General features: G+C 41.7%; 3 protein-coding genes across 19 annotated transcripts in view; all 3 read right to left on the minus strand.

The window, feature by feature from the left end:
- Positions 1–2,509: 2,509 nt before the first annotated feature.
- On the minus strand, positions 2,510–29,666 carry lipeb (lipase, hormone-sensitive b; the record flags this gene model as incomplete). Of its 7 annotated transcripts, XM_080471532.1 has the most annotated exons (16): positions 2,510–3,163; positions 3,710–3,976; positions 4,711–4,892; positions 5,896–6,087; positions 7,376–7,603; positions 9,642–9,786; positions 13,114–13,266; positions 14,524–14,709; positions 15,094–15,239; positions 16,659–16,685; positions 17,046–17,136; positions 18,566–18,850; positions 20,425–20,666; positions 25,413–25,453; positions 29,116–29,152; positions 29,539–29,635. In XM_080471532.1, the coding sequence occupies 16 exons, from the start codon at positions 29,618–29,620 to the stop codon at positions 2,759–2,761; spliced, it is 2,709 nt and encodes a 902-aa protein (XP_080327658.1). In that variant the 3' UTR covers positions 2,510–2,758. The 7 variants fall into 7 exon arrangements, with proteins under 7 accessions (XP_080327658.1, XP_080327662.1, XP_080327659.1 ...); XM_080471536.1 differs by lacking the exon at positions 29,116–29,152 and having other exon boundaries at positions 29,539–29,666; XM_080471533.1 differs by lacking the exon at positions 16,659–16,685 and having other exon boundaries at positions 29,539–29,630.
- A 1,319-nt stretch (positions 29,667–30,985) lies between these two features.
- On the minus strand, positions 30,986–34,981 carry cd79a (CD79a molecule, immunoglobulin-associated alpha). The gene is made up of 5 exons (XM_080471916.1): positions 34,807–34,981; positions 33,412–33,738; positions 32,122–32,237; positions 31,861–31,923; positions 30,986–31,684 (listed from the first exon to the last, which is right to left on the minus strand). Exons 1-5 carry the CDS (start codon positions 34,844–34,846, stop codon positions 31,565–31,567), a joined length of 666 nt encoding a protein of 221 aa, XP_080328042.1. The 5' UTR covers positions 34,847–34,981; the 3' UTR covers positions 30,986–31,564.
- A 1,864-nt stretch (positions 34,982–36,845) lies between these two features.
- The window catches only part of arhgef1 (Rho guanine nucleotide exchange factor (GEF) 1), a 49,311-nt gene continuing 14,374 nt past the window's right edge, over positions 36,846–71,782 (minus strand). The window contains exons 2-33 of one of the 11 annotated variants that reach the window (XM_080471921.1): positions 70,698–70,749; positions 63,633–63,719; positions 63,409–63,522; positions 61,093–61,191; positions 59,530–59,572; positions 59,304–59,409; positions 56,536–56,676; positions 54,423–54,452; positions 53,181–53,292; positions 52,925–53,000; positions 52,668–52,697; positions 52,001–52,198; positions 50,756–50,897; positions 49,871–49,882; positions 48,955–49,119; positions 47,841–48,031; positions 47,609–47,755; positions 46,804–46,886; positions 46,368–46,493; positions 46,073–46,187; positions 45,173–45,273; positions 44,922–44,996; positions 44,770–44,845; positions 43,870–44,037; positions 43,683–43,770; positions 43,497–43,601; positions 43,336–43,388; positions 43,067–43,210; positions 42,770–42,892; positions 42,237–42,421; positions 40,331–40,435; positions 36,846–38,834 (exon numbers count right to left, since the gene is read on the minus strand). In XM_080471921.1, the coding sequence (XP_080328047.1) occupies positions 40,361–40,435; positions 42,237–42,421; positions 42,770–42,892; positions 43,067–43,210; positions 43,336–43,388; positions 43,497–43,601; positions 43,683–43,770; positions 43,870–44,037; positions 44,770–44,845; positions 44,922–44,996; positions 45,173–45,273; positions 46,073–46,187; positions 46,368–46,493; positions 46,804–46,886; positions 47,609–47,755; positions 47,841–48,031; positions 48,955–49,119; positions 49,871–49,882; positions 50,756–50,897; positions 52,001–52,198; positions 52,668–52,697; positions 52,925–53,000; positions 53,181–53,292; positions 54,423–54,452; positions 56,536–56,676; positions 59,304–59,409; positions 59,530–59,572; positions 61,093–61,191; positions 63,409–63,522; positions 63,633–63,719; positions 70,698–70,724 (3,237 nt within the window). In that variant the 5' untranslated portion in view covers positions 70,725–70,749 and the 3' untranslated portion in view covers positions 36,846–38,834; positions 40,331–40,360. Of the gene's footprint in view, positions 38,835–40,330; positions 40,436–42,236; positions 42,422–42,769; positions 42,893–43,066; positions 43,211–43,335; positions 43,389–43,496; positions 43,602–43,682; positions 43,771–43,869; positions 44,038–44,769; positions 44,846–44,921; positions 44,997–45,172; positions 45,274–46,072; positions 46,188–46,367; positions 46,494–46,803; positions 46,887–47,608; positions 47,756–47,840; positions 48,032–48,954; positions 49,120–49,870; positions 49,883–50,755; positions 50,898–52,000; positions 52,199–52,667; positions 52,698–52,924; positions 53,001–53,180; positions 53,293–54,422; positions 54,453–54,548; positions 54,710–56,535; positions 56,677–59,303; positions 59,410–59,529; positions 59,573–61,092; positions 61,192–63,408; positions 63,523–63,632; positions 63,720–64,874; positions 65,037–70,697; positions 70,750–71,782 lie in introns of those variants that run through there. The other 10 variants (XM_080471917.1, XM_080471923.1, XM_080471925.1 and 7 more) reach the window with 10 other exon arrangements.

Genomic DNA, 71,782 nt, shown 5'->3' on the forward strand with positions numbered 1-71,782 from the left:
TTATTGAGTAAGCGTTGCACTGGTCCGGCCCTCGGAGGATCAGAGGGGGGGCTGTACGGTTCCCCTGAACTAACATGAGTCACCGCACAGTAAAATAGAAACTGAATATCTAAACGCAACACTGAACATATCAGCAAAACTATTTGAGCCAAACCTACCTGGTCCATCAGATAAACTCAGATTACTGTTAAAATGTATATGAAGGCTATGAATTTGACACAATTTTGTCTGATATGTGATTTATACAAGAAAGTGCTGATGACCAGCCACGTCTGGTCCTCCAAACGCAGAGGTGTTTTCAATACAGTTCCTCACAAACACAAACTGTTGTCTCACAGAGGCTCAACTACATCAACGAGGTTGCGGTCGACAAGACAATTAATAGAACCAAGAGCCTCCCCGACTGTAAAGTGCCATTCGGGTCATTATGTGACCACGTGACCAAAACAAAGAGGACGAGCCCACAAATGAGCTCCTTGCTCCGTCTGATACACACACGACTGTGGTCACGCACACACGCAGACTCCGCGTGAGCCGCAGACACTGGCCGCAAGCAAACAACAGAACAATGACATGTATACAAGCTTAAAATAAACTTGCACTGATAGACAAACTGCAAAAAGTGCACACCGAGCATAAACAGCGGCGAGCCGAGCGAGTACAAACTTCAGCCCGGCGTCTTAAGGAGACTGAGCGCATAACGCCGCTGCTTCTTCACGGGCCTCGTTCTCCCCATCAGTCGGACTAAAAATATTGCAGTAAGTACTTGGAGCTGACAGGACTGAGTATGGTCTAATCCTCCAGCATGACTTTGCTGCCGAAAATCCTGCTCTTCAACAGGGGGACGGGTTGGTTTCTTTTTTTTTTTGCACTCAGAGCATCAGCTAAATCCTATTCATCACACAGCATCCCTCTCTGCAGACCTGGCAACCCCAGCCCTGTTACCAGGCAAGGGCAGGACAGCGCCAGCATTGTTGGCATCTATATTTAGTTGGACCTGATAGAGGGACTGACCCTTTGAAGGACGTTTCTGTGTTCTTCAAAGTGCTTTGGTGGCAACATCCGCAGAGGACTGTCCTCAGGTAATCAGGAACAAAGTCGGGCCGGAAATGTGACCGGTGGGGAACAAAAATATCTGGACCACCAGCCACTCCCAGTTCGCCAAGTATGACTTCGGTGGCTTTCATGTGGCACTTTTGTCACCGCTTTTCTCAGCCAGGGTCCTCGAGCTTCACCTAAAAAGCCTCTGATTTGTAAAAAACAGGTTGTCAGGACAGAAATCCCCCGGAAAGGGAGAAGTGGTACTTTGACACGGTGCATACTGTGCACTGAAGGAGCGAGCAATAACGTTCGGGAAGGAACGGGGACAACCTGAGAGGAAATCAGTGCAGTGAAGTTTAAAATGTGTATTGATAGCTGGGTGCCGGGCCTTTCGCTGCTCCTCTCTGTCTCACTCTATCCCTACAGAACGACAATGTTCAGCAACTGTTTCCAATGATGAAATGATAACAACTCGCTGCCTCGCTCAGATTTTTCCTACATGTATTGAGCCCAGGTTTCTGGTACTCGTCAAACATAGGCGCACAAATCCTTCTCTTAGATTGACTGAAGCAGCCAAGAATATTGTCGTCACTGTACTCACAATATCAGCTCTACTAAAAAAACACAAGGAAACATCTAGACAGGACACCGTGTCCCTGTGTCCTATCCTGCATTTACTCTACCAAGCCAACGTGTAGTACTGAGGGGTAGCATGTGAACTTAATTTGAAAGGCCAGAGGTGTCAAGAGTGTTGTGGCTAAAACAAGCAGAGGTAAATACTGAGCACATTTAAAAACATGAAATAAACAGCATACGATTACATTAAATAATAATAATAAAGTGTACAAATCAACAGACAAGTCTGTCATGAGTAGGAGTATAACAGCAATAAAAATGGATATAAATACCAAAACTAAAAATCCTGCATAGGTTTCAAAAAAAAAAAAGAAAAAAAAGAAAAAGTGATTAAAAACTGCAACGAAAATTCAACAAAGGAGTAACTCAATTGATTCAGTTTCAGCTCTTTTAGTCGGTTGTGTTTTAGCTTTATAATTCCATTTGGGAGAGAACCAACAGAGTTACTATCCACAAAGTGAGCTGTATTGACTGCCAAACCGGCGTAATGAAGAACACAATGTGGAGTTATTAAGTGTGATTTAGAGTGGCTCCCTAAAGGACAAGTGGCCATTTTGATGGGGATGACTCCACACAGAAGCATATAGTGTGCTTACCACTATCTGATTAGGGCCTCAAATGACTGTCTTTGCCCAGATGAATCACCCATTCAGGCCTCGTCCTAAGAATCTTGCGCGCTGCTTTATGTCCGAGCCTCCGCTGCCTAACGGCAACTCCGTTAAGTGTGTGTGGGTGAGTGCTGGTCTTTGATCTAAGTAGCAGCTAAATTATGGCTTCATTCTGAAACATGGCTGTCGTTAGTGCGCGCATTCCATTTGTTAGCCAAATATGCGTTGGTGCATAGACAAGTGGAAAAACTACCGCAAACTAAGTTTTATTTCAGAGTCCCAGCTATTTTTTTTTTTTTTCTTCCTTTCATTTCTTAAGTGTTCAGTAATCTTTTAAACGACCTCCTCCTCTTCTATTCTTCACTTTGCTTTCTTGATCTGCCGTTTAGGCACGGCACTGGCTGGATTTGTCTAGTTTTTCATTTGGTCCATCTCTCTTCACTTCTTGTGCGAACTGCAGAATCTAATCTTATCTAAGCTCCAACACCTCCAGCATCAGTGTTATTCTGGGCTGCCACAGCAACCGGGCCCTCCCCATCAGCAATTTTAGCCCCCCGACCAGCAGCAGGCTCCTCTCCAGCAACGGGGTCGACAAAGAGAGGACCAGTTTCCCCGGAAGAGGCTGACACACCCCTATCGGTCCGTTCCAGCTTGCGGTGTTTGCGTGGCTCTGGGGGCGTGTCCTCCTGGGTGAAGACGGCCCTAATTCGCTCCCCGCAGACCATGGCGGCCTCCCTCGTCTCTTTGGAGAGCTGTGATAGACTGAGGAAGCCGTGGGGGAGGTCGTCCACCACGCACAGAGTGACAGGCTGGTTCACGCTCCTCAAACGCTTGGCAAACATCACAGAGTCGTCCAGCATGGGGTCTAATGCACAGGCCTGAGGAGAGAGGAGTGCGAAGGAGGGGAGGGGTAAGAATGATGAAAAGCAAATTTGGATTCCCTTCAGACATGTCAAGAATCTCTATTAAGGGATGAAGAAAAGGAAGCCAGGCTTCCTGGTCTCTTTTGTTCCCACTTACTTTACATCTGCTGACTCACTCTCGTTACTGAAAAAATACCACCCGTTTCTTCATTTTCATATTAACACCCGTCTTAAAAGAGAGTTCAAGCTTCACCCCCCCCCCACAACACAGTGTCACTGACATCTGTAAACAGTGTTCACCTCTTGGAAATGGTCTGCTTTGCAGTACATCTGCATGTAAGCTATATATTGAAGGGAATGATGTGATAAAGAAGCTCCAGTCAGAGGTTATACAGTTGTAATAAAGTCTAATCATCAAGACCACAGTGATGACTTTATTAACTACTCAACAAAATGAAAAACAAACCTCTACAAATCTGTTACAACTGGGCAACCTTCCAGCTACATGGTCTGTGTGACTAACCCTTGAAGCAATGTGTCTAACCATGTTTCCTGTCTTACCACGATATGTATAGGGGGCAGGCCTTTCAGCATGCTATCAGGGGCCAGCAGAGGTGAGCAGTAGGGATCCTTGACAACCGGAGAGCTCAGCACCTTCATCTCGGCCAGCTGCTCTGTCCGCAGTGGCTCAAACCCCAGAGGAAACTCCCTCGGGTGCTCCAGCTCTGCACCGTCCTCTCCAGCAGGGGGTGGTATGGCCACTGAAGACAGGTCAGCATGCATGGAAGGATCTCCATCCTTGGAGAGGAAGAAATTCACATCTTCTGGCTACATAGGAGAAGAAATGAATAGAAGACGTTAGATGATGGTGAGCAGTCCAGGGGAAGAGGCCACATTAACGAAATCAGAACAAAGGCTTCAAACATCTCAGCTATCTTGGTTATATACACACGCACACGTAACACTTTGTCCTTGCGAAAATCTTCTTAAACCTTGGCTGGGTGCCTGAGTCTTGACTGAACAATCCCCGTTTCAAGGAGGTAAAGCATATTTAATATCTTACGTCACCTCTGCAAGCTATTTTCCTCCCAGCCAGCCACTAATCCAGTCTGCCTGTGAGAAAATACATGCCAGGATAATCTGCAACACCTTGCCAGCATGTGCAAAACCAAAAAGTTGAACTATTCTGTCAGCATATCACAGTTATTTTTTTTGTGCAACGTATGGGTGACACAGTCCAAACAGAGTTCAATGAAGTGAATTATACACAATAATGCTGGATACACAGCCACGTATGATCCTGGCCAAAACGTCTTTGTAACTCGGAGTGTTTGACATTTAAAAAAAGCTAGTAAGCAGAGGGGATTCTCTACACTGGAGCTGTGTTCCAATCAGCCTCGCATTACACACCTTCCTATAATGACTGGTTCAAGTCTCACAACAACACCCCCCCCAGTGTTTTGTTAAGCCGCAGCTCTTCTCCGTTTAATGCCATTAACTACTCCTGGATAAGACCATCAGCTGAGAGCGAGCTAATCTCAATGTAAACAAGTGTGACATACTGCGCGCTCGGAGAGCAGCGGTGCACTGTGGGGAGGGGAATTGTTGTGGGATAACAAGTCTTGGCAAGTCTGGCTCTTCACAGATAACTTTTTTCCAGGGAACTCAGAGGCTTCTGTCGGTATGGGAGGGTCAGCATGGGGAGAGGAGATGGTCGCCTCCGAAATGCTCTTCCTCACGGTGTCTGAGGAACAAGATAAGGAGGGGGAGCAAGAGACAACAATCAACATGTCTGACATGCAAATGAGAAATTTAAGCTTGTGAAAATCATTAAATGTTTAAACGACGCGGCATATTAAAGACAAAGGCTTTAATTCTCTTGGGCTGAGTAACAGTTGAAGGGCACATGAAAAAAAACACCGACAGTAACACACAATCCTTCTCACTTAGTCTACTGTTTCCACTTATCATATGTCCTCTGGTTGACAGCCAACAGTTAAAAGCCCAAAATGCAAATTGGAAAATATCACGAAGAAAAGAGAAGGAGGAGGAGGAGGAATTTCAAAACGTGCTGTCATGGTGATATCATCTGCCCGCCCAAAGCTGTCAAAACACAGCTGTAAGAGTCGTCATGGCTGGGCTCCTCAAAAAAAGCTCTACCGATCTGCTATCTCATTAATAATGAACCTTCTCAGCTCCATGATGGCCTTTAAATAATGTACACCCACCGATGACACACTCATTAGGTGGAGTTTTGCAGCTGTGAGGGTGCCACCTCGCTAACGGGACACCAGAGAAATTACAATTTCCCACCAGATTTACGGTGGCCACAATTAACAATTACTGTCAAAGCACTGCTGTTCCGTTAAGGTGAGTGGATATGAATTGGGCAGCAAGAGAGTGATGCAACAAGGTGGGATAAAGTGATAATTGGCTGTTGGATGAATGTTACTGACCCCCTCCATATGGGCTTGAAATGAATCCTGGAGGATGTGTAATCGTAGACTCATAACACTTACATAAATTAGCTTCACCAACACTCTAGAAATGTGGAGAATGAATTAATACTGAGGCATCCAATCGGATATGAGATATACTCTCAGCAGAGATATGATCAAATATAAAAAAATCCATAGAAAAATTAAAATTCCATTGCTGTTAATCAAAATGCCTTGCATGCAATCCAAATGTTGCCTAATGATCCCACTGAATTGCACAGACAAGAGCTATCACACTGGCTGGTATACCTGTGGCTCCTGGCGGCGCCTCTGCAGCTGTGCCAGGAGAGGTAGAGGCAGAGGCTCTGTTAGGATCCAGCAGAGAGTGAATCCAGTTAGAGGCGCCCTGTCGGAAGTCTCGCAGCATCAGTGCAGTGTCTCTCCTCACCAGGCTCAGTGTGCTCACTTTCTCCGCCTGCTTCTCAGTCTGCGGTTCGGCGCCTGAAGGAGACAAATATAGAGGAAGGGTTAGGAAAAGAAAAAATAGACATGCAAACAGGATGAGTGTTATTCTTCTCGGAGCACAAATGAGAAACAAAAGAAGATGTAAAAGCAATCACAGGAAAGGTAGAATAGGGAAGAGGAAGAATCCCGCTGACTGAGTGGGTTCAATGCCACCACAGAGCTATTTATATTTCAGAGAGCAATATACAGTGATGACAGCAGGAGGTAATAGAAAATGATAAGTGTTTTAGTTTGAGATTGAAAGGAGACTTTGCTTTGCCAATATCACCGTGTCAGTATTCAGTGTTATTTGCCAAGCCCTCCACCTTCCTGCAATTCTCCTCTTGTGAAACAACTATTTATCAAAAGACAGGCAAGAGTTTCTCCAGCTCTTCACAAGTGGTAATGACACTGAGAAAATGAGGTTTATATGCAAATGAACCCAGTTCCTGTGGAGGAGATTTCCAGGACATGACACAGTTACACTTTGGAATGAGTCCTTTTTTTGGAAAACAATTTGTTCTGGTGAGGTTCATGGCTTTTATGAGAGGCTAGAGTGTATTCGTGGCTCGTTTTGTCATCTATTAAAACAACAGTATTTTGTCTGCTGCTCGCAATGTGTACTATAAATGAACTGAGGCAACAACAAGATACAAATGCAGAGAAAATCCTGCAATGATTAAAGTAACAGAGTCCTACAACTGTCAGGGGTAAAACACAGAAATGTTCTGATTAACTGAATGATCGGAAAATTATCCCAGTACAATTTTACTGAACTAGCAACTGTTTTAACAGTTGTCACGACATACTAGTCCCATATCACGAGTCAAATATTGCTGCCTTGTGCGTCGGCTGTTGTCATAATGCACAAATCTCACTACACAGTTCACATTAAATTATAACACCATGTCACTTAAAACCATTATCTCATCTTACTGTAATATCATAATCCAATAACGTCACAACTTTTCCCAACAATGTATTCCTTCCATCCCATAACATCCTCTAAACCTCGCTGTGGACTTTGCAATGCAATGTCCCCATTGTGTGAATAATAAAGGATAAATGATCTCCTACCAAGTCATTTCAGGACATTTTTAGAGCGTAAACACCTGAGTAATAAATAGTGTTATTGATAGGGGAAAAGGTCACATAAACAACATAGACAAACAGACATGCGAAGAGAGAACAGATCTGAATTCAATCCTCAGATGCTGACCCCACCCCCCCCAAAAAAAACCCTAACAGCAAAATAGAACAATATACCACACATGCGCACACACACCTGCGTAGGCACTGAGACACCTGGACAGCACACTGAGCGGCAGCAGAGGATCCATAAGTGTTAGCAGACGGGAAGGCGATGCGGAGGCCGTCAGCAGAGTGGCGGGATAGGCTGCCACAATACCATCTGGCATTCGCACACCGAAGGCAGCAGCACGCATCGATGTCGTCACACACAAGTTGCCACCCGCGCTGTCACCGGCCAGACAGACTTTCTCTCCGGTCCAGCCTGGAGAGATAAAAGGAGAAGGCGTGAAGCTAAAGGTAAGAAAAGAAAGGTAGGGACAACAAGGATTCACAGGCAAAACTTAAATGAAAAAGCTTATCTAAAACTTTGAGAAATCCACTGAGTTGCAAGAAAAAGGAGAGTGACAAAAATAATGTTTGCTCTGTCCGACAGAGTAACACAGTGTACCTGCTATGCCTGGTTGTTGTCTCTTTGTCTTCCTATGAGCCGTGATATTTGCGTCTTGAAAAAACAACACTAACATCCTGCGGCACTGTAATTTGACACAGCGTGCTTCAGTGGTCAGGTGTACCCCAAACCCACCAGATGTCATGTTTTCAGTCTGAATACTGAGCACCATGATTTGTGGGATACTGCAGAGCAGTGAGTAAAGGTGCAGGAGGCATGCAAGCACGCTCACTTTCAAAGTGATAAATGAATCCTCTCAGCAGGGCCCGGGTACTGGCGGACGCAGTTGAGGATTTACAGAAGCACTCCGACTTCACAGTGAAGTAGGTGAGCTTTATCCTGTTTTGTGCTTGCTCATTAATTCTAATAACCGTCTTCCTTTTTATCTGCTTATGGTATACCCCATTACAACTGCATACAAAATATTCTGTGTGTGTTCAGAACTTTTCACTTTCTGCTTACTTCATTTTGTTGATTTAATTCTGAACTGATAAAAACAGATCGTCAGTCAGAAAGTATTCAGCCCCTGAAGCGCCCTGGTAGCTCAACGGTTACAGTGGATGCAACATGACTGCAATGTTCGGGTTTGATTCAAGCAGGCCTGTATTGCACATCAAAACTCTCACTGCAAATATGATCTCTACCTCCACACTAACAAGTGTTTAATAAAACACAGAGAACCATTAAAGTATTCAAACTCTATACTCATAACTTTACAGAAGCCTCAAGGCAGCAATTCAAACCCTGTTGGAGGACTTTCAACAAGCTTCCACATCAGAATTTGTCCCCTTTATCCCATTCTTCCTGGTAAATCTGCTACAGCTCAATCAGAATGGATGTCGAGGATGTGACCTGCCAACTTACGGTCTCCTTGCTATAGCTCTTTGGGGTTTAAGTCTGGGATTAGGCCGGGGCACTGGAGGGCAAAGACCTGTCCCACGGCCTCACCAGCAATGACTTGGCTGTAGACATTCTCTCAAGAAGCAGCACCCAGGAGCAGGTTCAACTTTAAAAAAACAAGTCTGAAAGCTGACCTTGTATAAAAGTGCCTTTCACTGATAACCCCCATAGCACGGTCCTCCCACCAGTACTTTTTAACTGTAGGGGTAACATGTACAGTGTTTTAGTAGCTTTTAGCTCAAAGAGTCACATTCCTATTTATTCAGACTAAAACCTAGTTGTGCTCTATTTCCTAGTTGGGGCTGAAGAGCCAATTATCAAAAAAGTCTCACCTTCCAATTTCTTTCATTTAGCAAATATTGACACCACTTTGCTGCTGGGAAGAGTTAAAGAGTTAGAAATCGGTTTATACGCTCTCCCCGGTCTATACCTTGCCACTGTGTTTGGCAGAGCTCTACAGAGAGTACCTGGCTGAGACGAGGGCTGGCTTTCAGTGCTGGCTTGCAGCGTAAACCAAGGATCTAATATACCAGGTGTTTTTCTCTCTCTTTCATGTATGCAAACCTGATGACATCTGACAGGTATTTATAGTTATACGTTGGAGTGACACAGAAATAGGTTTGAAAGTTTTGATGAACTAAATATTAAAGCTTGAAATTTACAAATTTAACAAAAATGTTCAATAAAGCTTTCATTCACAGGAAGTGAGTGTAGATTTCTGGGTAATAGTCTATTTTATCCTTTAAAAGTTGAATCTATGTATTGATACAGGGTTTAACGCGAGATTGTCTAAATATGCTAATCGTAATATGGCAAGCTTTTTTCCTCTGAAATAAATCTGTATATCCGGACTGCTGTGGTACTCTGAATTCTTTTGACGATTACACAGTTCATTGTCAGGCAAAATAAAAACCACCAGCACTCCAGAGCATATCATAATGTGTGTGTATACCTAGTAGGTGGTGGTTTCTCAGAGCCCAGCAGTAGGAATAGAAACACTCCTCCAGGGCCCTTGGGAAGGGAGCTTCCGGGGCCAAAGAGTAGTCTACTGACAGGATGGGGACTCCAAGGTCCTGGGACCAACTCTTCAAATAGGGCTGCAGCAGAAAGTAGACACAGACAGAGGCGACTTTAGGAAAAGAAAAAACAACTGTGAATATATTGTATGTAGAATTTATGAGAGACTCCGGTGGCAACAGTGAAAACAATCAACGCAGGAATAAAAAAAAAAAAAAAAAGGCAAGAGAGGAGAAAGGCACGTGGGGTGGACTCTGAGCAAGGATCAAGAGTTATGAAAATGATATGTTCCTCTGATGTCATCCGTCTGCTTTTTGGCTTACTGTCTAGACAAAAGCAGAATGAGCACTGCCCTCAGAGTCACCTCCATTTCCTTTTCTTTTCATAGCGTAATAACAAAGGTGCCCCTCGTGTCCCATTTTGTAGAGCAAGAAGAAATCGGACAAAGACAAGATGGGGGTGTTGCTTTACAACAAACATACAAAAAAACAAGATCAGTGTCACCATATTGAGTGTCTCTTTTGTTATTGTTGTAAGTCGAATTGTCCACTGTACTTCTGCAGTAACCTTGAAATGTGGGAAAGACATAAAAAGTTGTTGTGACACACAATATCATCCCTATAAGGTATTACTCCTTTCTCCTGTCTTTATCTTTTCCCTGCACCTTTGTGACTCAGATGGTTATGAAAGTGACACATCACTCCATTCTCAATATCACGAAAGGCTTAGTATCTGTACATCGCCTCGTGACAACTGAAAACCTAGAAGCTCCAGCACACCGCTGTCCGTCAACTCTTAAATGTCTCTTCCAACTCTATAAAAACAGAACGCACGTGAAAAGTATCGAAGGAAAGTTGCAAAGTGAAATGACAAAAACTTTTCATTCTAAAGATATCTAAAAAAAAAAATACTTCACCAGGTCATTTTCAACCAACTTATCTAAGTGTTAAAACCTCTAACAAATATGAACATGAGACCACCGACTAGTGAGCGTGCATGCAGCCCAAGCACCAGTGCGGGCTTGTGCATATCAGTAAGAAGGTAGTCCTAATGCATGTGTGATTATGCACGACTAATGAGAACCACATCCATTGTTGGCAATCTACAATAAGTGTCAACATGTGCCTGAGTTCATGAACAGGTCTGACAGCCAGCCAGACAGTTCATCATCTGCTTGCATAAAAGCAGCTAAACACTCGGAACAAATTGCCTGCCGGGAAGACAAGAGGTTTGACAGTGTAGTTATTTCACTGTCCTTGTGGGGTCTGAGCAAACCACCCTTTTGGGGTCCAAACTTCATTGTGGGGACTAAACTGTTTAATGAATTAGCATTTTCAGGGCTGAGACATGGATTTATGGTTAATGTAACAACTAGATTAGGTTACCATAAAGCTGAGGTACTACACTGTGCTCTTTCAAAGCAGCAAGAGAATACATTCTGTCGTTGAGTTGGCCCCACAAGTAGTGCTGAAAAGATGCGTATGTGTGCGTTTCCTTGGCTGTTTAATTTTGCATGACTCAGGAAATTTATCATGCACAGTCACATCTTTTCACCGGGTCCCAAATCTGTTCTCAAAGCAGGAATTAATGGGAGCAGAAGTCCTACTCATCTACAGACAGGACTGACAGCTAATTTGTAATCTTATACCTCCGTTGGTCATAATCTGGTGTGTGTGTGTGTGTGTGTGTGTGTGTGTGTGTGTGTGTGTGTGTGTGTGTGTGTGTGTGTGTGTGTGTGTGTGTGTGTGTGTGTGTGTGTGTGTGTGTGTGTGTGTGTGTGTGTGTGTGTGTGGTCTGCGCCCAAGTTGCTAAATAATCACATGTCAAATCATCCATTCCTGTGAGTTCAGCATCGCTGTGCATTGATTTAACCACCGCGAGTCAGCAACTGAGCAGCAACTGAGCTGGGACTCTTTCTTTTCAGATGAAAGCAGAGACAAGATCAAGTGAAGGATATTGGAGTAGAGATATGGGGGACAATGCTGGTCACAACTGTCTTAGAAACTTTCCATTCTTTCATCCTCCCTTTCTTGCCTTGAGGGATTAGGAGAAAAAGACACCTCAAAAAAATTAGGAAGGAGCGAAGTATGTAACGCCCAAATATGACAAAAAGGAGACTTGAAAAGGGCACTAAGTGAACAAAAAGGATTGTGTGAGATATTAGGAAGATTGAGAGGGAGGACGTAATAAAAAAGCAAAGCCCAGAGGAAGAAAAGAGAAGGATAGTCTGACAAGTCTTCCATTACTGCCCAGGGTAATCTTTCTCCGCGGGGCTTTACAGTTCTCTGTTAATTCAACATGACAGCACTGCTCACCCCTTTTCTGATTGCTTCCTCTCATCCTCTGGTTACCATGCAGCTGCAGATCAAGAATGACCATGTCCTTTACAATTTCTCAGAACCCTGTCTTACAGCAGCTATAAGTAGCTTGATGCCATAAAAAGATCGCTCAGTGCCACAGATGACCACATCCGCACCGGATAAACAGGGAGCGGGGTAACCAATTATGTTAAAGAAAAGAATGCTTTTCATTAAGATGAACTGAACAGGTCAAATATGTGATCACCCGGTTACGATATTATAGACCGTCACTTCTCTTGACTCGTCATAAAACCCATGAAAAAGTCGCTTGATAAGACACACCAATGAAACAATTTAAGTGTGAAGGTTTGTTTTGCTGTGACAGTGACGCACAAAATTTAATCTAGAACATTTAATTTAAAACGAACAACTGGAAACAACAATTTATATGTCAAATTAAGGTCAGTCCTGCATGGACCAATTACCAATTACCAATACAAACAGCATAAAGTGAATTCAAAGCTTCAATCTATTTGAATTTTCTCGAGAATAATTACAGAAATAATTAGTGGAACCGCTCATTAAACGCCACGCTACTGACATGAAGAGGTGGTTACCAGTCCACCAACCACTGTCTTATCAACACCGTAATGAACCGAGGTTAAATTAGAATGAAGATTGAGAAAGCACTATTGACAGGACGACATGGTTAACTTGGTTTGATTACCACTTTCCTTAAAACATCTTAAGTCAGGTGTAAGTGTGAGAGACAGTTCATAGATTAGCATGTCTTTTGAGCAAGGTTACACAATAAATGACATGAGCCTGTAAATACAGTGACATACCAATAGAAATCTCAAGAGAAGATGATTTAATCCTAAAACCGGTTGTAGGCTTCATAAACCACGAATCTGGGGAGTGGCATTATCAGCAGTCCAAAAGTATATTGTGTTTGGTTGTTTGTTTTTTTAAAGAAATCTAGAATAAAAAAGGACATTGGGACACATGCAGATACACTGTCCATGACTTTATCCCCAATAAACACCTGATCAATTCAACAAGTGAGGAAGGCTCTGGGCTGGATCCAGTGGGAAAGCATTAACTCACCTCATGAGACTTGGAGGTCTGAGCCACAAAGCCTCCTCCATGAAAGTGGATGAGGAGGTTGGGAGAGGATGGGAGGCGCTTTGTCTTCAAACCCAGTGAGAGAGAAATGGCCCCGCCCTCCGAACGGGACAGAGACAAGAGAGTTTCGCTGTCCTGCAGAAAAAAGACGAACAAAGACACAAATATAGAAGGTCATGATCTCGTATTCGACATCTCATGATTGTCTTACTTGAATTAAATACCTGGGGAAAAAAAAAAAGTTATTTTCTAGGTCTCATATTCTTGAAACTGGCTCTTTACTACTTTAAGCCTCTATAATGGTAATTCTGAGTTACAGCGAAAGGATAAAAGTAGCTGACAAAGGAAGTCATCCATCCTGAAGGTGTGGAGTTGAGGAATTTCAGAATGATCTGTTGCGTCAAAAATGATTGAATGTCAAGACTTCCAATTCAAAAATAGGTTTTGATTGCAGCTGAGGTTGTTTTATATCAAGTACAGCCAGGTTATAACTGTTTTCTCATATTTAGAAAAAGAATTAGCTTTCTGACTTAAAACAATGAAAGAAGCAGAATCACATGAGTCATTGATAGTGATTAAGCTGGTACATCCATGCTGACAAGGTATTACAAAAACAGTAGTTGTTGTGTGTGTGTGTGTGTGTGTGCAAATGTAGGTGCTGCTCGTGTTAGTAGCACAGCTCCTTTGAGAGATAACTTGATTTTTTTTCTGCAACAGTTTGCTGCCAATACTTCCTGTGTCTGGAGGAACTCGCGCTCATTCACATTCATTAACAGAAGAAAAGAAGGAGAGGAGCCGCAGCTAAGTGAAAAGGGCTTTGCTGGTGCAAACTTGTACTTTGCGACACAAAAAGGGACGCTGTTGTTTTCCTGGAGAATGATCAATGCTGGAATTGTTTTCTGATAACATGCATGGTTAAGTGCCAGGCTACAAAGAGGAGAATGAGCTCAAATGGAGAGAGGGTATACTCCCAAGAGGCACAAGTTAAAAAAAAAAAGAAAAGAGGCATAGTACAAAAGTGAAGCAGAATGATATCTTTGACATAGAAACACATAAAGCAATAACGAGAGGGATTAAGTTGATGATTTGGAGCAGTCATTCACACACAACGGAAGACATTTATATATGTGCCATTAAATATTGTTAGATTGAACTGTTCAGGAACTTTTAGGGCTCAAATTTGTAAGACGCTTAAGAACAGCCAGTGAAGAAAAATGCTCATAAACTAGGTCATAACAACTCAAAGTTGAGTTACATGGAAGCCGAGAGAGACGGGTGCGCAGCAAGTACAACAGCAAGCCGGGGTTTGCATAGAATCTGAATCTAAGAGGCTTTTTATTGAATTTCCAAGTGCGCTACACGATAGTGTGAGTTGAATAATGATACAAGTACCTGTCCTTCACGTAAGTCATAGGAGATGAGTCTCATCTGAACAGGAGCCGTGCCGATGTGGGATGATGGTGAAGAGATCGTTACTGATGCTCTGTGGTTCGCCGCCAAGGGAAGGTCAAAGGGCACAGGGGGCACCGAAAGAGCTCGGTTCACCTTAACCTGAGTGGATGTCATACTGGCAAGACCCTAGAGGAAAATGGATGCATGGAGAAAGAGGAAATTTTTTTTGAAATAGACATATATAGAGGGGGAAATAGAGACGGAAGCATAGAGACGGGAAAAAAAAGTACAGAACGAGTCAGGTCACTGGAGAGAAAGTGAAACTAGATGAATAAATCATGAGCCCTATTGTAAAAATTGAATTTCACTCTATTATTGCTAACGGCCTGTAGGCCAAAATGCATAATGATGGAACGGTGCTTTTTACCAGAGGAAAGCAAAATATCTCTGATGTAGTTTTAAAATCAAAAGCGGGGCAGCCCACTTAACTGTGTGCGTTGGCGAGCGATGCAAATGCACGGCGAGCGTGTTTGTAGGTGTGTAAAACAAAGAAACGAACAGCCAACTGACCGACAGGATCTCAGTCTCAGTGATGTTCCAGTAGGTCTTCCAGAAATGGACATCCAGGTTCTGGGTAATGCGTTCAAATTCCGCCCCTCTCAACTCCGGATCAATGGCGTACTTCCCCGAGGTAAAGAAAGAGCTGGCTGCGACACCTGTGAGACGGAGGGAGGAAAGAATAATGAGGAGGGTTTATAAAAAGGTAGCGGAGGACACCAAGACGCTTGTGTTAAAGTCTTCTGTTGCACACCAAACCAGTAAAGATTATATTTAGGTGCAGAGCGTTTTCTTGACGCACATTACGCAACGGAGCCTTCATCATTTCCACAACAATACAGTGTTTTGGGATAAATGCACCCGTGGGATTATTGCGGTGGTATTTTTAAACCAGCCAAAAGCTCACAGTCACATTTGAAATGAGAGTCAAAAACACCAGCAGGAATTCTTTCTTTCCACACGCCAACAAAGAAGGAGATGAAGGTTCAGAGACCCGTTGATTCTACTATCGATCCACACCAAAGGGTGTTGGGTAGCAGGCCAAGATCTGATCCCGCAGGAGTCTGGGTGCAAATGTTTGGCGTGACAAATGAACAAAATGACAGTTTTATGTGAGCAACAAGGTTCGACAGTGAACACACCCGAGCAAGAAGTTAACAAGCGCAAATATTTGAGAGATATTTGGACCGATAAAAATGGTGAAAATGAGAAAAGGGGAATAAAAGGTCACAGTATGTGACACAATAAAGCAACACCAGAAAACTACTGAAAGAGAAAAAAATAATTAAAAAATAGGGCAGAGTTATGGTCAAGACTAGAAATTAAAGTTGTAGCACTGCAAACCTCCCGGATGACTCCAGCTGAGAATCACTACCACTCAACGCACTAAATTAAACACAACAACACGCCATGTTTGTTTTGGTTATTTCCTTTTTTATTTTACTACTTCTCCAAATAAAACTTGTCTGAAGTTGCAAAATATTTAAAATTGAAAGTGAAAATAACAACTTGCAAACTTTTATATAATGTTCTGCTATATATGTAAATTGCACTTAATGTTGCATTTCTGGAGGTAACTGAAGTAACTGAACGTTTAAGATAGTTGTTTTGCTTTTCCAACATAAAAAGTTTTATCGTTTTCCATTTTCCCTCCACGTATCAAACAAACATGTAAACCAGCATCATTTGCAATAAAGACAAAGACTATCTATTTTTAATTAAAGCCTGAGAAAAGGCATCTTTTCTTTCAATATATTTTTCACCCTAAACTATAAGAAAGAATCCTTTCAAAATGTACCCAGACCCCTAGATCTTATATGAGAAGCCCTACAATGTGTGGCAATATTATCCAGCTTCCGGTTTTCAGGTTTGGTCTCATCAATGCTGTCACAGAATGGCGATATCTCAAAATGTAATCTGAAGGCTTAAACAAGCACAAGTCTTACTTAAGGCTTCTAGGACTACAAAACTATCTAGGATAACATGAACTCCAGGATATAGGAAGGTTCTTCATCTAGCCTCTCAGGTCACTACAGAGAACAGTGATGAAGGGGTGGGGAGGGTTCTGGGTCACTCACCATATGGTGCAATACTTCCTGCTTCCACTGTGATGCAGCAGAGAGCACAAGAAACCATTTGAGTTGGATAATTCTTCTATGAACGTTAAAATATGTATGTGTCGGCGTGCACACAGCAAGTGTGTAGATGATAGCGCGTGTTCTTTCAACGTAGCCTCTATACATAACTACGTGCATGTTCAAAACATTCTGAAATATAGAAGAAGCGCATCAGCTAACCCTGGAGATTCCAAGGGATGAAAGGGCATCTAAAATCCAAACACACAACATCAAAAGGTACACAGTCGGGGGGCCAAGGAGCAGTGAGGATGGATGAGTACGATCTATGAATGTGAACGATGTGGATGGATGATGAGAGGCTGCGGCTGCCGACAGGATGATGCTGACCTATTCCTGACTGATGGCGCTTGTAGTTTTCTCCAAAGGACACCAGGCCGATAGCGATGGTCTGGAGACACGGCCGAATGGATGGCGTGAACTGGACAGAGGAAAACAGAGGAATACTTTAAATTCTAATCCACTCGCCGTGGTACATTGAAAACCGAGATACAGAGAATGATAAAACCAGCAATCATCCAGAGACGGTGAAACATATGGGAATATGAGAATATCAAATAGCTAGGAGACATTATAAATTGATAGAAAGCAGGTAGAGTGGGGAGGTTTCATCATATTTTCCCTTTAGTTTGCTTTTGACCTCTTGACTGCTGGGGGGTCAGCCACTCTCGTTAAATTCAACCGAGAACACAGGGAATAGCTGTGAGAAGACCAATCCCTTCATCCCTAGACCTCCTGCTCTCCTTTTACCTGCAGCTTTGGACAGCGGGAGTCATTTGTAGTTCAGAATGACTTTAATGGCTTTAACATTTCTTTTTAGAGCCTAATATTATATTCTGGGGCAGTGGATTTCAAACCCTTTGCAATAATACACCAGCTGACATAGAGCAGAACAATGTAGCATTAAGCACCTGACTTTCATCTCACTAAGTCAAGTCTCGTCAGATCGCAACTAACATTCCTCTTGTTTGAGGCCCTTGTACCGCTGTCATGCAAAACTCGGATTAACACCAGACGACTAAAACCAGGAGCCAAATATTAAAAAACACCCCTTTTTCAGAACTAATACCAACCAAAAAACCTGTCTTGTATTCAGACCATTACAGTACTAAATTATTTAAATACTACATTTCATAAATTTTTAAATCTCATTAATTAAATGAAATTCTTATTATTTTGCTTTCTGTTAATAGGTAAGTTAACTAGTGCGTTCATAGTAGAAGTATTAGATGTGGATTTTGTTTATCAAGTTTATACTGATTGAACATATTAGAGAACAATTATTGGATGCATAATTAGGCATTTTTAAATAACTTCTTTAAACAAGATGCCCCGGGCAGAATTCAAAGTGCTATGAGGGGTGCTAGTAATCGCTCTCCCGCCATGACCCCATGTAGACCGAGCAGGAACCAAGACGGATGGATTTATGAATGGCGAAACTGATTTATCAATGTTAATTCATGGAATGTAAGAGTCCAACTGGAATGACCACAGTGGATTACTTATTAGAACTGCTCAAGGAGAGTTTGATTTCTTTGTTGGGCTTTTATCCAAGTGTTTCTTGAGTAGTATTCTTGTTCTTTGGGGCAAGAATTTGCACATAGAGGTGCTTGTTAGGTTATTTGGTGACTGTAAATAAGCCATGTGAGTGTGTATGACGCTGGCCTGCTTGTCTTAAGTGGGAGAAGTTAATCCTAATATGCTTTTTATGATGCTTCCTCTGTAATCTTGCAAAGGTTTTACATAAGTTTAATATTTTTCGCCTCCTAACTACAACATCAAACTTCCAATCAAAAAAGAAATAGTGCTACATCGTATTCTTACATCACCACATCGTCTCTCCGTCTCACCTGAAAACCCAGGCAGCGCCCATAGAAGCACCCCTTGTGCATGGATGAGTATTCGCGGATGAAACTCTCGCTGAGGCCGCTTTCGTCCTGGAAGAACAGGTTGCCATGGCTGTTGTCGTGTAGCATGCGCTGAGCCAGGTAGAGGAGGGCGCGGAGCTGGCACAGAGCGTTGCAGTAGGCCTCCATCTCCCCCGCATTATGTGCTACTCGGAAGAAGATGCTGCGGCGGTTGGCTGTGATGTAGCGCCCCTTGTGGATGATGTGGAGAAGGCAGCAACGCAAAACCTGGAAAAACAGGACCCCGTGAAAATCAAGGACTGCTGTGGAGGGCTGAGACATTAGCCCAAGAGCACACATTTCATGCAATGAAAAAAAAAAAAAAGGAAGAAACCTGAGAACTTAAAAAAAAATTTAAATCCAAAAATAAAACATGAAAAACAGTAGTTGTATGATAGCTTTAGGGTTATCATCATATAAAATAGTTTTGTTTTATTCATAATCATCGAGGATGTCTATATGCACACTAATAATCTAAATTCTGGAGGTTCAAGTGATCATGTAAACAGAATAATGTGATATAATATCCAGTTTTTTGGATTATCACATTTCTGGCCTGCATCCTATTGCTCCCACATATACAATTTTTATGGTCATGTAAAGTAAGTCATTCACAGTCATCCAAAGCAAGTGCCAGAAGCAAGAAAGCCATGTCGTGTTCAGGTCTGAGATATATATATTAATGTGTGTGTGTGTGTGTGTGTTAACGATGACCTATTTCACAAGCAGCACACTCACAAAGCAAATGTTAAACAATCAATACATATTATGATGTGATAAAAAGAACAGAACTTACACAAAATTATTCTTGAACAGATAAAGCAAAAAAATTACCACATGACAAAACTAAATAGTTCTTATTTTATTGTACACTCATTAAAGACGCATGTCCTCCATGTCCTCTGGGTGTACTTAAGTTGTAATTAAGATTAGTGTGGTAAGCTGGAGCATATAAAAAAATAAAATAAATAAAAAATAAAGATGTGATACTTTGCCTAAATGCGAACATGAAGAAGAAAAAAAAAAACTTGCTGCTTCACCAGGGTGTTACAGATTAGTGTGAGTGGTACTGCAGGGATGAGAAGGATTAGAAATGTGGAAATCGAGAGGCGAGAAAACAGAGCGCCATTCATTTACTGCTCTACTACGATCCTTCAGGTTCGGTGGGCTGCAAGCAAGTGAAGGTCATGATGCTTCGTCAATAACAGCACAAGATAAAGTACAGTGGATACAGTAGTGGTAGATATCGTGCAGCTGGAGGAATTTATCTAATCCAATTTACCACACAAAATCAATCTGTAAAACAAATGGGCCGACCTTGAATCAGAGCTATATTAAGGCAAAGAGGTGCTGGTAAGTAGTTTCTCACAATGTGAGGAGAATATTGATAAGAATGGATTGAATTATTGGAGTGTTTTATTCTCCCCAGTCTCACAAGAGATGAAATGAAAACAAAGATCTAACACTTCACTCATATGCACAGAGGGACTTTAACCCTTTTATTTTTCCGTGTTGTGGCCGATATTACGAAAATTCAAAAACTACAAGATTTAATAGACATTGCAGCAGCCCTCAGAACTTCCAGATCAGGAAGCTTCAATGTTTGTAATATAGCCTTTTAGGTACAGCCAAAAACACACAGTCATATTAAATGACCAATATATTCATGTTATATTAGAAAAAACTGTCAAAAGCACTCATTCACTGTAGTTTTTGGACAATTATACAACCAACAAATCAAAACAAATGAAGACATCATCATCATCATCATCATAAGAGAGTTAAATGATCCCCGAGCCTACCTTGACCAGTGAGCGATAGCCATTAGCAGGTATGTGTGGGTCATAATCAAAATGATGATAAACAGCAGCAAAGCCACAGACGACCGGTTCCAGACTGCGTGCGTGGTCCTGGATGAGTGTCATGGCGCCCACCAGGCGGCGTGCCGCATCGCCCTGTGATCCTTTGGCCCCTCCAGAAAAGAAGGTGGCATTTTCTTCACACACGCTGTACACGGATGCAAAAACGGCCTTGGTGTCCATCACTAGTGGAAGAGAAAAGATGTTGATGCTGATTTAAGGTATGAAAGTACAAAGACATAAATGCCATCATGTTTTATAAAAACCTGCTAATGCCAAAGCTATATCCATCTTCATCATTCATGCAAAAGTAGCCCTACACAGGAAAGAATATATATATATATATATACACACATCAGTCAACCACCATTTGAGATTGTTTAGGTCAAAGTGCATGTTTCAACAAATTAAACATTACACACATTTTATTTGTTCTACTCTGTTTGGACCTCGAGGCAATCTAAATCTATACAGAACTTTAAAGAAAAACACATCTATCAGCTGGAATCCACTTCAGCAAGCATAAAGAGAACCCTGATCATTACACTCTGCCATGCCCATAGATGTAATCCACAAGTACAAACTCTAGAAAATTGCATATATCCAGCTAAATGCCTCCTCAGTCAAGCGTAAAAACGCACCCTGTTCACTGTGCTGCGCCACACCCACACTTATAATCAGCATTTAAAAACTGTACCAAATGGGATATCATTGGATTTATCTGACAAAATGTTCTCATACTTTTATTAGCTCAGCCCCCAAGACCAAATCACTGGGAGCTCATTGATTGAAACATGCTCAGCAAGCTTTGAAATTGAATGATATAAACCGAGGCTAAGCAGGAGAAAATTCACCGAGAACCGGGAGGCAAAGAAACACGCTGCTGGGAAAATACACGATTACTCATACACTGACGAAAACATGTAGACACACTCCCATAAGTGTCCCAAAGGGAGATATAGAGCTGACAACACATGGCTGAGTGTGTTTATCAGCTGGCTCCTATGTCTACCCAGGTGGAGCATAACAAAAAGCTCACATTATGTCCCTGGTGGACTCCCGCAGGGTCACCCGAGACCTGTTTCCACAATGCCTTGGAGAACTGGCTGGTACTTACTGTATAGAGTGACTGCTATGCTGAGAGACCAGGGGCAAGAGAAGAAGGGACGACAGGCACAGAAAGTGAAGTGCTAGCAATGTGATGAGAGCATAGCAGATTACGGAACTAGGACATAGTGATAAGGAAACGTGGTCGTTTCCAACACTGGTGATACTTTACAGGACTTGTGTGCGTCTGTTTTTTTTATTATAGAAAAACCATAGATAATAAAAAAGCTTATAACCACTCTTTAAGACTGACTTTGTGTGTCAAATTGTCATTAGTAAACTCAAGCATCACAAATTAAAAGGGAAATTGCTTTAGCCTTGCTTTAAACTTTTAGCCCGTGCTTATATATGGACTGATACAACTTCAATTGCAATGAGCAAAAAGAAAAAGGTGACTCCTTGAAAGGTTTCTAAAGCAACATGTAGCAATGTGAAGTGTACCTATTTGAAGAGGAAAACAATTGCCACCAAAGTGAAATACCGATTCAGCCAAAGAAATAAGGAAGCACCAATCTCACAAAATTGAAATCCTATTCAATAGGAGGAATAAACAAGGCTGTGTCATTTCGCTGCAAACATCTTGGAAACAAAACAACAAACATTCATCAGCCTAAATCACACACACGTAAGGTAAACAGTTGTCTTCTGGTGTCTGCTTGTATCCACCTATCATGACTGTAAAAAGGGTATGCCAAAAAATGAAAAAAGTACAGTATGCTATATTTTGGAGATGCAAAGAAACCTACCAAAGTTTTCAAGCTAGCCGTGTCCAATGCGTTTTCTACCACCACTGTGTACCAAAAAATGGTGCAGTGAGACACGTCAGTTGGAGCATTCAGCCCAGGAACAAGAAGAATCGCCAGCAGCAGATTCAGGCACAATGTGGATAGAAAATGTGTTTCTTCAACATGGCAGGAACAAGAACCAAGTTGGTTCTGGCCCCGAGTTTTCATATGTTTACTTTAAGCACTTGCACAGAATTCCTGACAGCAGAATGAAAAAAAGAATCCCTATAAGCTTACAGCTGCAACTCTGACACAAAGTGACTGTTAACCTGCAGTGCACAACAGTATTGCTACCAACATCTAAAATATTCCCTTGTCATGCATGTAAACCACATGTGTCTATGTTATGTGCTGCATTTTTGAGTGTTGATTGGGATGATTAAATAAAGTAGATTTCCTTCTGGTCTACTCCAAGGTTGGCAAAACAACAACTAAAGTGCATCATCTGGCCATATTCAAATAAACAGCCAATTCAGTGAAGCTGTTTAACAAACCAGAAGTTGAACAGTCACTCATGATGGTGTTACTTATTAACTGGCTTATATGCACTCTGACTTGCTATAAGGAACTCTTGTGTATGTTTGATGGCATGTTGCACTGGACATGAGAAGCATTCTTCTGCAGTGAAGAGCACAGAAGGTCTAAATCAGATAACGTAAATAGGACACGCTTACTGAGTTATCAATTTTTATCTTTTCTTGCAATACTTAATGAGGCCCCTTTGGGCCTAATTTCTTATCGGTTCCACTATATGGGAACCAACTTATCCCATGATGTCGAGGAAAACTCTACATCAAAGCTTGTTTACACAAAACATCTATATTGTGTTGCACAACTGGTTATATTCCACAGATATAGTCATCTGCCTATACTTTATGTGGTTCATCAGATGTAGATATTGTAGTAAGACCATGGAGGAATGTGCAATGATGGTTTTCTAATATGCTCATCTTTTCTTGAAATTACTGCTACTGCAGATTGACAAAACATATAAACTACCACTTTTTTCCACATAAAACCAAGTCACTACTGTATAGAAGTAACATAATTGCATACATAAAATACATTTTCAATATGTATCTATGACGCAGATGGGAAATTGTCACTGCTTTTATAAGATATTTCAAATTTGAGCTAAAAGTAAAAATTAAGGATGCACTTCACTTACACTGTGCATTTTTCACAGCCAACAATAGTTTCCAACACCGACTGAGAGCCATACAGGAGTCAGTGTCAGCAGCATTGCCATTGACAGACAACCCATCCTGTTACATTTGCCTCATCTGGACAGACAAAATAACCAAAAACAGTCCACTTGAAAATTTTTAAATGGTCGGAAAGTTGTAGGGATTGTATACCTAATTGACCTACACCTTTGTCACCTACTATTTTGTGATATATGTGTGGCTATATAATGACAATCTTTTTCTTATGCAAATTGATCTTAATAAGAGCCTCATATACATAGGTATACAATGGCCATCTATACATACAGAAATAGTATGTGATCATAGTACATAATTTACATTTTTAACAAAATGTATGTATTACAGTGTTTGCAGGACTCAGTTGCAATGAAGTGTTTGTTTGGAGGAACATATAGCATTTTGACAATATATAAACATTGTTATCATTGTTATGTCACATAGTTGGTCAACATTGTTTTCTGATAATTTTGTCACCTGAACACCAGTTTGCCCTGACACTGTTGGCGAGGTCAGTCCCAGCATACGGACCTTAGCAATCTCAAAGATAACATGATTAGTTTTTAAGATAAGATATCCTTTATTTATCTCACATGTGGAGAAATTTGCAATGCAGGCAAAGTCGGCTGTAGTTTCACCGTGTAGCAGCACGATAAATAGATGTTAACAGATTATTCTCCAGTGAAGACATTGTCCTCATCATAGTGATCGATTAAAGAAAGCCTGCAGTAATACAACAATTTAGCAGTTAAGGAGAAACACATGTACAATTCCAGACTTGTTGCTTCCTCTCAGATTTTGAAACAAAGTCAGCGGATTACTATAAATTTGGAAAATTACACAAGATTCCTGTGCTGAATGTTCATCAACACAACCTATGACGACAGCATAAAAAAAGTGGAAAAACCAAACGCACACAAAGAAATGCTATAAATAAACTCTCATCGGTCTTCATGAGCACATTCAAAGCAGGACGGCCTCAGGGGGGGCAAACAGTGATGGGTCTGGTCAAGCAATCACCAAAATACTATGCTGCAGTCTAGCAGTCGAAGGGGTTTGGGCACGGAGCCCAAATTAAAATTGCATTGCTTAATTAGAACAGGAGCAGCATTTTCCCATCTGAGTGGGCCAATGGGGTTGATGTTGACACAGGAAGGCAGGCTTGAATTTCACAAACCCTTGGATCAGCGTGAGCTGAACTTATTCAAATGGTAATAAACCCAGCAAATATTGCACATCCGCCTGACTGCAGGTGGGTGCGTAACATGCAAACACAATGCAAATGAACCGTTAGGAGACCATCTTATCAAGAGCTCGAAGTTTAAACACACCATTGCACGGAGAATACCTCACCTTTGTTTGACTGAAGATAAGCTTCAAATAGTGAAACAATAAATGTCCCATCACACCAGCCAGGATAAGCAGTCAGTATTATCGCATCACTGGAGGAAAAACACGACTCACCTGCTGCCGTTATCGCCCCTGCCTGCTCTGCATCCACAAATGCTGTTGCTGCCTCGTTCAATGTCAGAACCACACAACCAGTTTCAACACTGTCCCTTCACAAGTGACTGAATGCCCACTGCAACTATTAACTTGTACCTGGGCGCGCCGCATTAAAGATGGATGAGAAGAGGCATTAATAAGTCATGTACAACAACCAACACCAGCAACATTACAGACATATAATGACTCCTGTTGGGCCCACAGACGGTGCCAATTGAGTGTTTGCATAAAACTAGCCCACCGCACGCCTCTGACTTAGCAAAGAATTGATGGCAAGAAGCAACTATTAAAAAACTGGAAGAGGAAAAAAGCAGGTGAAAGTTTTTACCGGCGTCTGAGTTCAAGGCTCTGTCGTTTTCTGTCTCCTCTCTTCCACGTAAGCAATGAAAGCATGGAGAGAAAGAGAGAAAGCATGAGAAAAAGAAACAGAGGAAGGGCAGGTCATGAGGAAAAACAGTTCTCCACCCAGAAGGTTTTGTCGTTTCTTTCTGTATCTGTTGCGAGCCCGTCTTCACAACATGCCTCTTCACTTCTGTTTGTGTGTGTCAGCCTGTCATAACCAATTCCATTCTGTGGCGATGGGCTGTCTCTTCTTTTCCTCTCCATCAGTCCCTCCCATCCGTCCTTCACAGGGATAGTGCATCTACAGAAAACTCTGGCCCAGTTAACTTTGTCCCTGTTAGAGCAGGAAAGTTTGTTATTGCCTCATTAGTTTGCAACGCCTTGTGATCTTTAGCTGATTTGGACATTGGCAAATGGCACTGTGAGATTATAAATTATTAACAACACTTCAATTGTTCTAAAAATAAATAAAAAAATCTTTTTATAAATTTTAGGATTAGTGTGATCTGTAAAACATTGGTAAAGTCCCCAAGCATCAGTCAAGCCACTGATTGAAATAGCTTTTAAACATGAGACTTCAAAACAACACCAAACTATCTATCTTTTTTCTGGTAAGATCTACAATTAATTAAACTGAAAATGTCATAAACAAGGAGGAAATGTTTAACCAATAAATTATCAAAGTTGTACTAATCAGTAACAACTATGTTCACACTGTATAATCACTTTCTATCAAACCATAGTGCTATAGTTTAAAATAATAACAGCGTTGAACTGTTTTAAGATAAACTAATCGGTGATAACATTAAGACTACCAGCATAACATCTTGATGCCAAAACAGCTCTGACCTGTCAAGGTATGGACGCCACTAGACGTCTGAAGGTGTGCTGTAGGATCAGGCACAAGATGGAAGTAGCAGATCCCCAAAGTCCTTCTTTAATAAGGATGATGAGGCCTTGCTTGGACCACATGCAGTGAGGCTTGGTCGCCCGAAACTCTGATTCCAGTGCAATTCCCCTTCCTAACGCCCGCTACAAGCCCATAGCTCGCCACACTGTACGACATGAATCCAATAAACTTTGGGCATGACATGAAGTTTGCTGTGTGCATATTTCACAATGAAAACGCAAGCTGAATCGAGCCAAAAATGTATGCGAGTTGACGTGATTGCACAATAATAAAACATCATAAGCGTGCGTCATCCATTCACAAAAAAGTAACGAAACATGAACAGAGCCCTTGCAGCATTTATGAGATTGGAGAGAAACCCAAAAGATTCTTGTTTACGTTGTAGCTGCAAAGCATATATTGGGTTTAAGTGCCAGTGCCGCACTGATCATTAAATAATTTCATACTACATTTCTATTGGTTAATTAGTTGACGCAAGTCGAAGCAGCAGTAGTCACGATTAAATTTCACTGTCAGAATTTTATCGCAGGCTGCCTTTGGCACCAAGACCATAACAACAGCTGTCCTTGAACCTTTCTCGCAGTGCGACGTAGGACCACCGATTTAGAGCCAAGACCAAAGATAGCGCCACGGTTCTCTCACGATTGTTATCTTTCATCTGGGGCAGCCAAAAATAACAGTGTGTAGAGGGTATTTGTCTCCTTTTGATAGATACTGACCTATACAGATCGGCAGCACCCCTTAAGAGAGCCTTTAGAGACACTCCAACCATCACAATTTGGTTACATTTGCAAAACTTCTTTGAGGACAAAATATACTCTTGTTCCCTGTATATATGCAATACATATATAGGTGCAGTTACATATAATAACAATAGCAGGTGAAATGACTAATGCTATTTATCTATTTTTTTTTTTAATCTTGGACTGTCAAAGGTCATAATGTTGTTACTGATTTATATATATGTAGGAATTTCTGAGAAATGCTCAGGATGCAGAACATGAGAAACAAGTGAACACCTAAAAACAGATGGTGCCGACGTAGCTTGTGGGAATGTTTTTCCTGGGGGGGAAATACCAGTGAAGTCACACATGACAGTGTCATAACTTCCTGAATTGAGACTCCTAAACCACAAGCACACCCTGAAACACTTGGACACACATACTACTACAGCCATGGTGGGAATTGTTGTTGATTCTCTTGTGCTTTTACTCTATTGTTAGATTTTATGGTATGTTTCCCAGGAGAATGAGAGTTGTTGTTTTTATAGAAGGCATTAATGTTGCTGGGAACATCTGCACTTTTATTGGTATAGAACGTTAAAGAAGAAGAGACCCAATATCTTAGGAAAGATTTTTTTTTAAATCATTTACCATAAGCAGCAGACAAACTGAGCTACTCCACAGCTCTACTCAACTTAATCCATACCACTTTTATTTAGATTCTATTACTTTCCAGTGTATTGTAAACAGACAATAAAATCAGGAGCTTCACTGTTTTATCACTCTCGCTGTAAAAAAACAAAACAGTGTCTGCACAATGAAGTGGACTTTTTATCTGGAAAAAGTAGTTTGTTTAAATCTGTAAAAAGAAAGTCTGGTTTCTTTAATAATTAACTATGCAAGGCCAATACTTTTTGTGTTTTCCTTTTATCTAGTCTGGGCAGACAAGCTTTGTGCAAATTTTGGTATATGTAGGCAAAAGGTCATAATCACATAGCGGCTGTTTCTTGGAAGTGAAACTCACAATAACACAATGGTACCATTTATTGTGCAAGAAGGAAGTCTAAAGTTTGTTGAAGAACGCGGCCAGACAGATTTGTTTTAGAATCTGTTTGTACAAACTAAGACATCTGTCTGACATTCTTTTCAAACAAAAACATGTTCCTGTTATGTGACACTCTACAAACATCACGGCTATAGGAAGACACCGCTTTAAAAATAGCAGTCTTTGGGCTGTGCGCAGGCAAAAGGAAGAGCCAACAGTGAGGGACTCTGGAGTGTCATGTGTAGCACATTTTGCCTTCACGCATCTAAGGCCAAAGGCAACAACAGGAAACAAGCAACAATGAGCTTCCAGGCCCGACACACAAAAGGTTCACTTCACTTGAGCAATGCCTCCAGTGCCAAAGAAATTAACACTTCTGAGAACATTATCAGGCAACAAGTGTTTCAAGGCCAGCTATGATTGAAACGGAACCCATTAACTCAGTTAAATATATAGCTGATTCATACGTTGTTTGGAATGTTTTATCCCTAAAACAACCACATCATCTTCTACTCTTTGACCACGTTCCGACACTAGCGATTGTTAGACTTGACTTGAACATCATACATGCAAAACACTCAGACACGATTCCTTGTTTAAGAAGAGCTAAGCCCATAATATATATGGATAGTGGTTAACAAGATTTGGGGCATCAAACTTGGTCTTATCATTTCATTCATCCTGTACATTACATTAAAGTTAGGTAGCCAGTGTTTTGAACTGCTCTGTCAGGTTGTGTGAGAATGGCTGATGTGTCGAACGTGTTTCCAAAGCTGACAAATGCCTTTGGAACTGGTCGGACTGTTCCAGTGGGAGTGCTTTAGTCCTGACGGCAGCATCAGGTTAAATCTTTAGGCTGACTGTCTCTCCGTCACCATGTGTCAGTCTGCTCTCGTGTCAGCAGAGTGTCCTAATCGATTTATGCCCGGTGCACTCCGGGGACAACAACACGCACCTCCCCATCCACATCTCACAAGCACATTAATCCAGTCCCCTCCCCTCCGTGGAGTACCTGTTCAGGTGGATCCTGTCAGAGTCAGCGGGAGCGACTAGAGGCACATGAGATGAAGAGTAAACACAAACATGAGCGTGTTTAGTTAGAAGTCTCGTGCAGTGATACGGCTAATCTCACCCGGCTAACTAACGGTTCATGCTCTAACTACGTCCGGGCGATGCTCCACTTAATATACAGATACAGAGAAAGGCTGTGTATTTCACCCAGCAACACTTTGAAGCAGTCCGCTTCTACTTTTTTTTTTTTTTAACGAAACACAGCAACCACATGAGAGAAGGAAGGAGGGAGAGAGAGAGAGAGAGTGGGGCTACCGGGGCTAACAGCTGCTAACGGGAGCTAACAGGACGAAACAGCATCAAAAGAGGCGAGAAAAGGAGGAGGAGAGGAGGAGGGAGTCACTCGACAGGGGGAGAAACTCACCCACTGGACCCTCTCTGTGTTTGCTTGAGCGTCTTCCTTTCTCCAGTCTGCTATTCCCACTACCCTTCTTATTCGACGCCATCTTCGCCCACTCTGTTGACGCGCCGCCTTTCACATCTCCCCTACATACCTACCTGGGGACGTCCAAGTCCCGCCTACTACCACAAATTACAGCCAATCAGCCAGCGCGTTGAGATATAGTAGCCAATCGGGACGTCCGTACTGTTCCTCATTGAGTGGAACTGAGGAAAGAAACTTTCGAATGAAGATAATGTACAAAATTAAAGCTGAAAGAAGCGTGGGACGTATCCTCGCGACTTGCGGGATTCCGACTGAGAAAGAATGTCATCTGAATAGTGGACAGATGTGGCAACGTGTTGAAAATTAAATGAAGGTTCTAGCTGAAAATATGGCGAACTGTAGTGGTTCAAACTTGAAAGAGTTTGATGGTAAGTTGAAGGGTTTTCCCATCTACTTCTACGTTAACAATATTGTTTAAAGGTTTAAATATTCTAAAAAGTTAAAAAGGTATGAAAAAATTTAAAGAGGTTTTAAAAATGGAATTGTTTAAATCGGTGAAGGTTTTAAAGAGGTATAGGCTGAAGAATGAAAAACAATTCCCTATCCGTTTATATGGGATTTTCTTTTTTCGAAAAGTTAAAATGTATAAAAAAAGTCTAAAAGATATTAAAAGGCTACAACATGGCAAGAATGTATTTAAAAAGCTGCACATTTCGATACTTGAATGGTTCAAATTGGTTAGAAGCCGAATGAGTAAATCCTCTGGTTTTATGATACATTTTTGTGTGCTGTGACGCGCTTGATATCTCTACCAATCTCAAGGATGATTTCACAAAGCTTGAGGCCATGGGATGTGAAAATATAATTCCTTAAACTTCCTCTTACCAATAGGTGGCGCTATGGCTATGAATGGACAGTAGCATACGGAGCTGTTCAGGGCACACAAGTTTCAGGCTGATTGCAGCATGGAGAGCAGAGTTACACATCACTTCCTGTTTCATGGCGAACCATCAGATATTCGTTGGACACACCGTGGCCACGCCCTTTGAGATTACAGTTACATTTTGATACAATTTGATCAGGAAGGCCTGTTGTTTACACTGGCCAGGTTTCAGAATAACCCCCTTGGGGGATTATGTTTTACGCATAACGCAAAATGGCGGACTTCCTGTTGAGTTTAGAGTATGGGCGTCGCTGCATATACCTACCAAATGTCTTGGACATAGATGAAACGTGTTAAATGTAGGGAGCGCTATGGAGCCATATTGCCAGACACTTGCTCAACAACCATAACGTTTTAAATGGTTCGCAACTTCTGACATATGTGCAAATAATAATAATAATAATAATAATAATAATAATCTCTTGCATTCCAATAGGGGTCTCTCCCAGCTCTGCTCGGACCCTAATAATACTTCTTTGTTTTCCACACAGTTGTATTTATTCAGCTGACACAGAAAGAACTGACAGCAACTAGCATTTTACATACGCTGTCCACAATTCCATTTGAATAAAAGAGAATATAATCAGTATATAAAGTAATGAATGAACTCAAAAGAAGCTGAAAATAGTTTGACCACAATATTTACATGGAGCTGAACACATTTTTAGTCACGGCTAATGGCATCTGGAAAAGACTGAGGAGATTAAAACAACTTTTAAATGTATGAAAATGCACAAAAATAATACAATTGAATGCACCAAACAAATAAACATGACAAGACGGACAGGAATGAAAGAGCTGCTTCTTGAACTCCACCAGAACTTACACAAGCCTTAGGTTTGTTTTTTCTAATTCTGCCAACAACAAGCGGATTTCGTGTTGAGGTTGTTTTGTCAACAGCCGTGTAAATCTTTAACAGCTGGATCTGGTTATGTAAAATGTTTACAGATGCTACAAAAATGTAAATGTTCAGATGACACCAAAATTCAGTCAGCACTGTTAAAAAATAATATTTTTTTGAAATCCCATTATTTCTTTCCCTTTTCATATCTCCACTTTCCTTCATGGTTTCTCCAGTTGGATGTCTTCTTCATTAAAGTTGCGTACATCCTGATACTGCCCGTGCGCAGGAGTACATTCGATCTGATCATATGTTGTGCAGCAGTCATCCAGATTCAGCCCCTGGTGCAGAACAAGATGAAGGGTGGAAAACCAGTCAGGACAAAATGAATGACGCACATTCATGTCAGTGATTCATGCCACAGGACAAACCATTCATTCATTTTTTTTTTTTTTTAGTTCCACTTTCACACATGGCTGCAGTAATGTGTTTCGGTCATGTCACTCGTAATGTTCACCTGATATATATTTTCCTCTTCCTTCTTTGATTTAATCTTCTCCAGTTCATTTCGGTGCTTGGACTGTAAAAGGAGAACAGAGAGTGACGAAACCACACGGCTTAACCCAGAGCTGCGAGCGTGGGATTACAGAATGCAGTAAATACAAACGTGTTGACGTAAATGTTAAGTCAAAGCTTTGAAATCTTCTGCGAATTAACCGGCGCTTTAACATATTCATAACAGTTAATAGCTCATTGTGCAATAATGTGACTTGCTGACCTTGACCAGAAGAGTGGCAGAAGGCACCAGCACACACAGAAACAGCAGGATCCCCTCAGCGATCAGGATCTTGTTTTTGGTTTTTTCTCTGAGGTCTATTGTCTTCTTCATGGGCTCTTTGTGTACAATGTACCAAAGTTGGAAAAAATAAATAAAAACAAAAGTACATTTAGACACGTAGACACTTTCTCATTTTCAAAGCAATATTCTAAAGCAGCTTGAGAGCATGAGAAAGGAGCTGAAGGAAATAATCACTTAATAGATTTACTTGGAGATTTATCGTGAGACTGATTATTTTATTATGCAACTGCTCCATTTTCTTTCAAAAACGGAAAAAAAAACAAGCCACAGTATTGTTTGGTGAGCGGGGTGGTGTTTGTGTGAACTGGTGCTGGTGGCCTCACACATAATCTCCCCCCAGGTTACCCTGATTTACATTTCCAGGTTTACCGTCTGGATACATAGACTCTGACGCACAATTAGAAAATAGCACAGCTTGATTTAATGTCGTCATCATTTTAAGGGAAATGACTGGGTTAATAAGATTAATTATCTGCACCTTGTGGCGATGGTGCCAATCACACAGCTCTTGAACAGACTAAGGTTAACAGGATTTATGGCTTATGGGGTGTTTGCAGTGCTTCGAATTTAACTGACTGCATCACTGTATGTCGTGTATAATGGATACTGTAATACACATGAAGGGGCTTTCAATGACAGCCATATTTTCGACTGGCCTCATGGATAAACCTTTGTCACGGCCAACCACTGTCGTCGGGAATTTTTTATGCAATGTCAGCGTTTGTTTTCCAAATTCGAATTCATAAAAATATCTTATATATATATATATAGCTTATAAGTCATGCAAATACAAAACACGTTTGGAATATGTTATAGGGTCAGTCATTTTTCCTACGTTTTGAACTGGAGGACATAATTATGAGTATTCTAACCCATTTGTAAATGTATCTTGATCTGTTTATTTTTTCCAGGCACTATTTGTGTTGATGGAGACAGAAATGAGACATTAAATAAATCGGCCTGTTATTTGATCTTCCTGTTACATCAGGTGGAGTTCTGCTGATCTTCAAATCACACATGTACTAACAATCAGTCCAGCAGCACTACCTGAAATGTGACTCGTTTGTTTTGGTTTTTTTTTAACTTAATTTAAACAGTAAATTCATTGTGATATCCGGGATGTAAACCCTATGAAGTAGATCAAACACAGAAAGAGCGATGGCCTCAGTTTGAGGTCATGATCCCACACACACACACACACACACTTACTGAAGACTTGCAGGTAGGTGCCGTGTGTGTGAACGCGCGTGCGGTTCAGCAAACACCGGTACAGCCCTGTGTCATTAAGCGCCACCGACTTGATGGTTAGAGTGCCACACATTGAAGGGGGAGATTGAATGTCCTTTATAGTCACAGAGTCGGATTCGTCCACAAAGTATACATTGATGGGCCGGTTGGAAGCTTCGGCGTGTTTCTCCCAGATGACTTGATCACTGGCGCCTCTGTAGCAGCACTTCAGGGTGGCCGGCTGAGTGACGACCACCCTCAGATAGGGTCTGTCCGCCTCTAAAACCACCTCTTTCTGAACAATGGCCACTGTGGAGGAAACACAGTTACAACAGTGTTTGTCGCATTGTTGCCCCACGAGGCAGTATAACCTCTGCTTACATCGTCCATGTTTTCAAGGTAACGAATGATTAATAAGTTGTTAGGGAGGGACAGGTAGAGTCTGTCTTGTTTAAACAAAACAACAATGAGGCTTTTTGCATCATCATGCAAAGATGTAGAGAGCTCAAGGTCTCAGCTTGTAAATGGTTTTAATCCTCGTGGGTAAAGGATATTTAGATACAGCGGTCTAAAAAAGGTTTTTCCACTGCGAGAAAAATATCTGTAAATGATGAACCTCCAGTACAGATAAAGCAACTGTGGAAAAGCTGCATGAAATAGTAGTGAATGTACAAATATATAATTGTATGAGTTGCTGATATTTGCAGTGCTGATTGCCAACACACAATTTAATTGACCTGCACAAAACAAAAAGTACATACAAATTGAACTATGGGAATACGTTTTGTAAGGAAATGTAAATATAGTGCAGCATTTTCCATTTTATTAAATTATTGGCAAGTTATTGTGTTATTGACTTGATCAGATTTAAAATTACCCAAATTATTATGCTATTTATGCTTGTATCCATTTTATGTAAACGTGTGAACTTTGCACTTTAACTTATTGATTCTTTGTGCAGAACTTTGGTCCACTGTGGCGTCTTTTATAAATAAATGCTTTATAAATAAAGTTGGATTGGACATGGAAACATTTTAAGTGCAGATTATTTAAAGACACTTTGAACTATCACTTTTGCACATAAACATTTTTCTATAAATTTGAACATGGCTGCAAAACTAACATTGAGATGAGAGCACAGCCATCTGTCTGACAGGAAATATGGTTCAGCAGGCAGCAGGGACGAGTTAAACCTTAACTGACAAGCTACATAAATACAATACTTCAACCTGAAGCACAGAAAGCAATCATTTCTGCCCAAACCCAACAGATATTTACAGCTACTGTGATACGAGAACGATCACACACGTGAATGTTAAACCTCAAGAGGATTATTTCATACATTAGAATTATTTAAGATTATAAACTCCGACTCACCTGCCAAACTGCAGAGAACAGAAAGGATGACTTTCAGCATGTTTTTCTCCACTTAAATGCAATCGGATAATAGTAAAAAAAAAAAGAAAAAGAAGAAAAAGACAGAAAAATCTAAGAGTTGTTTACTCGGATGATCCAGCCTGACTTTGTGCAGAAACACACCAGTGTCCTGTTTGTCTCTCAGGATTTATGCTTCAGCGATCCGTCCCCATTTGCATAGCAAGTACTCCATCTGAAGCTCCAAAACAACACAGCAGGTCCAAGTGTAACACACTGAATCTTAATGTACAAAATCTACAGCAGCATGTTTTCTTCATGATTAATGGATTCCTGAAATGTGTTTGTCTGTAGATTGGATGTTTGCAAAGGAATGCAAGAAAAATGAGGAACCACCACAATGTCATCATTTACAACAGAAATCAGTTGGAACCCAAAGCCGGTTATTAAACTGAATGGATTCATTTTAGACTAGATACTACAGATTGTTTATAGTATATGATTTATACATTTATATTGTTGTATATATATATATATGTGTGTATAAAATCTAGCCAAGCCCGCAGTGCAATGGCTTGTTAAGGTAATCCCTGGGAATACTCTATCATAATCTGTTTACTACAAAAGGACAAAACAGTTTTATTATTTCCCCAAGTTTATTAAAAAAAAACAAAAAACTGAAGAATTAAAAAAAAAAAAAAAAACAGACCGTACCACAATTTTCCTCAGGTACACATCATTAAAGAGCCTCTTGCACAATAAAAAAATCAAAACCCCAAATACTCAGTATAGTTCTTGCATATTCATTGTTTATAGATAGACAGCAGGGTAAATGGCAGCACGACAAAGAGCAGCGTCTTCTCCAATTCAGGGCATTGGCTGGTGAGCTGTTCCGGGAGTTTTAAACACCCTTTTAAATGGAAATGAACACAAAAAGAGGTAAAGTTAAGCCACAATTACAAAACTAGCCCTCGACCATGAAATCAGCTGACGTCTGTCAGCTCTCGCGAGTCACGAGGGCCTCGGTGGGAAACAGCCGGGTGATTGTGTTTGAATTGGGAGCCCTTGATGAAGAAAACCACCTAAATTGTCACAAGGCGCCACACCATAAATACATTTTCTTTACAGCTTGCATATAAGAATAACATGAGGAGGAGAGAGTGAGAAGTGCCTGTCGTAGTCGCTCAGCCAGTGAAGCGTGAAGGTGTCGCCGGTCGGAACCGGATTATACCCCAAGTTTAACAGTTGAAAAAAACCTCTGATTGGAAGAACAATATTTAATCTATCCTCTGTGCAGAGCAGACAGAGTGAAGCGATCTGCCACCGTCACAATAATTGCATCTCGTACTTAAAAATAAACCCCAAAAAACAAGTCTTGCAGAGACAAGTTGCAGACAGGTCCAGTCTCTCTCGCGCGGTTGCCGCAAATGCGTAGCACATAATTACAACTCCTTTGAAAAACGATGGAGGATGGAGGAAAAACAAAAAACAAACAACAAGAACCTCTCCGACCCGTTTAAGTAAATCAAATCAAATACGCAGCTTGTGATAAAAGTGTGTGGTTCGGAAAATAAGAGAAAAAGGAAGGTGGTTATGCAAACAAAAGAGGTGAGCGTGCTATCAAGGGCTGTATGTCGCTAACAAGCGTAATAAAGACAGAGAGGAAGTAAACTTTCTCTACGTCCTTTAGTTTTTCCTTCAAGCTAACATTTATGTACAATTTCTAAGAGGAAGACCTTGGGGGGGGGGGGGGGGGGGGGGGGGGGGGGGGGGGGTGGATTGGGGGATTGGCAGTGATGTTTAAACAAACGTTGCAATTTATGACACAAGTGACTAAACTGAGGAAAACCAACCGAGGTTCAGGAGGTGCAAAGGTAGCAAAGCACATCAGGAGGTGAGGGTGGTTAAAAAAAAAAAAAAAAGAGTGAGGGGTCGGAGCGATGCTGGAATGAGGCCGCTGCAGTTTTCCTTCCTTCAAATCTTCGGCGCTTCCTTTGTATACATTGCTTTGTTGTGGCATCCTTTTTTTTTTGTTTTTGTTTCCTGCAGCGCGCCTGTTTAATTTAGTACCAGAGTGGCGGACAGTGCTCGGTCTCAGTACAGTACAGAACATCTTGTGGCAGTGGCACTGGCTTTTCATTCTGAGTTCAGTGGCCCAAATAGTTTCAATTAAACAACCTGTTGGCCGTTTTGGCCGGTGACGTGTGTGAAACCATGAACCCGTTGCCGCCCTCTAACATGCTTCATCTTAACATCCACTGGTACGTTCATTAAAGCTTTGACAGAATCAGAATGTGTATCGATCCAAATTCAACACCCGCCGGTTCTCTGCTGCGTGTGCTTTTAAGATCCCATCACTGGAGGAGGGGAGAAGCAGCTGGCTGATTGCAGGCCGCACCACGGAGCTTCAACTCCCGCTTCGGTGTTTTGTGACGAGACGCCAGAGATGAGGCACGTCATTAAGAAAATCACGGTTGTTGTTTTTTTAATGTCTTTGGTCCTGTGTGCACAGCCACAGTCTTGCCACTACTATTATAATACTTATAATTACAATCAACTGCTTAGTAAAAGAAAGAAAAAAAAATAAAGCTCAAGTTTGATACAAATATTACTACCGGGGAAGAATAGATGCTTCTCAATACTAATAACACATTGTCTAATACCATATAATACAGTTTATTACCTCAGCTAAAGCCTGTGTTTTGGACCAGAAGTTCATACTTGTGAGCACGCCTGTAATCCTGCAGTGTGTGTGTTCTCATGTTGACATTTTACTTCTTTACAGTGAAAACAATTGATAATCTCATGTTCTCTGCAGTCTACTTCAAAACACCCAAACCAAAGCACCAACACCCTCTAAGCCCATTTTATACACCTACAGTTCTCCTCTTTACCCTCGACCATCACCGAGGAAACAAAATCCAGCTTCTCCTTTATCTTGACACACACACACACACACACACACACACACACACACACACACACACACACACACACACACACACACACACACACACACACACACACACACACACACACACACACACACACACACACACACACACACACACACACACACACACACACACACACACACACACACACACACAGTCTTTCCAGCCCAGCTATGTTGAAGTTTCCTTCAGACGACGACCTCACCGACCCCACAAGACTCAGAAGAATAAATAAAAGCGATACGTACAAACAAGTCTCTAATATTAACAGCATGATTAACTATTGTGCCACTATGTATAAATGTTTTGTTTTTTTATGCAACCTAATTACAGTAACGCACACGCACACACAGAGGATAAAAACTTTGTAACACACATACACACACTTCCTTGCATGCGTCTTTTTCAATAATCCAGGTTGGCCACATGAAGCACAAAAACCGTCCTGAATTACGACTTCAATCATAAATTTTGCATAAAACTGTTTTTGATCAGAAGAAAGTGCATCTCTGTTGTACTTTGGCAAAGACTAAAATATAAAACTCTATCATCATAAGCAGTAGTATTGCAATACATCTCCGAATGCTACATCTGCCCTTTATGGCATTTTCTTTACAATACATCTGTTATTGGCACTAATTATTCTCCAGAGAGCAGCTCTTTGGTGTGCGTATGTGTGTTACAGCAGCTTGAAATCACTACATTTTATTAGGCAGCATCTCTCTCACAGCAAAAATATTGCTTTTGTGTCATTTGGCAAAAAATCTAACAACCCCCCCCCCGACCTCCCACTCATAAGTAGGATGTCTGTCTGTCTTTTTTTGGTTTTCTTCGTATGTCTTTCTACCAAGCATGCACGCAAACACACACACACACACATGCACACACCTCCCATATTTCGCCGATGAACCACCGCGCCTCGCACAGAGCCTCCGACAGGCGGAAGGCTTCCTGCCCGGCTGCACGGCGACGCAAACAACTGACGCAGCAAGAGTTCGGGAATGACGCGCGACGGGTCCGCGGTCCCCAGGTCCGCCTCGGAAAGTCACTCGGGCCAAACCGGCGCCAGCAAAAACCCTGAAAGCAGAAAAGGCTTAGGTGAGATAACAACATGCAAAGTTATTAAAAGTGATGAATGATTAGGAAGGGCAAGCTTTTCCCTCGGGATAGAGATGTACGCTCGTCTCCCTTTATCACATTTTTCTGCTACTTCAGATTTGAAAATCTCTTTTAAAAAAGGACTGCCCCCCCCCCCCCCCGACTTGACAGGAACAAAAATGGAGCCGAGAGCTGATATAAATGCTGATAACGTCACCCGGGTCACCTTCAGCTACTACTATTAAACCAGAGCATGGAAGCTTCTCAAACACAGAGGGGAGATTTACAGTCACTTCTACATTTTAAATCGATGACAATCTAAATTGTCAAGAAGAAAAAAAAAAAAAAAGACTGTGTGCATCTTCCACGGGTTTATATGTTTGGTGGGGATATTTATTTAAGAGCCATTTAGTTGAGTTTCTTTTACTTTTTATTTCGTGTCTCCAAGTCTGTTGTTCATTCATCTCGAGTGTCAAAACATTTAGTTTTAGTATTTTCACATCAAATCACCCCCGTTTTAAAAGTGTCACATTAGTAAGGTTTTGTGAACCAATATAAATTTTATGAAGACAAATGAGTTTGTTTCCCAATTACATAAAGTTTTTAGAAGATCCTTCGGCGTGATAATCCCGTTCCTTCCTCGCTGGTTTTAGTCCAGCTATTGTGGCTCTGGTTCTGCCTGCTCCTCTCATTGCATGTCATGGCTGTGATACACAAAGAACAACTGTCCACTCAAAATGCCCAACAGGTCTGGAAACTGCCCCCTCGACTTCAACACTGATATTGTTTCATATGGGGTCTTTAAAGCACACATGATATCTATAATTTGCTTGACTACCGTATTTTCCGGCCTATAAGACGCTACATTTTTAACATGTTTTGAACCCTGCGGCTTAAACAACGACGTGGCTAATATATGGATTTTTACAGATTAATGAGCTTCATGCCGCACATACATGGGTGATGCGTTCAAGGTGCATCATATAAGCGACCTTTCTTTTTAAATGTGGTTGATGCGGCTTATATTCATTGATGCGGCTCAATAGTCTGGGAATTATGGTTTTTCAAATTAATCTTTTTGGTTTCTTAGGATTTACTAACTATTACCTAAACTAATCATACTTTATTAATCCGTTAGGATGATTAAATGCAGGAAATGGAATTCCTCTAATTTCCCCGGGGAGCTGGTGGGGTCAAGGGTCCTGCTCAGGGACCCACAGTAGTGACCATTCTGATTTGGGATTCCAACTTGTGAACTTCTGATCCCAAGTGTCATTTTATCTTTCATTATGCTAGTTAGTACATATTAAGGTTTGACAAGTTCATAAATTCAAAAGCTAAATAAGTCATACTTTTTTTTCATGAATAACCACTTTATTTCAAAAGATAAAAAAAGAAAAAAAAAAAAAGGTTGAAATATTTCATCTGATGATTATTACACTTTTGTCATCCCTTGGCCTGGTTGAGTTCCTCACCTGGCCACCAGCAGGTGGTGTGCTGGAGTCTTACTGGAAGTTGCCCCCCTCCAGAGAGAACTTAGAGAGAGATTCCTGCAGCCGGTGGTGCTCTTCTTCTATAGTCTGCAGCACAAAATCAATATTACCTTTGAAACAGAGCACACACACACACACACACACACACACACACACACACACACACACACACACACACACACACACACACACACACACACACACACACACACACACACACACACACACACACACACACACACACACACACACACACACACACACACACACACACACACACACACACACACCTCTAGCATCCTCTCTTCGTCTCCCTCGCTACTTCGCTGACACATCCCATTGCAAGTGCTGGACATAATAGCCATTTTTAGAGAAGTCCAATTTCACCAGGCAATTTTGAGCGAGGCAATAACAGCAGTGGTTAAATGGTTTTCTATTCTCTGGTTTCTGTTTTGTGCTATTTGGCCCCCGTTTGTCCGCAGCCTCGCCTTCCTTAAAGGGGACATATCATGCTAAATCCACTTTTTTAGCCCTTAAATGCATTTTGTTGTATATTTAGAGTGTTTAGAAGTACAGAAAAGTTCAAAGTAGTCTCTTCAGGTGCTCCGTTGATATCTTTATATTCTGTTTTGGTCATATTTTGCGATCGGTTTCGATTTTTCTATTCTCTATTACGTTTTTTGAACAATGACGTCACATTATTCTCAGCGGAACTGCCAAATTAGGACATCGACATTTCGAGCAATCCGCCATTTTTGTTTCTCGCTGCGATTTTGTAGTCCAACCGAAGTTACGAGAGGATAAGTCGAAATGTTCGGTTGTTGGATGTAGTAACCCACAAGCTTCGTTACACCGTCTCCCAGCATCAGAACCTTTTCGAAGTGCCTGGTTGAGTTTTATTTTTCACAGAAATGTACCCACATCTGTGGGTAAGGTCATTTTTGTGTGCGCGAATCACTTTAAGGACGACTGCTTCAGCAACCTCCGCCAGTATAAAGAAGGATTTGCCGAAAGACTTGGTCTGATTGAGCGGTCAGTTCCTTCTATCTATGGAGACGACGAACAGAGCACTTCGGTAAGCTGTATATAACGCTAAAAAGTGTGATGATAAGACGTCCCTGTCATTGTTTTGTTAGCATTAGCAGTTGCACCGTCTTCATATGTTAGCGCTGTGTGCTCGTTTTAGATTATAATGTAACTTCTGTGTTAAATAGTCGGTGTAATACAGGCAGTATTGTAGTAGTGGGCATGGATGGAGAAGTTAGTGTAAATATAGTAACACACCATTGCGTTACATCCATATGAAGACGTTGTTCTGTAGGTGCATCATCGTCATTTTCATCTCGCTCCGCCGGGTCCGACTCTGGCTCCAACATGTATGGCTGGATGGACAAATCTTCCGTTGTTGACATTTTGTAAATAATCTGTGAATATAAAGTTTCTGCGCCGCTAGATAATTGTATCTGTTCTATCAAACTACAAAGATGGCCGAACTGGGTGACGTTGAACCGAGTGTCACCTCTGCAACCTGGAGAGGAGGCGGGGTATGAAGTGTCTCATTTGCATTTGAAGAGACCGCCCCAAAACGAGTTGCTCTTAGAAGCGCATCAGAAAAGGGGTTGAAAAGGGGCCTGTGGAGCTATAATAATGAGGAATTCAGACCCAAGCATTGCAGTTTCGCGTTGTATAGACCACAACTGTATGATTTATATGTAAAAAGGAAGGATTTAAAAGCATGATATGTCTCCTTTAAGTTATCCTCTCTGAAATCCTTGATGTTCAACTGTGCGTCTATTTTCAGTCGACTCGCGTCTTTTGTTGGGTTTACGTGTCTCTCTGCTCCGCCGCTCCCTTCTCAATCTTCTCATCCACCTCGCTCTTTGCTCACCTGTAGTCTCTTTATTTGTTCCTCCAGGCTGTGAAGCCTCCTGCACACTTCCTCCATCCTCTCCTGGGACAACACCAGTGGCGCACTGATGCTCTTCTCTTTGTCTACTTTCGTCTCCGCGCCTCCTTTTTCACAAGTGTTGGTATTTACCTCCTCAGCCTCTCTGTCTGTGGTCCGACTCTCCTCTGTGGATGCAGACTTCATTTAGAGGCGCTGGCATTTCAAAGTTGCGCCAAATTCAGGTCAAGAAAAGTCATGATCACACACACACAAAAAAACCCAGAACAAGCACACAGAGGTCTTTCTCAAAAAATCCAACTCCATTGGAAAATGACATTTGCTGGTTTAGTGAATTTTCCATAAATCATTTTGTTTGCGAGTATAAACAATAAAACAAGCAAAATCCTCTCCGTTTGTTTTCTCAATTATTCTATTCATTGGCCAAATCATTTTTCATAAACGATCACAAAGTGCTTCTCGTGATATATCAGTGTGGTTTAGTGCAGAATATGGAGAGAAAACCGTGTCGGTACCTGTTGATTGACAACCCTCCACATCTTGACTGAGCCTGTCCGATTGTTCCTCCTCATTTTCTTCATCGTGCGAGTATTCAGACACACTGATACTACTCACCAGCACTCTTTTCAGGAACATGACTGACAGGGGCCACACATTCAAAGGTTTTGTTAAAGTCAACAGGCAAGAAAAGAAAATAGCAAATGGCACAACACACACACACACACACACACACACACACACACACATGCACGCACAAAAATAAAGAATCATGACAATTGCATGGAATAAATATCAAAATCAATCATATTCACCTTCTTCTAATGCGTTGCTGGCCACTTTCTCCTGATCGCTGTTAGAGTGGCCAATCAAGTCGAAGCCTTTGTCTGACAGGAAATCAATCAGCCTATGTCTGGGATCTGTTGACTTTTCACTCGTCAAGCTGTCTTTATCTCGATCTACAGACAGAGAGGAGCTGTAACTTTGGCGATCACCTTCAGAAATGTGTAATAAAGACAAACTTCCATTATTTATTTAGTGTGCGCTTAATTAAAAAAAAAAAAAAAAAACACGGCGGTCTCACCGCTGCTGCTTTTCAAGCCCCCATTCTCCGTCGGGCTCGAAGGGACATTCAACCTGAAGGAGAGAAAGTGACAAAAGAAATGAGATGGGTGAACTTTGGCGGGCGACGGGATTATCTTGCTCGTTCAGCATAAAACACAAGAGACGCGCGAGCGTACGTACGTGGGACTGAAGGGTGCTCCTCCGCCACCGAGAGGCAGCGTCAGCCTCATGGGCGCTCCGCTCTTCTTCAGGTCATCCACTGTTGACTTGATTATGTCAGTCCAACTAAAAGCACAAGCTCAGTGTTCATGTCTCCCATTGATTTAACTTGAGAGGCAAACATTGCTCGTCGTCCCCGACACTCACGTTTTCATTTCTGCAACAGACTGAGCCACGAGCTCATAGATCTGAGCGCCGCTGTCCCAGGTAAATATCACGTAGAAAGCCTTTCGATCTGACGGGAAAAGGAGAAAATACGGCAATTGGGACACTGAGTGATATTGATCTCGCAGTGGAAGTGTATGAAGCTACTGTACTGAGGCATGCAGCTTACCTGTGGCCACCTCGCGGAGGAAGACCGAGTCCAGCTTAATAATGGGGCTCAGCATCTGCTTGCCCTCCTGCCCCACGACGTTACTCTTGCTCTGGCATTTCAGGACCATCTTGTCATCCTGCCTCTGCAGGAGCACCAGCAGGTCTCCGAGCAGCACACACTGCACGTCTTAAGGGGAATGAGGCAGGCATTCACATTCATTCGGTCACTAGGTTGAGACTTTTATTCATATTTTCTGATCCACACACCCATCCATCTTCTATCCTGCCCCGGCTTTTGAGCCGATTCCAGTCGATCACAATGCAAACACAGGCAGTCTCACTCACACACGTACAGAAGTACCAACAAGTACTAAATGGTGGATAAAAATCATGCATAAAATGGGGGAAATTGAGGAATTACAAATATATCTTTGTCCTGCATTTGTTTCTTGCTCATGATTGCACTGATGTGTGGTGTACAAGTTGTGTATTAGTGATTGTTTCGACTAAAAGTGAATGTTGTGTTGCACTGCGTTAATGCTGAGGTAACTGAAATGAACTGTGACGGAGGAACACAACAATGGGCCACTGTGATCTCAGTGAAAACAGCTGGAGTACACCTGTGTTTCCTATTGTGTCAAAAGATGAAGTATTAATTCAAAAGAGGAAACGAGAAAGAAAAAAAGGCAAATTCTGCCCTAAAATAAAACTGTTATATCAGGTTTTTTTCTATTTGCATTTTGGCATTAATCTCTTACAATAAATATGACTTATTAACAAGTGAGTTTTAAATGACTGGACATTTCCTTTTTTCACATCTCCTTTATAAACAACACATCAATTATGTCGTTTAGAAAGCCTGGCGCCAAAACTCAAGCCTAGTCGAATGTAATTATGATACATATAAACACTTATTTACCAATAGCCTTCTCCTTGGTGACTTTCCAGATCAGTGGGCCTTCATAAAGCATCTTCTTTTGGGTTAAGTCAATATTCTAGTGGAGAAAAAGATGTGCAATGTTAGTTTTTACATTTTCTCAACAGTGACTGGAACAGCTGAAGGGGCCTTACCTTATATTCAGTGTATAGCTCATTACTGGGTTTCAGCCCTGATGTGTCCAATCTACGCTGGTAGTCCTTCAGGGTCTGTAGCAGAGTGAAGGAGAGATTTCGAGGTCAGATTGTCCTCCACCTGACAGCTGACGCAGAAGCAGTCCGAGAAGCCGTGGCCTTCAGAAAGTCTTAAAATGGATCTACTCGACTTCACTCGATGCCCAATTACGACATAACAGTTGCTGAGTGGGGGATTGTGTGTTTCTCACCAACAGGTTCTCCATCACTTTGACCTCCTCGTTGACGTGGTTGAGGATCTTTCTGCAGCACTCGGCACTAAAGTGGATCCTATCCTTCTCCACAAGGTCCTCTATAGATGGGGAGAACAGACGAGAGTTGTGGAAAATACAGCTTTCACGGGGGAGCCAAAACAAAAGCCATAAATCACGAGTGTACACTGAACTCTGTCTAGGACACAAAGTAATCAACAGTTCCAATGGTTTTTGTTGTGCGCTTAAAGTGGGCATTTTTATTGGGATTGCTTTTTTTTTTTTGGGGGGGGGGGGGGGGGGGCACATATTTGAAAGCATTAGCATAAACATATTCAGCTTTTTTTCCACCTAAGTGTACCATTTATTATTTGCCTGTCATAATAAAAACAAGCTCATGAATCAGCCTGAAAAATCGAATACCTGACACAGAGCCAAAGAAGAATCGTCCAAAACTACTTTTTAAAAATGTGATTACTTCCTACTATTGTTTAATTTCTTAATCTAAATTTTCAGATCCCATGTACAGGAAATCGCATTCTCTCCAGTGGCTTAAAGACAATATACGCCATGAAACCCCATGCCGTCTGAGATGCTGCATGTTGTTTATGCTGTGGGTTGTAGCACTTTAACATCTGTTATCGTGTCAAAATATGATGAATTTTCGCCTCCTCCTTTATCCACATTGACAGTTTACCCACACACTAGACAAAAAAACATTTATCACCATATAAAGTTTCAATTATTTGGAGACTTTGTCCATTACGTGTACCATTTTTTGTTATTTTACATTTTAATAGGATAATTAATGGAAAATATCAGGCGGGGGAGAAATGTGCAAAAATCTCACAAATGTGCTTATGAATCTTGCAGAAATGCTTGGGAAACACACACACATACCTGTGTTCTTCGCAATATTCTCCAGCAGCAGTGGATACTTGGTGAGTCTCTGCATCTCTATAGGGATGATGTCCTTGAGCTGCAGCCTGCGGCACTGGGGCTTACTCTCTGCCTCCTGGGATTAATGCGCACACAGAGTCAGAATGAGACCACTTATGTGAGTTCTTGCGTGGCCTCGCATCTGCGAGTGCATCTGTGTATGACTCTGCTAAATATTTAAGAATTTATTTTTGAGGCAGCTTCTGTGCGTGCGTGTGTGTGTGTGTGTGTGTGTGTGTGTGTGTGTGTGTGTTACCAGTATGAAGGAGTTGAAGCGTGGCTCTCTCTTCTGCCTGCTCTTGATCTGGTCCAGAGCCCACGACTGGTGGCTGCAGAAGCGAGCTGTCAGTTTCTGGAACCACTCCCCCTCCGTCCCCTCAAACTGAAAGCGCACACATACAAACAACTCAGACACGAGCGCTGTGCAAAAAACCGTAAGAGATTTCAAGGGACGGGCAAGTGGAGAGGGGAGCCTGATGCAATTATGCTGATGATATAGCAAACACTTTTATTCCTGTCAATAGCTTTTGGCACTTGTTAAACAAGCTAAAATTCCATTTGGACCCTCTTACGGCTAATTTGTGTTGAATTAAATTGCTAGCATACAACAGTGGGAGTGTTTCTGAAAGCAGTGCAGGTAATGGGAGAACAGAGGAACACTGTATAATCTAGTAATAAAGATGACAACTCACTCGGCTGAGCACTGTGGTGCTGATGGATTTGACCACAAAGTTGTCTTCCATGCGCAGTTTCTTCAGGTTCTCGTAGAAGTTACCTGAGATTCGGGGGGGGCAAACACACAGTTTTCTTTACATCACAGAAGATTGGTTTTTAACATGCTGTCTGCAGTACACCATATACATTAAGACATTTATGTCAAAGATGCATACGTACAGAATTGTATTAAACATTTAGAGAGAAGGTTGGTAAAAAAAAAGCCATCTACAGCCGATAGCAGACGCCACTTTTAGTGTTAAAAAAAACAACCATGGGCCATGGAAGTTATGGTGCTTGTATTGTGGCATTTCAATTATTTCACCACTGTTCCCATTTTGCACAGTATCTCATACAAGCCTTTGGCTCCGTCAAGGAAACATCTTGGTTGTGATCTGTGTATTGAGAAGAAGTCGTGCTGTTTGAAAGGTCAACAGTCAAATTCACTTTGCAGTTTGTCATTTGGAAGCAAATCTATTGTCTCCTTATTGGATTGCATCTTGCTTTGCAGTATTTGTCTGACATGCACATAAAACTTTTGCCCAATACTGCATTAGATTCACTTGAAGGACAAGAAGGGCATCGGGGGTCAAAACTCGTGCCAAGTCGAGCATGATCACAAACTGTTGTGGCAATCCCAAATTCAAGCCGCTGAAATGCAAACACAAAGTTTGCAAACGTGTACATGTTTCTTGTGCCCAACACTGAAATTCATACAAGCATCCTAACTTGTCAGTAATAAACAAGTGACTTTGCCGAATGCGTCTTTGCAGCAGCACTCACAGTGCATCTCAATGATCTCGTCCAGGTTGGGGAAGATGGCGGCCAGCTCGGTGGCCGTCAGGAGCTGCTCTCGTTCCAGAGGTCTGGAGAAGATCGTCTGAAGGACCGTGAGCTTCCTCACATGGGCATGTTCGGTAGCAAATAACTCTAATAGGGGAGAGGGTAAACAGAGCATGAGCGAGGTGCAGAGGCCCTTAAGACCCGGGTGCTGCCCCGTCTCTCGTCTCCTCACCGTTGAGGACTTCCTGTCTCTTGATCTCTCTCTTGCTGAGGTTGGAGAGCGCTTCGGGAGAGGCCAGCTCCCTCCAGTTGGGCGGGTCCTGTTCAAACTCCAGGAGACGCGGGTCCAACTCCTCCAGCTGTGGGGAGGGGCTGGTGGGGGAGTGGCCCGGGCCTTCAGGAAGAAAGATTGTTCCCTCGAGACTGAGGAATAAACAAGAGTGGAAGAAACGTCAGATTGGATAGTTTCTACAACTTACAAATACGACCCACGACGGCAATTCGGTGATGTGAAAAAGAAACGACTGGCTGAGAAACTGCAGACGAAAACAGCTGCTTGACTCACTAAAAATCCACCAGGATATTAACAAAAATATGACGATTGACATGCTTGCAATGTTTTTAAACTCTTAACCTGTTTTAAGCTGAATCAGCTCGCTGTGATTCTGTAAGACAAAGTTAGGCTTTTGTACAGTTCATCGTTTAAAAATAAAAAAAAATTAAAATTGCAACCCCTTTTTTGGGTTTGCCACACATAAAAATAATTTGTTGAAAAAAAAATTTTTTTTTCTAAGAGCACTGGCAAGTACTCAAAAATTAATAACTTGTTATTCCTGCACAATTTACAAAACACACCAAATTTCTTTTCTATTTAGTTGCATTTATTAGTTCACTCGGGGTCATTTACTGTTTTCCTCCTCCAAGTATGAACTCTAACTAAGCGCTTAATGTCTACTGAATGGTCCATGGCCTAACTTAATAATCCTTCCCATAAAGAGTTGAGTGTTTGACACAACACTGGAACGGTTATTTACTCCCTGACAGCCATAGCTCAACTTAAAAAAAAAAACCAACAGCTCCATTGATTCACATTATAGGACACAACATGTTTCATAATCAGCATTTCCTCTTATCAGTTAAGACTCTCTTCAAAAGAATTAATTAATACATGTCCAAGTCTTTCTAGTTTTTCTAGAGGAGCATTTAAATCTTAATATCGTACACAGGCTTAATTTGTTAGTTCCCTAATTATTCAGTATCTGTAGACATTTTTCTACATCCTGTCCATCCCTGCTGTGTGCCTCTCCTGCCAGGAGGTTGTCTAGAGGGGATCATGCCCATCTTACGGATGGAGGTGCTGGGGGGTGAGCGGGGTAGGTGTTGTTGTCGTGGTGGAGGGCGGCTGGAGGTCCACGTCACTACGGGAGCGGGACTGTTTGGCCCGGGAAGAGCCGCGGCGCCGAGACGAGTGCCGGACCACACGGGCACTCTCACTGCGTTCCACTTTCCTACTGTAGGAGGGGTGAGGAGGGGAGGAGGAGTGACAGGAGGAGGAGGGAGTTTGGGGAGGACAGGTGGCGAAAGGAAATCGCAGCAGGAAAAGGAAAGAAGGAAACAAATGTGTGGAAAGCGAAGATAACGAACGAAGAGTATAAAGTGAGGAAGCCACAAGACAGGGAATGAGGCATGGTAAAGGATGTAGGAGTCGGGAGTGAATCACCATTGGTGAGGACAGAAATTACATCATGAGTGTACATAAAGGGGATGAAGGATAAATGAAGTCAGAAGAAGATTTATTCAAAGAAAAAAGAAAAGATTCCAAAAAACAAATCACATCAAAGTAGAGTAAGAAATGAGTGGAAAAGTAAATATGCATGGCCTGACATGCATATACTGGATGAAACCTAAGATTTCATCTACTTCATCTACTGACAGGGCAGAGCTTGAACGCTAGTCAATAACAGTACATATAAAAGTAGCCGTGCATTGCTTCTACATGGTAAACTACAATATAGAGTTGAATATAGCAAAACAACTGTTTTTGAACTGTGCTCCAGTTTCACAACACCAGCAAACAGATCAACTAAAAATAGTCCAGCTGACCTCAATCAAGCTGATTCTAATTCCTTCACAAGGTTAAAAATACTTAGCCAAGTTTGTGTTATGTATCAGCTCAACATGAGGCGTGTCTGCTCTGTGTTTGTGTGATCAGTATAAGTGCCTGAAGCATGTCCATGACTCTGTCAAGGCGCTGCCACCCACCTTGTCTTCCGTCTGTGGAAACACGGGACACCACATTGTTACACACTCGCCTTTGCACAACTATCAGAAGCAGTAAACAACCAAAACATGCACATGGACACCCCACAACAGAAAACAAAAACAAAAGAAAAACAAACCCTTGAACAAATGCTCAAACCACTGTCAGAGTAGCATGCCAAAAACGATGCCAAAGCCCCTGGCACAACATGGAACCGCACAAACTGTGGAGACAAGCAGGACGAGAGACCCTGACCAGGGCACACACAGACACCTGGGAAAGCACATGGCGTGAGCAGCTAAAATAAACTGAAACCACGACATTATGACTTTACTTTTAACTGTCGTCGTCTACGTTGCCAGATCCGTATTTAACGTTGACATCTACATCTTCGAAAGGGCTCAAAGTTGGCGAGAACAAACGAGTAACGGCAAATGTATCAAGCTTCATCCATCGTTTACCTGAATTGTGCAAACGATGCAAGAAAAACTGCAACGAAGCACAAAACATGGCACACATAAAACCAGAACAGACGGAGGGATGTTAGGAAGAGAGCACAAGTGCAGTCGTGAGGAAGAACAAGGAGAAATGATTTGGGGGCGGGTCAGAGGGTTGGTAGGAAAGTCTGGGTCGCAACATGACAAAAAGCTAGCACACAGCAGGGACAGACTGCTGAGGGAGTTTTACCACGCTCCCACAGCTGGAGCAACTCAGGCACATCTAACCCCCCCACCCCACCCCACCCCCCACATTTTGCACTGCTCAGTGATCTCCACACCCTCATTACAATCCCATGAAGGCCCACACTCTCTTTGTGGCTCACTACACTGCAGTTCTAATCTCAGCCTTAAGATGTCTCTCTTATTGACCACCTTCATCCTCCTCACCTGTCTTTCTCCACAGCCTCCTCTGTGGGGGTGTCACTGGGTGAGACGGGGTCCCCAATGATCAAACCGCCACCCATCCCAACGGGGGACACGTCGCCCCCGTCTGACAGAGTTGGAGGCTCTAAGCGATTGCTTGAGAGACCTGAAAAAAAAAAAACACAGTAAAATTCAGCGACGGTCTCTGCTGAATACGGGTGTATTGGTTAACTTCCTCTTATGATTCAATACAAACAGTGAAACTTCCAAATATTTCAGGTTCATTCTACATTTGAACATCTGAAACATTTAAAGCTTTTTTTTAATCTTAGTTTATAAAGTCAAAAAAACAAAAGAAAACATTGCATTTTGAAATTATATGATTTCAGAGGCCTGATTATAACTATCAAAATCTATGATAGAAATGCTTGAAACACTTTAGTTTAGATGATTAGGTTTAGAAATAACTCCCAAAATGATCCCATCGTCATTCAGTACAAATCTACAATACAGACATTTAAAACACGTTTGAGAACCGAGCAAAGATTCTGACATTTCTTTACGTTGGGATCGGGACACCTTGCTCTTTTTTACTCTGAAAGTTGCTTTTAAGCCTCAGACATCTTTCTGTTGGTACTACATGATGGACAAGTAGTATTATATCACACCAGCCTGAAGCTTTTGCACCCTACTGTCCATTAATTCTTAAATGTCAAAAAAGGGGATTTTTGAAAAGGCACTGAATTTCTTTAGCTTGCAAACTTGCCAGTGAATAAAAGCAGAGAGCCAGTCGAGCTCTCATGAACACAGATCCACCGGCTTAATTTCTAAGTCACAAGGGCCCTTAAAAGTTTACCTTTTGTTACTGTATTAACTTCTAGGCTATCCATGCCTAGCTCATTGTATTGCATAATTCATGCGTCTCCACTCCACCGAGACCTTGTTTGTAGGGATAACTGTGCTGCTGACTGCATTCACTACTCTGATCCAGACTGAGACATCGAAGTTTGAGATGAAAATGTGACACAAATATTCATGCCGAATGCTAATGAAGTTGGCGACGTTGGACTGCTGCCTTCTCATCTGTAGCATGTTTTCATAACCGATAGCGTGTCGACAAGCAGGTCTGACAGACAGGAGCATGTTAGCAGGTCCAGAGTGGAGGTTTAATCATAAAGTCAGAACTTTGGCTCAAAGCTCAAGTTCGGCTCACTCGGCTTTAAATGTATTCTCGTTGGTTTCCGAGTTCATGTCAGCAAGCAGGTTTACCATCGCTGAGGGATGACTCGGGGCTGTTGGTGGTATTGATGTTTACTGATCCCTCGGGCATGTCTGACCCGGGCAAAGAGGCGGGACCTCCGCCGGAGCCCGACTTTCTGCTCGGAAGAGAAGGGACTACAGTTTCGGTCAAGGAGCCTCTGCCGGGAGCCAGGCCTTTACGATCCACAGTCACTTTTTCCCTTTCCGCTGAAGAGGGACAACAGAGTTTCAAGTTGAACAAAAGTGAGCTATGTGAAGCACACAAGGCAAACAAAAGAAGAAGAAAAAAAATACACATGACCCAAAAGCACCTCAGTCAGAAATAAAGAGGACAGAGATTTCGTGAGGCAGAGACAGACGGACGGGATGAGTATGGTGCAATCAGGGCCTCTGCAGTAAATGAGAGGGTTAGTTCGGTACAAGGGAACATTCACAGTGTTTTAAGGGAGAAAACTGGCCAAAGTCTAAAGTTTTCTGGTGATTACAAACTACACCTTTTTCTCCAAACAGCCACCCTGAAATGACAAAAAAACAGCAAAAGACTGTCCCACTAACATCCTGGGCCACTGTAATTTGGGACATGCAGACATGCTTATGGGTTGATTAGTGGAGATGTGACTATTTTACAGATAGGAAAGAAGGAGGTGAGGGTGGGGCGACTCCGAACAACGAGTACCTTCAGCCTCCATTTTAGGTTTGACCTCAGCTGTAACAGGAAAGAAGGGCAGGACAATGTTCTCATATTCAGACTGTTCATAGACACTGGCATGTAAATATAAGACAACATCAAGCGGATATGACATTTAAAATAAAAACTAAAGAGAGTCATTTTTCTTGAACCTTAAATAAGAGAACTGAAAAACTATATGCAAACATATCAAACCAAACGGGGAACACAATGAAGTCTGCTAAGATAAATAAGCGTGCACTTACTGTTGCCTGCAATCCAGCTGGGGATGCCAGGAAACACCCCCCTGTTCTTGACCTTTGTGGGCTCATCCTTCCTATTCTGGATGGATAACACCGGGGATACAATTAAAGTGAGATCTTAGATTTAACAAGGACAATGCAGAGCGTTTATTTAGCTGTCTAAATAATTCCCCCGTCTGTTTGTTGATGCATTTCGCTTATTTGGTGACAGTGAGAGATTTATAGGAGGTTGTAAGTCAAGAAGTCGATGGAAGTTTACCTTCACCAGTTGTCTCCTGAAGAAGCTGGATTTGGGCTTCTTGCTGTCAACAGACCTGGTTTTGACCCCAAGGTGCTTCATGTAGAAGGCCACTGCAGTGAAGATGGACTGGCTGGAGACGGGAAGACAAGACAAGTGTTTGAATGAGAACTGTATGAGGCATCGTTTGCAAGGAATACTTTATCACCACTCTAACTTACAAGATATTGTAGTTTACGTGTGAATAAAACAAATGACTGAAAGTAGTCTTTAACGTTCACATTTAATATTACTGTGTTTTCAACTGTTCCGAGAAGCTCATTTCAGAAATGTGTGATCGTACTGTAGAAGTCCCGAGGGTTGTCAAATCTTTCGAATGTCAAGAATGGTCAAGGAGTTGCATGGAAACACATTTCGAAAGAATATAAGTATTAAATGGCTCTCAATGTCATCACTTTATCCTCAGATGATCATGCCCTATGTGCATTTCTAATTGCAAGCTGAAGAAAGCTGCAGCAGTGTGCATACAAAGTCTCTAAAGACACATAGTGATACAACTTTGACAAAAATGAACGATGCAAATGAGAGTGCGAGATAAAGACGAACAGATGCACAGAGGGAAAGAGGAACTCGGGGTGAAACTATATAGTGGAGGAGCACAAAGAGGAGGAGCTCAAAGGGACACGAGGGGGAGGGGGGTTTTTTTTATTCATTTTTTGAAACAAAAGACAAAGGAGGAGTTGAGAAGTCGGAGGAGTCGACAAAGGGAGGAGACTCCGGGGATGTGCATGCAACCCAAGTGTCTCACATTACAAGACAGCACACAGTTTTACTGAGCATGCTGTCTGAATACAATAACTGCAACGTAAAGCACTTTGGCTGCGGAGGACGAAAAGTCTTCAGAGAGAAAAGACAGAACCTTGAGTGTGTATGAAAGGATTTAATGAGTTTTTCATTGAAACTTATCCACAAAGGATTTACAAAAAGGCTACCCAATCACTTAAGAAAAGTGAATGTAGAGTTTAAAAAAAAAAAAAAGGGAAATTCATTTGAATAAGCAACTCTGAAGAACTGAAATTACACATCCTAAAGTACTTCACTGCACTCAAACCGATATGAAATAATCTTGTGATGCGACCACACCCATATTTGGAGAATGCATGCACATCGCCTCTGCTACATGTGCTCATCAAGAAATGCACACGTGGACAAGAAAATGACACCATGCAGGTGTTTAAAGTTTGTTAGAAGAATGTAACTCACCATTTTTCTTCATCCGAGACAACCGAGGGTCTGGAGGAAAAGAGACGAGAGTCAATGCTGTTACTACTGTACAGGGGGGGAAGAAAACTACAAGCAGTGTTACTTCTGGTGCAGCATCGAGCTCACCTCTTTCTTTTAAGTAGCATTTTTCCTTTCTCGCGCTCGACAGATTATCAAGTCTGTTTTAGGTCGGTGGAATCTAAAGTGACTGAGCTTTTCTTGATCCAACTCAAAGCTGACAATTGTGTTTTTGTGTTCACAACTGAAGCTATTGTTCATATTCTAAAATTTGCCAGAAAGTGGAGAAAAAAAAAAAAAGAATTCAAAAACGACCAAAAACTTGGAAGTGCATCAAAAGCTGCACTTCTTCCTGCTCTGACAATATAAAACTCAACTTGTGTGTCTAAAGACCAGAAAACTACTACCCCCAAACTGTCCAAAACTACCTGCCCTGAGCTATCGCTGCTGTATGCTGCCTCCAAAAGGAAATCCAGAAAGTGAGAAATGCTCCAACACAGCGGAAATGGCTATTTAACCATGTTTTTGTCTGATGCAACATGCAGGCAAGACTGTGGAAATTGGATACTCGTGTTTTGAGACGAACATAATGGGTGGGAGGGGTTGCCCTGGGATTTCCCTGCATAATCCAATCAAATTGCCTGGTCACCTTCTTTGCATCGGCATAGAGACCAATGAGGATCCAATGGGGCGACGTCACCGTGTTGTGGTCAAGTGGAGAGGGAGGGTGTGTGTGTGTGTGTGTGTGTGTGCTGAGGGGTGAGAGGGTGCACGAGTATGCGAGGGATAGCTAGATGATTGTCAGGAGGAATGAATAGAGTGAGGCTGAATGAATCTTTTGTGCAAGTGAAATAGAGATCCGACTGTTTGATAGTAAGTGAGAGTGTCAAAAGCTGAATTATCATGTCTTTGATACCGACTGCTTTGCAGGCGTTCTGTGTCCTCTCCACCGACATCCTGCTTGTATCCACTGGACGACTGTTACTTGTGCACAGTGCATCTCCTTTCATTTCTCTGCTTTTTCTTTTTTTCCCTCCCCTTTTCACTCTCCTGACAAGATGAAGTTAGACAGTCTTCTGCCCTCTCTCTCAGGCCTCCTCTGCCTCTCTGTCGGACTCGCTTTTTGTAGAGGATAACACATTGTAGTCGGCCACGGGGTCAAGGATAGATTAACTTTCCCCAAGATCTCTTGCTTTCTTTCTTTTACCGTGTCCGTGGCAGGAGACATCCACCATTGATAACCCCGCTGGCCCGTTCTTTCCCCTTCTCCCTTCCGCTGTGTTTACACTCCCCCTCCGTCCAGCTGGCAGAATGCCAGGGGAGAGCCTTCCTGCCAGCGTGGCACTGCTGACTCCATCTTTCTGTCTCTGCCTTCCCGTTTCCTTCTTGCTCTGTTGCGTCCCGGTTTAATCTCTCTTCGGCTCTCTGGCCCGGTGAGCTTGATTTTCACCGTATCCTGCTGCATCTCTGTCTGCGCTTTGTCTACAACTGGATACGTGCACAGCTCATAGACTCCAGTGGAAAAGTTTTAAAGAGCAGCAACAGAAACAGACAAAACTGATCAACAAAATTGTACTTTTTCCAACAGAACCAAACACGGTATTCAAGAGTTGAGGAGTCGGTCAAACTACTGCAGTAAACTGTTTAACTTGAAATGTTGATGCTCAGCAGGTTTCAAGCGAGACCAGCCGTCCAAACCTTCTGTCACGTGTGTCCACAACACCTCTGATGCCATTCAATTAACGTATTCACCATTTACACATATTGGTTTGATGCAAAGCAAACAATAAAATGCCATTTTTCTTTGGTCTGTTATAAAATGGACCAGATAGTTGCTCCATCGGTGTGAACACAACCTCAGTTTAGTCACTGTGGAGAAGTCAAGATTGAACATTTCCAATAGCCTTTATTCAAACAACTATCTACACGGTTTCAGCAGGAATATCTTCATCATTTTCACCAAGAAAATTAGGAGACGTCAAGCAGTTACCATTAAAGCTTAAATAAACGCTGTGTGTCTATGCAGGAAACCAGTTTGACTTCACTATTAGAGGACGACCAGGATAGTTCCTAATACGCAGACAGAAACACTCACTGTGTCTCGGCCATCTTCTCCAGCAGGTTCTCGGCTACAGATTTCTCCTTCATCTCCATCGGGATGCGGTCTGTCGGATAGTGGTTCTCCACGTCAACGAGCTGTTTCTCGTTGGGGGTCATTCCCATCATCCTCTTTTGCCTGTGCAGAACAGGAGGGGGTCAGTGAGTGGCATGTTTAAAAATAATGACGCTGGAAGCAAATCCATGGCATACGTCTCAGACATAAAGATAAAATGCAGAGTTTAACAGAGAATTAAAAATCACCATGGTTGCATTTCCAGAACATGAAGCCTTCAGACTGTGTGTCCTTGATCAGATTAGAAGTGAGTTGTTCTTTCCCAACAGGCACAGCTTTTCTGCTGTTACTGCTGAGACTGTTCACATCAAACACCTTCAATCCTGCAATTGACTTATTCATGAAGGGGTCACAGTGTGTCTTGAGTAACAGTGAATGGAAGCAACTTAAAATCTGCTTAGAAGAATACTTCTAACATTTGATTAAAGGTCTCAAAGGAGTTGTGGAAAATCCAAATGTAAAGAGCATTTTTAACATAAGAGGTTTTATTAAGAGCTGCAGTTTCCTACTGTTCTGATTTTTTTATTGCGCGAGTTGAAAATCTATTACCGCTGCTCTGAAGAAAAGAAATCAATCTAAAAACAAATCAACATACTTTCAAAATAGTTTGTAGGAAAGCATTCTGTCCCCGAACATGATACTATATTATTTGATGATTTTAATTAGCCTGGTTCGTCTGTTCTGTGTTCTTCAAGCACACTAATGCACCGAATAAGGTGGATCTGAAAGTCTAATATAGACAGGTCATACATCAAGTACAATGTGCACAATCGCTAAGAGTCTTTGTGGCAATACTATCTTTCGCAGGATTCCTTTCTTCCTTTGAAGTTGCAGTGTGAAAGTCAGAATCTCCATCTTGTGAATTCCAGCACATAATGTGTTCTCGCAGCTTCAGGGTGGGTGGATCCCGCTGCAGCCTGCATTTGGTTAATACTTTTTATTTTATTTGGAACCATCATTATCCCCAAAAGGTGTGCGTCTCTATTTTACCCAATACCCTCAAGGAGGAGATGCAGTGCTATATACGGGGTTTCTAATATTAATTTCTACACCTCCTTCCAGAATGTTGTAAAAGTTTTGGGCAAGACCGAAATGTAGGAAAGAAGTCAGCAGAAACTGTTCCACACTCCCTCCAGCAAAAACACCAGGAACCACTCCATCTTGATTTCTGAAATGGGGTAATAAAAAGTGGGAATCATATTCCTACAGCAGAAATTCTGCCATAATAAAGAACTTGTTAAGGATTTATTTTCCCGAAGTTGTAGCCAAACGCGTGAGCTGCCGATAATCATGAAGGCAAGGCAGTGCCACACCAGCGTACCACCGTACCACCACCTCACCTGGAGGGTGCGATATTGAATATCTTACTTGAGGTTGTTTAAATGAATCGTGAAAAGAGCCGATCCCATTCTTGAAAGAGTTTTGCATAAATACCATAAGTAAGTATAATAATCTTGGGAGAATGTTCATTTTCATTGTTTGAATTTTACTTCAACAGTAAAAGATCTTTTGGCAACACCACACCCAAGTATTACTTTTGTAACGGGTATCGGTCTAATTGGTCACAGGCCAACATTCGCTTTGAGGGAGTAAAATGAAAGGTGAGAACTTTTCAAGTTGAGTGTTTAACTAGAGATTTTCCCAAATGTTTATAGAATGTCCAAGAGCAGGGGGATACCAGATTCATGCATATAAACACATTTTAATTTTCAACATTGCCTATTTTTTTCAAAATAACATTCTCACATTCTTCCAAGAGCTGATCTCTGCTCCACATTGACGTCTGACTTTTTATTCACCTGCTATAACACGAGACATCATTTCTAGATAAACTGATTAATTTAACTGAAAAGGTATTAAATCTAAAAAAAAAAAATATATATATATATATATATACACTGTAGGTATGGAATTCTTTTAATGTAAAACTGGAGTCACCATCTCATGACGACAAACTGCTGAAATTTAAACTTGGCAACAAGACGGGGAAGAAATCGAAGTCGGAATGTAAAAGGATTGCGGATGCTAGATAAGTTGTTTTTGATACTTGACACTGATGAGTTAGTAAGATTATCAGGAGAACCATCTAAAATAAGGGAACTACACAGTAAGAGGTAGTTTATTTGAGAAAGTGCTGAAGTCAGAGGAGAACAGTCCGACTTATTTCCTTGCACCCAATGTAAGCAGAAGACTCTCGATGCATAAGAGGAAAATCCTTGAAGCAGGTGCGCTACAGCAGAAAATTCCTCTGTTGGTTGTGGCTCTTGTCAGAAAACTGAGGCCAAAAATTGCACAACCTTACAAAATGTGGATACAACAAGTTTGCAGAGTCTCCATTTCTATGATAGTTTGGGGAAGAAGAGAGCAATCATGCTTTAATCTACAATTCAGCCTACAATACCAGTAAACATGTGATATGTGAGGACGTTAGCAAGTGGTACAATAGTGAGAAACATTTTTCACAGTAAAAGCGGTATTCCTACCAGCTGTGATGAAGTGGTGTTTGGTTTTCCTTTCTGCCACATGCACACATAGCAGCGTTTAAAAAGTGAAACCATTTGTTGACCTTGTTGTTTTTGCCAATTATTTCTTTATTTTTGTGCCTCTGACTGGCAGTGGGGAAAAAAACTCCAGATGTCAATCAATAGAAAATGTTGAACAAGTTTTGAGTACAAAGAGAAAAACCTCACCTGAAATCTTCCAACTGTTTGGCAACTTCAGGAACCTGCAAGTTCTGAACCTCCTGAGCGTAACGTTTCTGGGCGTCATCTGGTAACAGTTCTGGACGGCTCCGGTCTGGAGGGGAAAACGTGAAACAAGGTTCCAGAAAAGAGGCATGAAGGCCTCTATAGAACGCAAATCCAAAATGTACATAAGTACATGACATATAATACATACTGATGAAAATTAACTTACCCAATTCATACGATGTCGTAGTTGGTATGGACACTCTGAGAATCTGCAATAGGTACGGTGAAAAATAAGAATTTCACTATTTCATAAATATATGCATATTCTTAAAATGAGGGATTCTTTTTAAAACTGGGTGAACTAGTGCATGTTAAAAAGATACAAAGGAAAAGTTCTAATCAACAAATTTGAAGCCTCTTTTGTAACACACTCACTCTAAGTTGACCTTAAAAGTTATTAAAATAAGTCATGACAATCAAATATGAAATAAGAAAATTAAATATATAATAAGATAATTTTTTTTGCATAAAATAATTACAATGAAAATTCCAAAAATGCTTGATTTTTGGTTTAAGGTTAACAAAACGACTGAGTTTTAAATGATACTTAATCCTTTTGAGATGTACCTTAATACTGTATATCCCAATAGCTCCTTTGTTTTTATTTTCAAGCTGTAAGAAAACAGTGTGGTGCAGTACCTACATACAACCACAAGGGGTCATTTTAACACCACAAATGATGTGAAGAAAAAAAAAAAAAAAGAAAACCCAGATGAAACAAATATTCCAAAAGGGAGATACATAGTTTTGTCACAGACATGAAGCTAACCACATGGGCCAACTTTAGGTCAATAGGTTTACTAAGGAGATGGGGTTTAAAAAAATAAAAAAAAATAAAAAATCTGAGGCAAGAGAGACGACGATTCCCCCTGAAAGGGCTTTCCCACGGTCCTGACAGGAAACTGCGGGGCTGGACAGACAAGAGAGGGGGGCGGGGGCAGCAGGATCCAGCTGAGCTGACAGATATGTACAGTAACTGACGGGGACATGTAACGGGAGAGTGTCAAAGACCAGGTGTGTCGAGAGGAGTGATGTAAAAAGAGATACTGAAGTTACGGCACTGATCGAATACAGACAGAGCAAACAGAGGTGACGCACAGCTCTGCACTTACAAACAAACCGCTTGCACATCATGTACTCCTCTCATGAGTCCACCTTACACACAACAGTTGAGTCACATATCAAATTCCCTTTGAAGGCGCTAAATATATAGATTTAAAAAAAGAAAAAAAAGAAGAGGAAGGCTGAGACTTCTGAGAGCGAATGCCAAATACTTATTATCAAACAACTGAAAATGCTTTAAACTGCAAAACACTGCTAACAAATCATTTGCATGATAAAGTGTCTGCTACATCTGTTATAGCAATCACAATAAAGTAATGAGCCCCAACGGTGCAGCAGCAGTGTTCATAAATCCACACGTTTAGACGCAGCAACAAAGAGCGGATGATCTCCAAACACAAAAACAAGGTACTGAGCTCGTGTCACCTGAATTGATCCATTTAAGCAAACCTAATGAGCTGCCTGGTGTTTACAGAATGAAGTTGCTGAGCCACATATCAGGTATCTTTCAAAACAAAACAAAATGCTGTTTGTAGTAATAACATTAAAGCACCAGATGAGACATGAGAGATTTAAACGGCACACATGGACTCGCAAGAAAGGTTAATATCTGTCCTCCAATCAGCCAAATGTCAGCTATATTAGTGAAAACACGTTTGATACTTACTGCACCCTTGTCCAAGAAGGTGTTGTAGAACTCCACAAACTGTTTCTTGGTCTCTTTGGCACTGAAGCTTTTGAAGAGGTCGGCATGGAGGTAACACAGCTGAGAGAGGTCAGAACAGAGGGAGAAAAGGTATTAAATATCATAAAAATAAATACACAAGATAATTGGAGATTCTGGCAATCTACAGTCTATAAAACGTTTCACTCAGTGCACATAGAAGTTAATCAATGAATAACTGAGACAAATTGGATATTTTACTTTGACAATATCCCAGATAAATCGTGAAGGAATTTTACTCATTTAGTGGTTTTTAAATGACTCAGCAATCCTAAAGTGCTTTACATTGCGTCACATTCACACACCAATGCCATACAAGCTGCTCAATCCATCCATTGGGAGCAAATTCGGGTTTGGTGCCTTGCTCAAGTACACGGGAAGATGAAGTTTGAACCTTCAACGTTGCAAGTGAACATTTTTTTAATAAAAATGAAGTGAGGCATAGCCACGGCCCAGTCAGCTACAGTCATGCACAAAAGTCAAACTCCAAAAATGAACTAAAAGATTGTATAAACAAACCAAAACCATTGTGGACCCAGCAACCTTTTGTTTTGGTTTATGAAACCCTGCAAATTAAGCCATCTTTATAAATCCTACTACTCTACTGGTGTTACGGTAAGTGTCAGAAGAAAAAAGTAGGGTGGTGAGGATGTCGTCGTGGCTGTAATAGTACCTGGGTGGATCATAATGTCTGCTTGTGGAACAAAGAGTGAAAGGACAGGCGCTGGTTCATACAAACCTTTCCAGGTTAAGTTTCAATCGACACTGAGCAACAACAAGCACAACAACACTAAAGTCTTGGAATGGTAAATCCCAGCACTGGTTCCCTGACGAGGCTTTGCTGCAAAACTGAACACCGCTTTTGTCATGAACACAGAATCACTGTGTAAATTGGTAGCTGTGTCTTTAAATTAATTTATTCTGTTCCACTGATAGTCTAATTATTTGTGATGCCATCAAACGTTACTCATGCCCACCCTATCTGCCATCTAAAGCCTTTTAAAAGGCTTTGAACAGTTTCTTAAAATTGTTCAGCACCTGAAGCTGCCTCTCTGTGGCGACTCCTTTACAGCTTCAGCCAACATCTAGAGAATCTTTTCATGATCATTTGCAGTTTTTACTTGTCCCACGCACATTTCTACAGAACACAGAGACACAGAGACTTTCAGTCACAGGTCTGTGGAATCAGATACTTTTTTTTTTGGCATAAGATCGGGGTTAAAGTCACATTTATCTTTCTCGAGAGTTGATCCCCTTTGTCTATATTCAAGATCTATTCAAGTTTAATGGAAATTATAGTTTCTTTTAACAGCAAATTCAATTCCATTATATACAGTCCTATAGCTTTTCATAATTGAAGGACATGTCTGGGTGGTCTACTGGATAAAGATGCATACCATATAATTGTCCCCGGTTCAATCCTATGTCAAAACCTTCCCACTGGATCCCCTAATTTCCTGTCTGTGTCTGCGCTAATACGGTCATAATAATACAGGGGAAAATATCCTAAAATCCATTTACTTCAAAACGGTATAATAAAACCTTTTCATTGCTTTAGTAGCTTATAGCTGCAAGACAAAATAAATCAAATAATGACTTTTAATGATGTATTAGAAATCATTCTAAAGTATAGACTTTTTTTTTTACATGTTTTCTTTGAATATTAAGTGACACCAATAGAGTTTTATATGTTGCTATATCAATATAAAGCAGAATTTATTAAAAAGGCTGTAACTTCTAAAGTATTTTTCTTTTTCATTGTTTGGTTTTCATGATTAAACTCAAAACAGACACGTTTCTAGGTGTGAAAGGCAGGACAGGAATCAAGACTGCAATATTTAGGATTATTTATTTGACCGCTTTTAATATCTCTAGCAGCCATTACCATGAATCACCTCAATAACCAACAGCTAATCCAAAGAGCATTTATAGCCACTTAATAAATAGCATATCATAGAAATGTTTCAAACATTTCAAAATCTAGATTTTGATTAGTAAGGTGTCCAGTTTAAAAAAAAAAGAAAAAAAAAAGGCTTCGAATATTTTGGTTTATGTGTGATAAATGGAAATTCTACAGAAGTTTTACTGTCTGAAGTAAGTCTAAGGAGAAACGTGAAGTACCGGCTACTCAAACCATGGGGACAGCTTCATCGATTGAAACAGACCGCAATCTGCTGCGTCACACGCGTGTGAGAGTCTGACTGACAAAAACGGAAACTGTGTGCGCTTGTGTGTTAACGGAGCAGCTGCAGGCCTCACCAGGGGCGCAGGGTCAAACTGGAGAATGACGTGTTGCATGAAGACCAGCAGGTGCGTCGGCCGCTCCTTCAACTGCTCGATGCTGTTGAAGTGTGTGCACTGATCATCCATCACCTGGGAGGAGCAAAGAAGTCAGGCAGGGAAGGAGAGAGGACAGGGTTAAAGACGATCTAAACATGAAGATGAGAAGCGGTGAGAGACGCCTCGGGTTGGTCTCGACTCACATCGTTCAGATCATTCTCGAAGTCTTCATCCTCAGCACCGATGATGCTCATGGCTGGGTTAGAGCACTGAGCTCCAAACACACCCTGCTATGGAAAGAGGGGAGAGAAACAGGGGGCAGAAAGCAAAACAATTAACAAACCATTGCGTGGTACACTTTGAACTGGTGGACCGTCTCTTTTCAAGTCCTGTTCCCACACTAAAGCAGAGCCAGGCATGAAGCTCGTTTGGCCAGGATGAACTTTCCCAGTGTAGAACAACATCAAGCAGAGAGGAAAATGTCCCAGCTTCCAATCCAGCCTCCCGGAGAGCGAGCGAGAGAGAGACTCTCTTTAAGTTCAGACCTTTAATCTAAACGGTATCCCATTCATGTGACCCAGGTAAGAGAAAGGCAGATATGGCGTTATTTTATCTGTCAAAAAATGCGTTCACTAATTAAAATTTGCAATGCTTACTTTTGAAAGAAGTCAACTTTGCCAATTTTTTTTTCCCCATCAGGAAGCTGCTGGGGATTGGACGCTGATACTGAAGCAAAGGTTAAAGGCTTTAAACTAAATAGCTTTGAGTAATTCATTAGGATGAGGACACTCTTTACGAATTCTGAGGCCCTCTTCCCTAAGGCTGCACTAAAACATTTAGGTTGGATGCTGAACTCGTGGGAATAATTCAGGATTTAACTTGCATTGCAAAGTAGCATTTTCGATTGGATCGTGCTCTGAAGTGGGGCCAGAATTTTGCCTCTGGGATTGTTTTTCAGACGTGCGATGGGTTCAATAAAGGCTCCTCTCTCCGTGCCGTGACGTAAAAACCCTCCAGGTCTAAAAATGTAACTAAACTAAACTGAAATTAAAGGTTTATGCCAATCTTTGCCTTCGAAATCCATGAATGGGAAAAAAAATAAATATGCAGCAAAACTAGTAACAGTTTTACCTCCACCCTCTACAACTATACACCGTTTCCTCTTCCCCCACAAAAAAACATACAAACAACACATGGTCCTTTTATTCAGTCCTCTGAAGGACGCAGACCCAGAGCCGCCGCCGCCGCCACCAGGGAACACCCAAAAACACACACACAAACACACGCGCACATCAAAAAGCTACAGTGTTCACTGTGAGGTGAGCACAGAGGGCAGTGGAAGTACAGAGCCAGAAGAGGTTCAAGCAAGCAAACAGCGGAAAAAGTGAGTCTCAAAATCCGGCAGTGAAAGCAGCCATGAGAGACTTGACGGTTTCATCCACTACCTGGTTGTTGTAACGATGCTGACTCAGATGTTCTCTGTTGTAAAGTTTCATATTCATTTTGCATGAATGACTGTAGCTGATGGGAATTGTTCAGGATTAATAATTATGGGCAGACTTGACTCAAGCACTGAACACATTGAGTCCGAAAGGCTTCTTGAGTTCCTGATTCGTGAGTGTGGTTTCAAAAAAAAAAAAAAAGGGGAAGAAAATGGTAAAATAGAATGAGAAAACATACATTAATAGAACAGAACAGTCGTGAACAAGAAATGTTAAAAAAAACATTAAGATAGAAAGGAACAAATACAATGGATGTAATAGAATAGAAAGATACAGGAAAATCCAGGGGATGAAGCAGATTAAAAGAAAATAGAACCAAGAGGTAGAATACAATCGAATGGAACACAGTGAATTTGAACACCAGAGAGAAGCCCAGAATAAAACTCAACAAAATAAAATAGAGAACAGAAACTTATAGGGATGCACCGATACAGATACCAGTCTCAGGTCCGATACTGCACAAGGTACCCGCAGTCGTGAAAGCCCATTGATACAACGCGGCGAGTGAAACCTGACGTCATGTGTCAATCAGCGTCGCCTGCAGGTCCGCAAGAGAGCCTGGGCAATGTCCGTGGTTTGGAGATTCTTTACGAACGTAATGCAGACTGTAAATTATGTTCTGTCAACATATCAACACGAGGAGAAAGATGGTTCGTACAACACCAGCAACTTAATCACCAGAGGCATTTGGACCAGCGGAGTTCGCCCGATGGAGCGCAGTAGTTTAACTGCTCAGCACGTAACTCTGAGCCGTGCTAAATGCTAAAGAGTTTGATGCTACACATGATTAAAGTATGACTGATACGCTCATTAACAGCGAGATGAAGTTGCGGGTGGTGCACGTCGCGGCAACGCATAGCCTTTGCACATCTTTGTGTATGGAGTATGAATTAGACTTTATGGTATTTGATAAGTACTCGCATCGGTACTCCGTATCGGCAAGGAGCTAAAGGTTAGTACTCGTCCTCACCCTTTAGAAAAGTGGCATCGGTGCGAAGGAGAGCATAGATTATATGAGAAAAGAAAAAGCATTTATCAACAGGAATAGATGATCTGCACTCTTCAAACTCCTGAAAACTGTAGAATTACAACAGTCAGCAGCTTTTTCGTTAAATATCGTTATTAAAGTGCTGATGTACCTCTGACATTATTACCAGTCTGTACTCACGGCTCAGCTCATATTCCCAACTCTAAGACTTGTTGTATGGACCTAATAAATGAAAAGTCTTCCATCATGAATAATATTGTGATGAAGAACACATGACTTCAAAGGTATTGCCCAACCAGGCGCTACACGCACATATTTAGTATACATTTAAATCAAGGAGGATCCTTTAATTGGAGCTTCTTACAGGAGTTACATAAGAGTCAAAATCACACCTCTCATACAAGATAACTTGCTCGATCTTCAATCGTTGCTCTTTCATTTCATCACCCGTTACAGATTTGGCTGGTCAAATTCTCATTTTAAATCTATTTCGACATCCTATTGTGTCTGTGTTTTGGCTTGGTTTTATTAATATAGTAAGACACTTCTAATAAGAATTTGATGAGAAAACTGCTCAATAAAAAGGAAGTTTTATGGACACGAACTATAAAAATGTCAGTTTCCATTTAGACTGTGTTAGGTCTACCCTTAATATTTCTGGAAAAGTGTGTGTGGCCGGTGTGGGCAACGATGCAGTTTCCAGGATGATTCATTTTTTTTAATGAATAATGCATTTTCACAATCATGCAAATAATCAACTTCTTATATATATATATATATATATGTGTGTGTGTGTGTGTGTGTGTGTGTGTGTGTGTGTGTGTGTGTGTGTCTTTAAATTAGCTTCATAATCGTAGGTTAAGCAGTTGGGCCCATCTTAACAAGTATCTCAAGCAGATCGATCCAAACTTAAAAGGAGATACTCCTTTTGTATGTCCACCTCTTCTGATGGAGAATAAATATATGAATGAGAAAAAAATGATCCTATTCTTAACATAACCGGAACACAATCTGTGTAGTCATCAAAAGTGTCTTTTTACCCAAGTTGGTTTCAAATGTGTGTACACAGCATATCTAAATGCACAAGAGATTGTGTGGTTATGCAGGCCGTCTAAGTACTATTAAGTGGGGAACTAAAAACTTACTTAGTGGTTAGAGGTTTTGAGGAAATGGGACTGTGTACATGACTAATCCCGATAAAGTAAATGCTTGAATACAGTGCATGTTTAAAGAAGCAGAGCAGCTATCTGAAAAATGCTGTGAGGTCAAGGTGAGGCCCGGTACAGAGACAGAGCTGGAAGGATAGACACATGAAGTGAGAGTGAAACTGGGAGAGAGAGAGAGAGAGAGAATGTGTTCATTCATGGTCGTATCCAGTGGGTTGTGGATTGAGAAAGGCCAGTGTTGGAGCAACATGTGTAGGAGGGGTTAGCTAAACAGAGACACAAGCCTGTCAGGGCCATGAGCGCGCGCGCGCACACACACACACACACACACACACACACACACACACACACACACACACACACACACACACACACACACACACACACACACACACACACACACACACACACACACACACACACACACACACACACACACACACACACACACACACACACACACACACACACACACACACACACACACACACACACACACACACACACACACACACACACACACACACACACACACACACACACACACACACACACACACACACACACACACACACACACACACACACACACACACACACACACACACACACACACACACACACACACACACACACACACACACACACACACACACACACACACACACACACACACACACACACACACACACACACACACACACACACACACACACACACACACACACACACACACACACACACACACACACACACACACACACACACCTGCATGGATACAAACACAACACCCCCAAACTCACACATACACACACATGCAGACAGAGGGACACGCCTCCTCTTTTCCACACGCCCAGCCACCAACACCTCAACATCACAAAGTTGCCAAAGCCACTTTAGCAGGACGGAGTTGTTATGTCACCATGACAACGACAGCGAGAACTGGCTAATGCTGCACAAACAGAACCAAGCAGATTTCCTGGTGGAATGATAAAATGCTGTGAAACTTCAGCCGTGAGTTTATGTAACCTGAAGTTTCAAAAGGAAGGAAGGAACATACGTCCAAATATCAGACTGGCTTTTGGTAAATCCTGGAAATCCGTCTGAGAAAACAGGGTCATTTTACATTCAGGGTGTAATATTCAGGTTCAGATGTCATGCAGAGTTCTGCATACTAAGAGAACAGGGGTCTCGGGATCGAGAGTGCGAGGACACCAGACTGAGCAGGTCCAATGTCAATTATGTGTAATGAATGGTGACTTGGGTATCATACCAAGGTGATGTCAATCCGGCTATATGTGCTGGACCGTGATATTAGGCTGTTCAAAGTCTTGCTCAAATGCTGCACATCCGATGCTTTGGATGGCCGCAAGGATTACGAGCTATGGGAGGAGCAGGCGGAGCAGCAGTGATGACAGCTGAAGAGAAACCATTGAGGCAGAAAAATAGACTGGAGATCAGTTGTGTACAAACTGTCCTCCATGTTTTAGATGTCTCCCTTTAACTCAACTAAACCTAATGATGATGAAAAAAACTGCACGCAACGATGAAACATCTGAGAAGTCAGCTGCACTGTTAAGTGTTGGTGTTCCCTCGCTTATGTTTGACGATGTTCAGAACAGATATTGATTTTTAATATCGTTTCTAGAGAAAGGAATTATGTCAAACAAGAATTGGTCTCCAAAACATTTTCCAAACATGAGCCTCATAAAAGGAGGCTTATAATCAAAGTTGTCGTATACTAGGACCAAAGTGGACCCAGGACATGTTTTTATGTTTAGTTACAAGTGTTTGTTGTAGAGACTTTCATAATCATTAGCTTGGAATAGCAGTTAGCGCTGTCCCCTCACAGCAAGATGGTCCTGCTTCAGACTTGTGGCATGAGGGGGACGTGAAGTTCTCTGTGCCTGCTTGTTTTGTTTTGTTTTTTTCCCTGGGTGCTCATGCCTCTTTCCACAAGTACAGTGAGAACATGCAAACTCCGAATACTAAGAATGTAAGCCTGAACTCTAACTGGGAATGTTCCTGTTTCCGGGTATTACTTTTTGACGTGTAAGAGGTTTTGGTTCAGCTTTCTTGCACTGTGGGGGATGAACCCACTCAACTGGGTCATAGGTCATTGTCTCATGAGCAGATTGACTGGATCCATTTTGATTTGATATCTGTGGGATTGTCAAAAAATGTGCGACGATATTAAATACATCAACTTTCTTATCTGGTGGTTTAAGTATCACCATGTTTTTCATGGAAGTAAGAAGCTCATGTTACAAATGTGTGACAAGCTTCTGAATCCTATCAGTGAATGGACGGTCATACCGCAGAAATAATGGCGATCACCATATAGGCTTGCATATTGTTGTAAAAGCTGCATTTGTCTGATTTTTAGACATTTTTAAAGCGCACATGCCAATTTCGGTCAGTGGAGACCACATTTTGTGGCTGTTCGTGTTGCGACAACTGAAATAATTAATTGTTGCATTTTTGGAACACTGACACTGAATGATCTGGATTTCATTTTAAGGAAACAGTGAAATTCAAATTAAGTTGCAAAAAATGCTTTTAAAAGCTTGAGGGACTGCACTGCTGCCCTGATGTTGTCCTTCTCAGTACATGAGATGCTGTGGCCAATCCTTTGTTTTTGTTTTGCCTTGGTTGATTTCTGAATATGCGTAATATGTGTTGATGCTCTGAGATGAATTGGAGTAGGCAGGGGGGGTTACTAATCGTGGTTACACCGGGGGAAGCAGGGAGGGTCAATTCCTCTTTGCATTACGAGAGTGCAGGGCTACAGAGGGGCAGAGTGAGAGCCTCCAGTAACCCAGAGGGAGCCAAGTGGTGCATTCCAGCATATGGCACAGTTCAGACAACAGATGGAGGCAGTCTGAGTTTCAACAGTAACCAGACCCCGGTCCCTCTGCCCGCATCCGTACGTGATAGCTGGCATACGCTCCACACTGCGAGGGTCTTCCCCGGCTGGAAGAGCTAAACGGGGGGGGGGGGGGGGTTAGAAGACAGTGAGTGTACAGTATTTGAACAGGCAGGGTCCCAAAAGTGCAGAGATCAGCTCTGGTGCTCCTGGGAGTCGGCAGCTGCCCCCAGCCCCTCCCTCACATCACATTCCTGTACTAACTAAGTGTCAGGTGGCATCAATCTAATGATAGCCATCAAGCGTACGTGCCTTTGTGTGTGTGTGTGTATGTGTGTTAAGACTGAGCACGTATGTGGGAGGGGGCCATTCCTATGTGATTGTAGGGAGCTGCCAGTGCACTCGTGAGTGTGAGTATGTGTGTGTGTGTTCTTCGACAACTGGTCTTTACAAGAACATTCCTCTGCAACTGACAAGGTTGGCGTCTAATACTGCACATTAGGTATTAAATTTAAAAAAAAAAAAAAAAAACAGCACCTGCTTTATTATTATAACAAAGCGGTGGCACAATTCAGCATTTTATACTTCCACCAGGTCTTGGAGATTACATTGCAGCCTAATAATAGCCGTTACATCAGCTCTTACGCAAACCCCGCAGCCATTGTGAAACCCTTCAAACAATTAGCCGTTTCAGAGAAAACCCCTCCGACCGAGAGAAGACGAGGAGTCAACCAGGACAGTCCTCACCCCGTAGTGGGCATCTTCAGAGTCCATTCTGCCACTGCGGGGGCCCTCACACCTGTCAATAAAGCTCCTGTTAATCACATGACGGTGACTGTGAGAGGGGGAGTGGGATCCGTTCAAGGGAGATGGAAAAGGTCAAATGGTGAAGTCAGGACCAAGAACAATGAGTGAAGATAGGTGGGTGACATTCTGTTATTATATTTACCCATAAGAACTAAATATTTAACCATAACTTGTCATTTAATTCAATGACCCACACACACAATCACTGCAGATTAGATGTCTATTGAAAGCAACAGATGAGTATTTGTACTCGAAATTGTGGTAAAAAGATAAAGTAACTGCACATCCAATGAAAGCTGAAAAGGCTATTAAATGTGACAAACTACATTAAAACGGTCTTTTATTTCTTTTGCTGTAGTCTACGGCACCAGTACTGAAATGAGCAAATATATCAGGATTAAATGAGACAGTTTTATGTAATAGAGAAATCACACTGTTAACACCCGAGTAATGCATTTTTCAATAAAATCAAAAATGTTCAGTGTATTTCTGCAATAAGGACACTCCTGATTAAATGACGAAGATGTTAAGAGGTTTCCTGCAACTGATCCTGTGGAGGAAGTTTATTAAAATGTTTTCCCTTATTTAGAAGATTTACAACAGTTTGTGCAGCACAAATATTAAAGGTATGAACATTAAAAACCTCAGTGCATCAGCGGTTCAGAATATTGCTTTTCTTTTTTCCCCATTGAAGGATAAAGTTAATATTACACAGCACGAGCGACAGCACTTATTTCATATCAATGTTCTATCGTCTGATACAATGAGAACAAGGTTCTATTACACCTTACTAAATTAAGCAAACCAACAAACCAAGTTCACCTTGAAAACGTTGCAGTTAAACAGTGAAAGTTCTTGCATGTGAAACTGTTTCACTTCACTGACTTCCAACTAGTCATGATGCAAAAAAAAAATTAAATCTTTCTCCTGCATTCAAAGTCAAGATTTGGTGTGCAAAGGGAACTGGTGGCCTGCAGACCAGATGGCTTCTGCTGTTATCACTGTTTATATGTTACTGTGAAGCA

This window comes from Lipophrys pholis, assembly GCF_963383615.2.
Source record: "Lipophrys pholis genome assembly, chromosome: 9".
NCBI lineage: Eukaryota > Metazoa > Chordata > Actinopteri > Blenniiformes > Blenniidae > Lipophrys > Lipophrys pholis.

Coding starts and splice junctions, on each gene's coding strand:
- cd79a (XM_080471916.1), bottom strand. CDS start 34,846: ATGCTGAAAGTCATCCTTTCTGTTCTCTGCAGTTTGGCAG. Junction 32,238..33,411: donor CACCTACCTGCAAGTCTTCA/GTAAGTGTGTGT, acceptor TTGTACACAAAG/AGCCCATGAAGAAGACAATA. Junction 31,685..31,860: donor AAGAGGAAAATATATATCAG/GTGAACATTACG, acceptor GTTCTGCACCAG/GGGCTGAATCTGGATGACTG.